Below are 70,154 nucleotides of genomic sequence, written 5' to 3'. Positions count from 1 at the left end.
GAGACTAAGGGTTTGATGCTCAGCTTCCTGGTCTCCAGAAATAGTGATGTTAAAAGTCAGTGAAGTAAATGAACCTAGAGCGTTTATTTATGTTTTCCGTAAGAGAAAAGATGGAGCCTAGTGGGTAGTGGTGATGGCTGCGGTGGTGGTGGTGATGATGGTGAAATCACACACCTTTAATCCTAGCATTCAGGAGGCCGAGGCAGGAGCATCACTGAGTTTATAGACCAGGCCAGCCCAGCCTGCTCTACAAAGTGAGTTTCAGGGCAGCCATGACTACAAAGAGAAACCCTGTCTCAATAAACAAACAAACAAACAAACAAACAAACAAATAATAAATAAATAAATAAATAAATATCAATAAACAAATAAGAAAGAAAGAAAAGAAAAAAGAAAGAATGAAATTTCTGGTAGAGCTGGTAAGACAGGAAGGCTCTGCTGGGAGACTTCCTCACTCTACCAACTTATTGCTGGAAGAACTGGCTCAGGTTGGGTACTCCTCAGAGAGCCAACCTTTCCCACTACCCTTTAAGGGCACCCGTCTAAGGGCCAGCCCCTCCCCATCACTCTTTCAAATCACCCCTCTGAGGGCCACCCTCCTCATCTCTCTCTCTGGCCAGGGTCCTCTCCAACTAAGGTCTCCAGGGTCCTCTCCAACTAAGGTCTCCAGGCCTTAAGAACATTCTAGATCCTCTTCCATTTCCCCTTCCTCACTCTTCTCTTTGGCTTTTCAAATGTGGGAGGTGCCCTGAGACATCTTGTACTGTATTCACTGGTTATGGAGGACACAGCAGTAGGCACAATCATCCCAAGCCGGGAGCCCTCGTTTCCGTTTGTGGTGAGCAAATGCTGAGCACATATGTGTGGAGAGGGGCCCAGGTTGGAGGTGAGCTTGGCTGTGTTTCCATCACCTTTCCATCTATCCTCAACTTTCAGGTGAAGGTGGAGGCCTCCTCCTTGTACGGCTGAGCGTGGCCTCCCGTAAGGACCTCACTGAGCCCAAAGCCGCAAAGAAGCTGATGGACCAGGCAAGTGGGGGAGTAAAGTGGGGTGGGGGTGAGGGGGTGAGAAGGGCTCCTGAGGACTCCAGGGAGCATCTGCAGGACACAGAAGTGTGAGACTACATGGCGCTGTGTTACAAGAAGGACAATGAGGAGTTGGACGTGGGGCTCGTGTCTGGCTTTGCTCGTCCCTGTTTTCTCAATTCCTCAGTCCTTTTGTTCCCTTTCTATAATGGGAATAAATCTCCCAGATCCCAGATCCATTTTTTTTTTTTCATGTCTTGGAAGTGTGGACCTTCCGGCCTTGGAAAAGGCCAATGATTTTGGTGGGAGAGTAAATAAGCAGAGATCTTGGTTGCATGCAGCAGGAACCAAGGCATGGTGATTTACCTGGAAAAGGCAAGGTCTGAGAAAGCTACAGGTGGCTCTCCCAGCTTCAGATAGGGCTGGAGCCGGCAGTGCCAATGGAATCACAAGGATTTTTCTCTGTCGTGGCCCTTCTGTGCCCTTCACCTTCCATGCTCTTTCTCCAAACATATGGAAGGGGCCTACCACAGCTCCAGCCACACAAGAGCACTTCCCTATGCCCGAATCTGCATGCCATCCACACAGAAGGGCTGGTCTCATTGGCCCACCACAGCCACGGTCCTAGTTCCATTTCTGTTGCTGGGATAAAATTAGTCTAACAAAAAACAACTCACAGGGTAAAGGGTTTATTTATTTATTTATTTTAATTTATTTTTCGAGACAGGGTTTCTCTGTGTAGCCTTGGCTGTCCTAGACTCACTTTGTAGACCAGGCTGGCCTCGAACTCACAGCGATCCGCCTGCCTCTGCTTCCCAAGTGCTGGGATTAAAGGCGTGTGCCACCTACTGCCCGGCCTGTAAAGGGTTTATTTTTTAACTCAGAATTCTATTGCTGTGACAAGAAGCCATGACCAAGACGATTTATATAAGAAAGAGTTTATTGAAGGTTTACTGTGTTAGAGGGTTCACATCTATCATCATCATGGCAGGAAGCATGGAAGCAGGCGTGAGTACATGGCACTGCCGTGGGAGCCGAGTGCATACATAACACTGTTGTGGGAGCTGAGTGCTCACATTTTGAGACAGCATGAGGCAGAGAGTTAATGGAGAATGCCATGCCTTGGGCTTTTGGCAACCCAGTGACATACTTCCTCAACAAGGCCATCTCTTCATCCTCCTCAAATAGTCCCACCAACCAAGCATTCAAATTTATAAGCCTAGGGAGCCATTCTCCTTCAAACCACCACAGCAGGGAAGTCAAAGCAGCAGGAACTTCAAAGAGCTAGTCACAGCACATCCACACAGCAGAGGGAAAACAAGGCAAGCGTGTTTTTCTACTCGGCTTATCTTTTTCACGTTTGTTTGTTTGTTTGTTTGTGAGACAGGGTCTCTCTGTGTAGCCCTGGTTGTCCTGGACTCACTTTGTAGACCAGGCTGGCCTTGAACTCACGGAGATCGGCCTGCCTCTGCCTCTCGAGTACTGGGATTAAAGGCGTGCGCCACCACAGTCTGGCTATCTGACTCTTCCACAGTCCAGTACAAGTACAGCCCAAGCCAAGGGAGTGGTGCCACCAATTCTGAGCTAGGTCTTCCTGTATTGATTAATTAAGACAATCTTTCACAGACAGGCCAAACTGACCCAGACAATGCTTCATTGAGAATCTTGCCTCGTGATTCTCGGTTGCATCAAATTGACAAAACTAACATCATAGCCACCGTGACTGACATCCCCCAGATAGTGCAAGTGGGAAAGGATGTGAAACAGGGATGCTAGATATAAAGCCCCTTGGAGAAATGGTCCAGACAGGAAGGAAGACTGTGATGTGTTTGTATACCAGTTTGGAGAAATTCTCTTCATCCTAAGTCATTGGTAATGTTCCAGGCTTCTGGGCATGCGCTGTAAATAATTGGAACATTAGACTGGGCCGCTCAGTATAAATGTCATAAGCCTAGCTCAGTGTCCAACCTCATGAAGTGTCCAATCTCAGTCCTTATTGTGAACAGTGAGAATAGACCCGGTGTACCACCTAAAGTAGTAGATTGTCCCTTCCACCCTATTCTAGGAAATGGCTCAGACTTGCAGCCATCACCCTTCACAGCCAGTGAAGGCCACGGTAGTTCAGGCTCTTGAAGGAATAGACACTAACGAGGGGCCGACTGGCAGCTTTATGCTAGGGGTAAGGCCCTGCTGCCAGGATAGACAAGTGAGCTGGTTACCATTAGAGGATGGATGTGGGTGTCATTATCCCTGCCAATAGGACAGCAGGATCCCTTGGTGAAGGCAAAAAGAAGCATGCCAACTGTCACTTCTGCTCTTGTCTGGCTTCTTTGATTTTTTTTTCCTATTCTCCACCCCCACCCCCACCCCGTGCGCCTTTTTTTGTTTGTTTTTGTTTTTGTTTTTTCGAGACAGGGTTTCTCTGTGTAGCCTTGGCTATCCTGAACTCACTTTGTAAATCAGGCTGGCCTTGAACTAACAATGATCTGCCTGCCTCTGCCTCCTGAGTGCTGGGATTAAAGGCGTGAGCCACCACGCCCAGACCCTTCTATTCCCTTTTCATAATATAAGTAAACTTAGGCAGGCAGTGGTGGCACATGCCTTTAATCCCAGCACTTGGGAGGCAGAGGTACGGGCATCTCTGTGAGTTTGAAGCCAGCCTGGTATACAGAGCAAGTTCCAGGACAGCTAGAGCTGTTACACAGAGAAACCCTGTCTCAAAAAAAATGAACCAAACCAACAACCAAACAACATAATATATATTACATATATAATATATATTATATATTAAACATTGTATATATGTTAAACCTCCCAACCCCACATCTAATTTTTGTTTTTTATCTTATTTTATGTGTATGGATATTCTGCCTTCATGTATATCTGTGCACCGTGTCCTCACCTGGTACCTGGAGAGGCCAACAGTGGGTATCAAATCCTCTGCAACTGGAGTTACAGATGATTGTGAGCCTCTTCGTGGGTGCTAGCAACCAAACCTAGGTCCTCTACAAGAGCAACAAATGCTCTTAACCATTGAGCCAGCTCTCCAGCCCCAGACAATCTGCCTCAAGTCCTAGATGTCCAGACGTCTAAGAAGTTTAGTGACATTGATGGGGGTGGGGGAGGGGGAAGCAAGGTTCTTGGTTGCAAACAAAGGGAGGAAGGACCCCAGATGCTCAGAATCAAAGGAACAGCAGAAGAGCAGTTTTGAAAAGCACCAGGACATGATCCCTGGGACACTGTCCTCTTGCTGGTCACTCCCCATGGGGGTCATGCCTCCTGCATGCACTGTTACAAGTGGGTTCCCACTGGCACTTTGTCTTTGGGTTGCCTGTTACAGGGCCAAAACTCTGAGCTGGAGCATCCAATTGGCCAAGCTTGGCTTTTGTGCCCACCTATCACTACCCTGGGATACTAAGAGGGAATAAATATCTGGGTCTTCACATTTTCTTAGCAGTAGGGAGGCCCACTGGGGTCACCTTCACGGGGATGTCTGCCCACAAGGCATCAACGTTTAATGTAGGGCAGAGAAATAGATGACAGGGCTCTCTGTCATGAACTCAAAGTAGCAAGCATGGATCCTCACGGGAGAGAGAGGCCACAGTGGAGTGTAGACTTGACACCTGGATTGACACTGTTTCAGAGGTCAGAAGGCAGCCACAGAACTCAGGATGAGGCCAGGCAGCTGAGGGATGGGAGTAGCCACATGGGGTTGCTGCTGATTCTGTTGCTGTTGTCTTTTCTTTTATAAGAATCGTTAAGTGTATTGATTTCTGTTGTGGTCTGGCCAACGGCGTGAGGGCCAGGACTTGGGCAGACTCGAGGGTTCTGGGTAGCTGTGTGAGCTTGGGTAAATCAGTCCGTTCTGGAATGAAGATAAAGGCACCTGGTGTACATGGCTGCTGGGAGTTTTAAATGACCCTTGTCATCACAGGAGAGGTGCAAGATGCATTGTTGGTGTCCCTCCACTGTCCCTTCTTGTCCTTGGCTTACAGAGGGCTCCCGGGCAGATAGGCTGAGCACCCCACTTGTTCTTTTGCTTTCCAGCTCCTCAATGAACTGCGTGCCCGTATGCCACTTGTGCAAGTGACCTTACTGAGCGTCAGGAGGGCCTGAAGAGTGTTAGCTGCAGCCAAGCATGTCCTCTGTGCCAGAAGAAGAGCAATGGTGCCTGTGGCCCGGACCCCACCAACAGACCAAAGCCATGGTACTGTGCTATGGACCCGGAAGGCTCCCATGATGGTCAGCTGGCTCAAGAGCCCCACCCAGTACCTGCCCACAAGAACTGGGTCCACTTATGCCTGAGTGTACGAGAAAGGGGAGAGGGCTGGTCTGTTTCCTGTGACATCCGCCACCTCCTCTGACTGGTTATTATGTTTCAGTAAAGAGAGACTTGACCACTCACTAACCTGTGTTCTTTTGTTTTGTACTCAGTGACACGCAACGTGACCCCAGAGATTATATGTACCGAGCCCATGCACCTTAGATGTTTTTATTATATGGGAATCTGGGGAGTGATTTCTTGTTGCCTGATTTGGTTTGGCATTTACCAAGACTTGCCCTGGAGCCCAATGAACCTTGAGTTCTGTATTAGGCAGCTTTGTGTCACTAAAGCAAAATACGAGAGCATCAACTCACAATGAGAAAAAGCTGATTTCTGCTCACAGTTGAGATGGCTCTGGATCAAAAGAGGGCCATCAGGTGGGAGTGCCAGGTGACAAGGTGGCAAGTGCCTCGCAGAACCAACTGCTGGTCTTATGCCCAGATAGCAAAACAAAGGAAGAGGAAGGAGCTAGGGTACCCAACTCCCTTCAAGGGCACATCCCCAGTGACTTAAGGATTCCTCCTTACGCTCCATCACCTGGAAGCCTCCCTGACTGGGGACAAACCCTTTAACACAGACACGTTCCAGAGACACAGCTGAGCAATAGTGAATTCCTTCAGGACAGCGATCATATGTGCTCATCTCAGATCCCTTGAGCCTGGGAGCACTGGGTCCAAGGGAGGGAGGACCACAGAGAATGTCAAATTGGTTTAAATGTCAAGTTGTGGGCACAACACAGGCTTACAAGAAAGTCTATAGCATACAGTTCACCTGCTGTAGCTCGTGCTCACCTGCCGTTATTTTAAAATTAAATGTAGCTTGTTTTTCTTCTCTCGTGAAAGCGTAACTTGCTTTAAGACTTTAAACTTTTGAAAAACAAAAATCCAAAAGAGGAACCAGAAAAAGTAAAGTAGGAATAGGAGAGAGGAGAAGAAAAAGCCCCCTGAACTACCAGCTCTTACATATAGCCATTGCTAATGTGCCTGTCCAAATGCTCACTCCATCTGCCCACATGCATGTCAAGGAGACACTGCAGTCAGCGCTCCCAGATTTAAACAACTTCCTCTTCTTCTCCTCCTCCTCTTCCTCCTCCTCCTTCTTTTTCTCTTCCTTCAGGTTTTTGGTTTTTCGACACAGGGTCTCTCTGTATAGCCTTGGCTGTCCTGGACTTGCTTTGTAGACCAGGCTGGCCTTGAACTCACAGAGATCCGCTAGCCTCTGCCTCTCTGAGTGCTGAGATTACAGGTGTGTGCCACCATGCCCAGCTCATGTGTGGATATTATTAACTATTTTTAGCTTGGATGAAACTAGTACAGGATTTTGGAGACAAACTCATCTATTTATTTGACAATTTAAAGCCTTGTAAATGGGCCATGGGCTAGGTGGACGCCATCATAATGGGCAAATATGTGACAGAGAGATGGGAGAGAAAGAGGACTGGTGTGTGCACTGTGAAGAGAGGTGGAACTGGAGGTGTAATGGCAGTGCGGAACACCCTGAGGCCATGGTGATGTTGGAGAGCCATGCTGAACTGACCCCAACCCTCACTGGCTACCAAATGGTGGCACCAGAAGTGACATGAGTACTGGAGAGCTGGTTCTGGTGGTGCAGGCATGGGATAGCTGGCCCCAACACTCACCAACTGGAGCACTAGGGTGACCTGGACCCACTCTTTGTCTGGGCAGCCTAGGAGAGCTGTCCCCGCCTCTTGTCTGAGTAGCCTAGGAGAGCTGGCCCCGCCCCTTGTCTGGGCTGCCTAGGAGAGCTGGCCAAGATGGCGTGACCGCTGGAGCACTGGAAAGCAGACAGGCTGACCAACTCAGTTACCACACAGGCCCAGATCCAGGGCTTTGAGCTGGTCCATCCCAACACCTACCCCACCTATGAGCTGCTGGAGTATGTAAAGGGGCCGGCCCTTCAGATCTAAAGCCTCAGGATTTCTATTACAGAGGAGAAAACAGAGTATCTGGGAAGAGGCCCCCTGAAGATCCAGTATTGACAGTGTAGCAGAAGCCAGAGGCCTCAGGCCAGACCAAAGACTCATTGCAATGAACATTTGTAAGTAAGCTTGTTTGGAGAAAACTCTTTGGCACTGTAGCTTCCATGGTGAGATGCTTTCCTCTTTTTAAATTTATCTTTTTAAATTTTCTTTTGGTGAGGAAGTTTCAGGGGTGAAGGCAGATATGGAAGGAATGGCATATGAGTGAGATTAGGATGTGTGATGTGAAATTCACAAATAATAAAATGTGTAAGTCTAGAAAATGTGCATCCTTTCAACCCAGAGATTTTATTCCTAGTTTATTTCAAGAAAATAATGAAGACTCTATATAGAACTAGTTATAACTGCCAATAAAAAATATAAGCAAAACTTTAAAAAAAAACTCAAGATATTCCAATGAGGTAGTTTATTTAGATATAGTAGATGTTAAAACACAATATTATTTTATTCAATCTATAGAAATTCCTGCCTGGAGTGATGTCTCATCAGTTAAGAGCTGCTCTTGTAAAGGACTAGAATTTGCTTCTCAGCATCCGGGTCAGGCAGCTCACTAACGCCTGGACCTCTAGGTCTAAGAGATATGGTGCCCTCTTCTGGCCTCAGTGAGCACTGCACTCATGTGTACATACCTCACCACAGACACACATAACTCATGTAAGTAAAATAACTTGGGGCTGGAGAGATGGTTCAGAACATGCACCACCCTTCCAGACCACCCAATTTCTATTTATTAGCATGGAAGAAAGTGCATAAAATAATTTTTGCTCTTATTTTCTGCAAATTAAACTATTTTTTCCTCCAGATACCTTTTCAGGTTATCTCTGGCATTTTCCTTTCCAAGATCAGAGCCACTCCCATTGCTACCTAGGAGACAGGCAGACGGGTTGGTATACAAGGGCCTTCATGTTGTGGCCTCAGTCTGCTTTCTCACTCCTGGGGCTGCAACTCCTGCTCCTGTATGCTGTATCCCTTCCACAGGAGTGTCTCATGCTCCACAGCAACACCTGATTTGCTTTAAGTTCTCGCCCTCATGATTCCTTCCTGCTGGAACAGTCTTATTCCCATGAGTCCCTTCACCCGGAAACCTCCTACTCATCCCCTAAAGCCATGTTCAGATGGAGCCTTTTCATGTCTCTGTTGGGTTCCCTATAGAGCTGCTGATTTCTTAGCCTCTTGGCTTACATTTCTGCTGTAATACTTGATGTGCTATGCTACAATTTAGGCATGTTTCGGGTTTCCTACTATATCTGTGTTCAGGACAAATGCTAGCTAGTTCAATGTTTGCATTTGTAGTTACAGAACTGAGCACAGAGTCCCACACAAAGGGACAATGACCTGTGTGGCGCTTTGTGTGTGGAGCTGTGTGAATGGCCCACAATAGGTTCATATATTTGAATGTTTGGTTCTCAGTTGGTGGACTGTGCAGGAAGAGTTAGGAGGTGTCGTCTTATTGGTGGTGTGTCACTGGGGGTAGACAGGCTTGAGTTTTAAAAGCCCAGGTCAAGCTCGGTCTAGAGCTCTCTCTGACTCTAACTTTTGGGCCAGACATATGCTCTCAGCTATTGTGCCAGCAACAAGCTTGCCTGTCTGTTGCCATGTTTCCTGCTACACACATATGCACATACACGCATGCACACACACACACACACACACATTTCATAAAGATGATAGCAGATGTGGACTTAAATAAGACAACCTGCTTTGTTGTCACCTGTGACTAGATGTGACCTCTGAGATGACGAAACCCCAAAGCCATGACGAGAACAATATAATGAGAGGACTGTCCTGATAAGATTACCTAAAGCTCCTAGTTATTTATTCTTCTTTCATCCCTTGAGAGAGGGCAGGCCACCGAGCTATGTGGAGCAGTGCCTGGGAGCCAACCCCCACAGGTGTGCCCCACCTGTAAATGGGTGGACAGCACATCACTTTCCAGGATCAATAAAGTTTAAAGCGGTGTATCATGGCAGCTAGCTACTACTATCTGCCATTTTGGCCACTTAGCTCCTTGCATCAGGCCCATAGGAAGTTTCTGGAAGTCTCCTTTAAAGAAGAATGAGCAAGGATATTGGCATTTGGGGCCCTGGGTAGTTGCCTTTGTCCTTCAGTTGCCCCTCAGGATATCTCTCTGCTGCTTGTAACCAACTGGGATTGGAGAGTGCCTGCTACCTTTTCTCAGCTAAGTCTAGCACCCTAAAGAAGGGCCAGTCCTTTTGTTTTGTTTTGTTTTTTTAATTTCCAGGCGTCAAAGGGACAGAATCCAAATTTAAAAAGCTAGGAGTAACCCCATGAAAATGTGGGCGTGTCCTTAATCTAGTTACCTCATTCACTAAGGCAGGTCTCGGGCAGCCAGGGCACAGTGTCCGCGGGACACATTCTTTCCCCTGCCCATTCCGTGCTCCTATTGCCTTAACAGCTGTAACCAGGGATATCAGACAAGATACAGAGTCTCAAGTATGTTTCAACTTCAGATGAACTATTTTAAAAAAATGATGTCCTAAATATTTTATGAAATATTCCTATATCACAAAATTAGTTGTGCTGGTGGCTTGTCAGAAACTTAATTTTAATTAGGCACCTTCTATTTTTTTATTTGCTAAACCTGACAGCTCTCCTTTTTAGTTCAAGAATAATATATATCTGTAGAGTGCATAGTCCCAGCTGTGTAATATGGTAGGCGCTTTGCAGACGTTAGCAAACGGCCCTCCTCTTGGAGACAAGATCTGGCTATAAGCCTTGCTGGTCTGGATCTTACAGTGTTCCAATTCTATTACAGGTGTGTGCGTGTGTGGCCACACCTGGCCTGAACAGGCGGGGTACTTAGTAATATAGTTCATAGTTTAGAAAGTTGGAAGTTCAAGGTTGAATGGCTTCATCCATTTGGCCTCTGAGGCCTCCTTGGCTAGGTCAAATGGCAGGGAAGCAGAAAAGACCCATCTGCCATATGCAAAAGAGGCCAAGGGCATAGGCCTACCTCATGAAATAGAAACTTACTCCCAGGGTCCTTTGGGAAAGACTCCAGTTTTCCCAAGGGTGATTTCCATAACGTAATGGCCTTGTATTAGGCCCTTCCTCTTGAGGGTTTAGCACTTCAACATGGCTGCGCTGAGGACCAAGGAGGCTTCAGCACAGAAATCTTTGAGAAACAACTGCCCCCAAAGTATTGCCTGAGGTGTAGGGATGGGTGAGACAGCAGGAAGCAAGGACCAAGCCAGCATTGTGGCCACTGATGCAGCCAACATGGGGCCGCTGGGAACTGTGTTAGGGCTGGGCCCCACTGCCTGCCTCTTCTGCCCCCTGCCTAATATATAACTGTTACCACTATGTTTATGATGAGTGAGAGAATGTGCTGGGCCTAGCTCTTCAGCCACCAGAAGAAATCTGGAATGGAACCCGTGGTTTGGAGACACCAAAAGATGAGACTTTATTTAAATAGATTTTAATGAGAAGTAAGCCAGTTTTATATGTAAAAACATTTTGGTTAATGTAGAGCCAGCCACCCATCAACTCTGGGGTGTGTGTGCGCGCACACACACGCGCGCATAGCCTGCACTCATACATAGGCAGTGTCCTCTCTGCAGATGTGTCTGTGTAGGAACCCATCCATCTATATATTTGGTCGTCACGGCCTTTTCCTGCACCTGCTGTACTAACAAGGCAGAGTCTGGTTTCACTCCTTTTCTTCATTCTTGAAGAGGCACAAATCACCTGCATTCACCTGCCACTTTGCCGTCTCCCTGGGGCAAAGGTGGAGTGATGGAGTGATGGGTGGGTCCTGAGGTATCCTGGGCACAGCTGCCCATCTGGAGCAAGGCCTCACAGTTCTGAGTCCAAAGGGTAGGAGAACTTGCTCACGCAGCAGCCCCAGAAGTGAAAGACTACAAACGCCAAGATCCCCAGCAGCAAGAGGGCACCCAGGGTCCCGAAGAGGATCCCGAAGAATGCCCCAAGTTTCACACTTAGGTGTTCACAGCGTTCGCCCCAGGATGTGTAGATGGTGAAGGACGCGCAGCTGGGGACAGAGACAACAAGTGTGGTCAGTGAGGACGCCGTCCTCTCCTGGGGACAGGGGCCATTATCTGGGACAGGCAGGGCTCTATACCCTGGATGGAAGATCTAGCCAGTCTTGAGGCCATTTTGAAGCAAGACCCCAGCCAAAGGAGGGAAATATGGTCTTTAAAACTAGGTCTACACCATCTGTATGGGCCAGAAGGGTTAGGGACAAAGGTACATGTGCCAGCATAGTCACAAACTCTTCTCCTTATTCTCTCAAAGGATGGCTCCACCCTCCACTAGACCCACATCCTTTAACCAGTTCTGGACTCAGAGTGAGGCACTAGGATGCAGAGAACACTGGGAGACAGGCCCCCATGTCCCTGCAGACTTACAGTCCTCTCCTCAGGGAATACACCCAGTTTGTTAATATGTGGAGGAGGCCCGCAGAACCAGCTTCAGGGGCACCCCCAGACTGAGTGTTCTTATAGAGGGGCAGGACTGGAACCAGACCAAAACAGTGGGTTCCCTTCTATGAGGACTGGAAGACATCCGTTCTTAGTGCCCTGTCACTTTACTTCCTGGGTGACCACCGGGCCCTCACCAGTCGACAGCGCAGTGTTCTCATCTCCAGAATGGCCAGAGTAACCTCTTGCGTCTAGCTTGGGTTTCAGAAGTGACACATGCAGAGGAGCGGCACACACCCTCATCCCACCGCCCCTTTCTCTGTTTCTTGTCCCCCCAGCCACTAGGGAGTCATCCCAACATCATGTGTTGGGAGGGACTGTCACCTTCCTGGGCCTATTGGGGTGTCTAGTCCAACTTGGCTCCCTAGCACTATCCTCCCCGAGACCCCTACTCACCTGCAACGGGGTCCATCTGGCAGGTGCTCACATTGACCTCCATTGTGACAGTAGCCCTCACTACATGGGGACACGCAGGTGACGCCGTCCTGGGGGCTGTAGACCAGGCGGTAACCCTTGTAGCCATCACATGTGAAGTAGTAGTCCAGCATAGTTAGGTTCACTGTGGGAAGGAAAAAGATGCTTAGAGCAAGCAAACTACCAAGACAAATCGATACCTTTTCTCTCAGGAAGTCAGACGTCGGGTTTATTCTGAGAAACAACTGGTTGGATGTGCGGATTCCTGGATCTGTGTATCTGTGAGCATTCATTCAGTTCTTCGTGGTTCATCCTATCAACACTGCGACCACAACCAGGGCAGTCGTGATGAGCACACATGCGCAAGTCATCCAGAACGGAGCTGAAACTCAGACTCTCTGATTAACTAGCTGTGTGATTTAGGGATTTCCCCCTAAGTCAGACTCAATTTTCTTGTCTTTAAAAGTATATCTGGGCATGGCGCATGTCTTTAATCCCAGCACTTGGGAGGCAGAAGTAGGTGGATCTCTGTGAGTTCAAGGCCAGCTTGGTCTACAAAGTGAGTCCAGGACAGCCAGGACTACAAGAAGAACCCTGTCTCGAAAAAAAAAACAAAAATAAAAAATAAAAAAGTGGTCCTGGAGAGATGGCTCAGAGATTAAGAGCACTGGCTGTTCTTCCAAAGGTCCTGAGTTCAATTCCCAGCACCCACATGGTGGCTTATAACCATCTATAATGAGATCTGGTCCCCCTCTTCTGGCCTTCTGGCTCACATGCAGGCAGAATACTGTATACATAATGAGTAAATACATCTTTAAAATTAAAAAGTATGAAAATGGCCCTTGACAGGGCTAGGCACATAATAAATACTAATAAAAAGTAGCTATTCCCAAAACATTTAAGATTTGTTATAAACACCAGTTTCAAAAGTATCATTGTAAGGATAATATGCCATATGGGAATAGGCACACAAAATTTAAGGTAATGTAGTCATTATTACTTAATGTGGAGGATGCCAAACACAGGTGTAATTTGATCCCTTTATAAAACATGATGTGTGAAGTTGCCTAAGGCACAACAGAATACAATTCGTCCTGTCTTTTCTGTCTTACTTTTGTAACCCTACTGCTTCCTAAACTTTCTACAATAAACTTGTTTGTACAATGAAATGGTATTTTCCTCTTTCCCAGCTGCCTTCTCCTTCTTTTCTTTCATTCTTTCAGACATGATCTCCTGGTAGCCCAGGTTTGCCCCAAACCTGCTACACGGCCAAAGCTCTCACTGAGCTCCTGATCCCCCTGTGTCACCTCACAAGTGCTGAGATGGATTTTCCTGTAGTGGATGCAGAGTCAGAACTGCCTCCTTCCGGTCGCCTTTCTCCTCACCGCAGCTACCCAATGTGCAGGAGTTTGGGCAGACTTCACGTTTCTTGCCCCAAGAAGCAGGAAGCATAAACCGGACTCTAGAAGCAGCTCTCATCACGTGCTGGGCATAGTCCCACCCTTATCCCACGCTGGGCGTAGTCCCACCCCTATTGTCTACTGGAAGCCAGGCAGGCTTTTCCTTGGTCCCCCTTGCTCCCTGCCCAGGAGAACAAGAGGCTGTCAGAAGTTCCATTTATTTTCCCAGTGGGACCATGGAGTTCTGGCTTGAGTGGGGCCACATCCTTTCAGGAGTCCCTTAATGCCCCACCTGTCTCCAGTTGGAAGGCATGGTAAAAGGGAGGCTGTCGTGTGCTCGGAGCGATGATAGCTTAGGAAGACCATGAGTGATTTTTACTAAAGGAAGTGAAGCCAGCTGGGTGCTGTGGTGTTATCCCCGAAATCCCCGCGTTTGTGAGGCTAGGGCACACAAGAGGATTGGGAGTTTGAAGCCGGACAGAGGCCAGCCTAGATCTCGTCCCCCAAAGCAAACAAACAAATGAGTAGAAAAATGGAACCTATCAGGCTGCCTGGGGTTGGGATCATTGTTGTGTGACACTCCTACACGTGCCCACCAGCAACATCTTGTGGCCCTGCTCTGAATCTTTAAAAAAAAAAAAAAAAAAAAAAAAGCTGTTGGGGGATATATTTTAAATTTCACCCAAAGATTTATACACAGGCAAGCTAACTTAACCCACTGCTTCTTCAACTGTGGACCTGCGTACAACACTTTCTACTGGGGATTGACATGGCTGTGGGTCCGGGATGGCCCCGCTATTTACTTTCTTTTCTCCAGCTGTCTCTGAATTGTCAACAAAATCAAGTGACTCACGAGCCATTTCATTGCGGACATCTGCCTCTGAGATGGGGAAGAAGTGGACGTCCTTCCTGGCTTCTCCACTCCTCTCTTGCCTAGCCTGGAGGAGGAAGGCCTCCAACACAGCCCCTATCAGCTGGTTGTTCAGGTAGTGGATGACTGGGCCCCTCGGACGGTACTGGAAGTGGGAGATGACCTTCCAGTGATGAATGGCCTTTGCTCCGGGAGAGCTGTATGGGAGGGGAAGAAGAGGGGGGTTGCAGAGTGGGAGGAGGGGGAGGGGGGAGTCATGGAGGGACAGCCTCACTTACGTTCGCGTCAGTTCCACTACGCTGTTCCGGATAAAAGCCCGCATGTACAGGTTCCCTAGTCTGTGTGCCACCTATGATAGGGAAAAATGGGGGAGTTTAGGTTGAATGAGGATCAGAGAGGCCTTGCCTACCTTTGAATGAGGGGTCCACACTCATGCCTAGGTCAGAGGCTGGCCTGGGTCCTTGCCTCTTAAAGGCTCAATGGATAAAGAGTGTGACATCCCCCCCCCAACCCCCCTGCCTCAACATTACCAGGGGGACATCTGAAATGAGCACCTCTGCTTGATCTCTGACTCCGCCCCCTTCTCTCCCCTCATAGGTCCCAAACACAAAGTGTTTAGCTAAGACCTAGGGATGGCCAGGCGCCAGGAATGTCACCACGGTGATTCAGGAACTGGTTATATTCAAAGAGCCTGTATAGTCAAGGGCAGCGGATCTGACCAGTTGGGATTTAACGTCTCTGGCGGTCAGGGTGCTAATAGGAATAATCGCCTTGAATGCCTGTCCTCTTTCGGTGCTAAGTGCTTTACAGGCATTATCATTCAAATCTTGACACAACCTAGTGACAGGTGCTACTTACTACCATCCACTTTTATACGCAGAGCTGCTATAAATCGCTTGTCTAATAACCGCTGCTCTAGAAAGAGGCTGGCCAGAGCTCTGAACCCCTGTGTCTAGGAGTCTAGAGTTTCCGCCATTCACCAATATGGCTACTTGGCTTCACGGAGCGATAGCCAAGGATGCGGTGTCAGAGGAGTCCCCGTTCCCTCTGGGAAGTCATCGTGCAGGCGACTTCTCTCTAACAGCCAGAAAATGTGACTCATGGGGGGTACCTAGAGGGAACAGACTGGGTGGCATGCCTCCCTAGAGTCTTCTCATGACAAGCTGGTGATTCTAACACGTTCTGTGGCCTCTAATCCTGAAGCATGTGCAAGTTACAGCACAGACCCTGTGGGACCCTTTCAAGATCAGCTTCCCACTGGGAGCCCAGCAAGCAGCACTGACCGAGGCATTGACATCAGCTTTGGAGGCGTTCTCATCTTCCCTGAGTGACAGCACGATGGTCCTCAAGGGCAGCTCTGGGGATAAAGAAGAGGACCCATATCAGCCCCATGGATTTCCTACACTTATCAAGTATTTCCCCCATGCAACCACTCAGAGAGATAGCTCCATCCACCATGGCAAGGTCACTGAAGGCCTGCATCCCACAGCGGCCCCTGTGCTGACCAGGCCTCCCATGGCTCTCATCTAGTGGAGCCAGGAGGCTTCTGGACAGCTCCCTCAGCCCCCAACTCAGCCCCCAGGGGGAAATCTCCATTCTTATCTGTGCGTTTCAGAACATGAGCCTCAGACACTAGTTTCCCCATCGTTCCCAGACATGAGAGGTGCATGGGACTCACATGGCAGGAGCCTTTAGCGGTACCTTTAGAGATGGCGGGAGTGAAATTGTTCCCAGCCAGGAGGCAGCGGTTATCAGTGAAGGCTGGGGGGCAGGTGCAAGTGGGCTGGCAATCTGGAGCCCCCGAGATGTAGCAGTGGCCATGGTTATAGCAATAATTCACAGGACACGAGTGGTTTTGGCAGAATAAAGGGTCCTCTAGAGCTGTGAAAGGAGGAGGGAGGTCAGCCACACCAGGGCTGGGCAGCTGATGGGAGCTGAGTGGCCTATTGGAACCTACTCTCAGGATAGCTTGGATCCCCGCCTCCCATACTTGCCCAATCCCTGTTGTGCTTGTGGGCCACTCTGGGCCCCAAACTAGCTTCCCCTCATCTACTCCAAGTGTTTCTCTGTAAAGCAACCTTTCCCTGTCTGTCAGCTAAGTGTTCTTTCATCTCTGCAGAGAACGTGGCATGTTGACCAGAGCAACTTTGTCACAGAAAGACCAGGAAAGATAGTGGGAGAAGGACAGAAGTGTACTTCGCTTATCTCCAGGTTCTGCCCACTCTGGCCTCTGCTTGGAAGACAGCCGCCTCCTGGTTGTATGTGGAAGGTCGCACTGTCATTTCTGCTATGGTGACTACAGTGGCTCAGAGGGAGAGGAGAAGAAAGAACTCAAAGGAAAACTGCAGTTTCTCTGTCACAAGGTCCCCATGGCAACACCTGTTAGGGGATGGTCTGATGGATTTTGATGCTAATTAATAAAAACCCATCCCACCTGGGCAGGGCAGATGAGATAGGGGTGGCTAAGGGTCCTGAGAAGGAGAGAGAGGAATTCTGGGAAGAAGAGGAGGAAGGAGAAAGAAGAGGAGGAGAGGATCCCGAGAGGAGAAAGAAGGCCGCCATGGCTTAGATGGAAGAGAAACACGTGGCAGATGTGGCTGGAGGTTCAGCCCAGGTGAAGAACGTTAGCAAGTATTTGGGAATTATGGACGGCAGGTGGCTTGATAGAAGTTATTAGAAGGAGATGGCGTGGGATTGAGGCAAGGTGTGGGATGCCTGCCCCACTACGGGAAGTAGTTTAGAGGATTAATGTCTGCCCTGCCCCAGGTTAACTAATGCTATTTTAAAATATAACAAGTGTCAGTGTCTTGATTCCTAGCCGGACCTTCTGGGCATACTGATAATACTGATAATAAACAATTATTAGGCCCTACTAATAATACAGATGTTTAAAAGCAACAAACACCTCCAAATGTCCTGACTCGTGAAAAGCAGAAGCCCTGAGCCTTATGTCTCTGAAGATGCCCAGGTGCCTGAGAGTCCAGCTTACATCTGGTTCCTTAGCCTTCTCCGTCAGTCTTTCTTCCAAGTTTTCTCCAGCAGGGTCTCGGGGCTACTCTGTTCCAGCTCCATCCTCAGCTTCTGCATGCCCCCCCTTCAGCCCCACACCATCTACTACCTGCTTCTTAGCCCTCCGCATCATAGCTTCTTGTGAGATTTAAAGACATTGTTTGCTAAACACCAGTTCTGTCACAGACCCTTGACGCATCACCTGGACCCAGAGCCTCCTCTTGCAAGGGCCCTGTTCCCAGTTCACCTGCACAATGACGCCCATCTCCAGTCAAGCCTTGGGGGCAGGCCTCACAGCCTTTCCCAGGAATACAGTGCACATTTGGGAAGCATGGCTCTTCGCAGAGGTCCTTAGTGCGTTCGCAGAAGCGTCCAAAGGTGTGCCTGTCACACTTGCAGCTGGTCACCTGAATGACAGCAGGGTTGCTGGTATTTATAAGCTGAAGAACTTCTACCATGAGAAGCCTTGTTTGTCTCACTCTCTCTGGCACCGAACAGTAGTAGACTAGGAGTCCCTTCCCAAGGCCACACAATCCCCTGCCTGGCCCTGTAGCGGGCTCTCAGCATCACCTCTCTCAGCCTGTACCTCCTTCCCTGGAATCCTTGATAGAGTCAGGCAGGAAGAAACACAGAGGAAAGAAAAACAAACAAAGCCACAATGCAGAAACGGGGCAAGATCTGTGGACTTGGGTCATAAAACTAGACCACGAATGTAGATGGAGCAGATTTTTCTCAAACTGAAAAAGGTGCTTCCTCGGCTAGATGAAAGAGCAGACAGAGGTGCTGGGGGGGGGGGGCGGTGGTCTCAAGGCAGCATCCTGCCCCTCTCTTCCCAATCCCAAAGAGATATGTTTGGTGAGTCACTCTCCATAACGCCCTATATAAGGGTTTCTTATGGCTGAGCTCAAAGGACTCTGGTCTGGAGAGGGGCAGGGAAGCTGTGCTGGAGGCTCAGGACCTCTAGCCAGCAAGCACAGGAAAGCCTTCTGGTCCTACAGTTCAGCGCCCCGGTGGGGAACCATGGGAAAGGCTGCAGTGACAGGATGGGAGGTGGAGCACAAAACCTCTTTTGTGCTCTAATCAATGATGTTTGCCCCACTTCACACAAGAGTTTGTAACCCAAGGTGTGCCTCCCCCACCCCAAACTCACCCACCATAGCTCCACCCTCCTCCCCACAAACACCTTGCCCGAGGAAGCACACTCGCAGCATCTCTCCGCTTGCTTCCTCACCACCACCTCTCTCGGCTCCCACTACTCACCTCAAGGGTAGAATTGCCCTCCCTGCTCGTCTCATTGTACAAACACTGGCTCTTCTTATTACAGAAGCAAACCACAGTCTTGGGCTGGAGGACAGATAACAAACCAGTCCTGGTGTCTCTTGCTAGAATCTCCAGGGTACACGGTTCTGGAGATGCTGGTGTCCACTGCAAACTCCCGTTTTCTGTCCAGAGAAAAAGGGACCTCAGCACCTGCAGAGTCCTCTGTTCCAGGCTCAGTGTGTCTAATTCCCCCGAAGGACGCTGTGGCTCTTCTCCCACACCCCAGGCCTCTCCCTGAACCTTGAATGCCATCATGCATCCTTTTGAGCAGAGCTGGGATTCCTAGGGTGGTGGCGGCCATGCTCCAAGCTGGAGGAATCATGTACCACCTGCCAGGCATGCTGGTGCAGGCAGAAATCCACATAAGGTAAGGCTACTCCCCCCTACACCCCACAAAGAGTTCCCTAAGTGCATCCCTGCTTGAGCCTGTACCAGGATGGGTCATGGTGGGGACCGAGCATAAGTGAAAGGGTCCCCTTAACATCTCCCCAGACTGCAGGGTGGAGTGGCTTTGCCTCCCAGGACCTCTTCTTCTGCCTTCTCATCATCCTCTCCTCCGACTTCCTGGGCCTTGCTGCCATATCAGATGTCAGACCACAGGCAACAGAGAGCAGGTTGGAAGGCACAGAGTCGGCACGGACGAGCGTTAACGTCACGCCATCACTTCCCAGAAGAGGGGCCCAGGATGGCAGAAAACCTTGCTATTGTGTGCCAAGGTAGTGCCATAAGGAGTAAAGAAGATATAGACAAAACTACCCCTCCGTACCCAGCAAAGCAAAGTGGCAGTCAGAGCCCAGAGAAAAGTCCCGATGGCTTTGGTTTAGCCAAGAAAGCCACCATCCCTTCCACTTTGGCTCTTTGACCCAGGTCGCAGCTGCCAGCCTGGGTTCTCAGATGCTGTAATAAAAGCCGGATAAATATGGCTAACTGCTGAAAAACGAGAAGTACCAGGGAGGGCATTTGTATTTCTTTAGTCATATTTCAGAGTGTGTAACTTTTTAAATAGATATGATAATGCTATAAACTCATGGGTTTTATTACGTTGTGTATGTGTGTGTGTGTTTATGTGTGTAAGGTGGGGTGGGGGGAGCATGTATGCATGCCTTCCGGAGCGTTCACGTGGAGCTCAGAGGACAGCTTGCAAGAATCAGTCTTTCCTTCCATCATGTGAGTCCCAGGGGTGGAACTTAGGCCATTAGGTTTAGTGACAAGCACTTTTATTTGCTGAGCCATCTCACCAGCCCTGTAAACTAGTTTTATTTATTTATTTATTTATTTATTTATTTACTTATTGTTGTCGTTGTTTTCGGGGAGACAGGGTTTCTCTGTGTAGCCCCAACTGACCTGGAGCTCACTCTGTAAACCAGGCTGGCCATGAACTCAGAGAGCTGCCTGCCTCTGCCTCCTGAGTTCTGGGATTAAAGGCGTGCGCCACCACCACTGGCTAAACTAGCATTTTTTTAATGGCCATATTTGATTATTCTAATGATTTGGTAAATGCTCCATGATGGTTAAAAGTAATGCATATAGCTGGGCATGGTGGTGCATGCCTTTAATCCTGAGAGGCAGAGGCAGGCAGGCAGATCTCTGTAAGTTCAAAGCCAGCCTGCTCAACATAGTGAGTTCCAGGACAGCCAGAACTGAATAATGAGACCCTGTCTCAAAAAGAAGAGAATTATAAGATGGGGGTGAAATGGCCTTTGTATTGCCTGTGTGTGCCCAGACTCAGTCTACCTATTTGGTTAAATCTATCCAACCCCCTCCAACTGCTGCTCATCTGGGGAGGGGTCACCCATTTCACCTATAGGTATCTTTTCTTTTTCTTTTTTTTTTTTTTTTTTTTTTTTTTTTTTTTTTTTTTTTTTTTTTGAGGCAGGGTGTCACTCTGTATGCCAGTCTGGCCTCGATCTCATGGCAATCCTCCTTCCTTAGCCTCCCACCCACGAGGATTACAGGCTTGAGCCTCTATAGCCAGCTCTAAGTACCAATCTTAAGAAATGCTATTTCTCAGGGGGGCTGGAGAGACGGATCGGTGCCTACTAGCCCGACCGACTCCTGCGTCCAGCCCATCCTATTGCCAGCCAAAGTCATACCAAAGAGTTCAAAGCCACTACACAGGTTGGTGAGGTTGAATTTGACATCCTTAGAGTCACTGGTGATCACAACGGTCTCTGTCTCCCTCTTGTAGGCTTGAATCTCACTGCAGCAGTGGATAGAGGGTGGGAACTGATCTGAAATAGAGAAACGCGGAGAGTAGCTGTGTGCAGGGCGCTCTCCAGCCTTCCCTTTCTGCTCTTTCCTACAAGCCTGTACCAAGCCTGGCATCCACCTCCTGGAGCAGGACTCAGTCTTGCTTCCTGCTCTGCAAACTGTGCAGTACATGCCGGGCTTGCACTGCCCACTGCCTAACCTTTAGCCTCCATTTTTCAGTCTCCCCCTAAAACCAGATTATTCTTCCCCGAACAGAATGCTCCATGGCCTGGGAAGGACTGAGAGCCATGAGGGTCATATGTTGTAGGTGGGCATTCCATTTTTCCCAGAAAGAGACAGTCAAACTCTCTCAATGCTCTGTTTCTTGGAAGCCTATTATTTCAATTCCATTGTTCATTAATTCACTCTATTAATACATTTACTGGGCACGTGACACTAAACTCTATAGCAATGAACAAGTGATGGAAAAAGAGGCCCAAGGGAATTATAAATTATAAAACACACTTAGTAGTTATAAATATTTTTTTTAAACATCAGGAAAGGGGGTGTGAATAAACAGGAAATTGAGACAAGACAGTCCCGAAGGTTTTGCTAAGCAGGCAGCGTCAAAGGATGAGAGAGACGTGGCTGTGGCTGCCTGTGGAGAGAGCCTTTTGGGCAAGGGAAGGGCTTGCACAAAGTTATCAGTGAGCCCCAAAGCCAGTGGAGGGGAAGGAGTGTCAGGACAGGGGTTCTGGGTGTCAGAAGAGGGAGGAGACAGCCCACGTAGGGCAGGGAAGGGAAGGCTGCTGTCCATCAGAGGGCCTGAGTGAGCTGGGAGCTGTCGAGAGGGTGTTGATCCATTAAAGGACTAAAAATGTGGAGCTTGAAGGGGTGTCATGAAACAGGGGTCCTTGTCCGCTTCCTGTCTCTAAAATGGTCTCTCTGAGCTTTGCGTCACTTACTGAGGGTGCCATTCATGTCCTGGAATGTCTCAAGGATCGCATTGGTGTTTTGTCCAATATTTTTGTTTCCTGTGGCGAGGGCGTCAAACTTGCACCGTAGGTCATCATTGCACCCAGAAACCAAGCCTATATCTGAGGTGTTCTTGTCCAGCAGTTGGGACAAGAAGACGGGGGTGAAGTTGGAAGGCAAGGAGTCTGTCCTTATCCCAAGGAGGCCTGTCCCATTGATTTCCCCTACGACATAGGAGGTATGATGGTGCTATGAGATCCCAGCCATATTTCAGCCCCGCCCACCCCAACCCTCATCATATATGGCTCCATGGGTGAGGGGGTGGCATGGGAGCTGGTAGGGACAGGATGGCTTCTGGCTTCTGAGCCACCCATTCTCCTCCTCTGAGACGTGCAGGTGGGGTGGAAGCAGGGGACAAACATGGGGCAGTGGCAAAATTTCCAGACCTCAGCAAGGATGCCTAAGGTCCCCACAAGCACAAAGGCAACAACCCAGCAGTTCCCTCACTGTCCTGCCCTAGTGGCCCGAGGACCCCAGGCTCACATGTCATTCCATAGTGAAAAAGCATCTCCTCGGAGCTGTTTGAAGGGATGGTGGAGCCATTAGGCATCCTGAAGTCATCTTCTGGATTATCATTCCAGACTCCTGTGGGACAGAGAAGAAGGTTTGCCACTACAGGAAGGTGACTTCCCTTCTCCAGAGCAACCAACAGGGCAGCTGCATCTGTCCTGGGTCCAGGGCCCCAGGAGGTAGGAGAGGACCATGCGCTCACACCCTGCTTTAAAAAGGGAGAAAAAAAAATCAAGAAGAAAGTGGGGGAAGATAGGAATAAGGAAGGAAGCAAGAGTGAAAAAAGGGGGGGGGGAATGTAGGGGTGGGAGGGAGAGGACATCTGTGCCTCCACCTTCCCCATAGCGCCCCCTTCAGGTTCTCTTAGAAAGATGGCAACAAACAGGAAAGTAGTCTAAAGAGTGGGTGAAACAGCCCCTCTCTTTACCCAACAGGGCTGAGAAAGAACTGGGGAGGAGAATCCAAGGCCCAGGGGAGGGGCAGTTGCCTTGGTATGTACAGAGCTCTGCTTCTTACCCAACAGGCCCTTTGTGTGGTTGCGGTACTCTTCTGAGAGGCTGGAGGAGGCATGAAGGATGTTGGAGAGAGCAATCACGGTGATGGTCACCATCCCATCGAAGTTAGCTGAGACTTGGGAGCCATTTTGGGTCAGCAGAACACCAGTGTCGTTGAATATGGACACGCCTGGAATACAGGGAGACAAGTGGCACCTCTGTCAGCATGCCCCTTGGGCCCAGAAACTCAGCAGCAGTGAAGGTTCATGGCACAGAGGGCACTGAAGGACCCTGACCATGCCTCAAATAAGGGCCCTGCACCATCCACACCAGCCTGTAGAGCCTTCCTTCTGGGGTAGGAAATGAAGTTTCGATGCCCAGGCTGGCTGAGGGTCTTCCGATGCAGCCGTTTAAGGGACAGGAGGAAGGCAAATACTCTGTTTTGCTGGGTGCTGTAGCCTCTACCCACTGCCCCCCCAGCACAGCACTCCCACAGGCCTGAGTTCCAAAGGATGGGGAGTCGGGGCACACGCTGACAGCTACTGAGCCTACCTTCTGTGTGGCTGGTGTTAAAGGCCACGGTTTGGTTATTGTGTACAACTCGGACTGTGTCGTTGGGCTCGAGGAACCATTGAACCTGGAAAGGAATTGGCGGAGGCCTAAGCCCAACCAGCAGGCAAAGCAGAGGCCCGGAAGTGAAGCTCTAGAGAGGAATTCAAGGCTAAAATCCGGGCCAGTGGAAGAGGAAGGGTGATGGACAAGACAGGTGATAAGGATGTGCCAACTGACATGTGTGGAGAGCTCAGTGGGTGTCAGGCTATCTCCCAGCAGCCCTGTGGGCAGATAGGCTATCTCAAAGCAGCTTTGGGAGCAGATGGGCTATCTCACAGCAGCCCTGTGGGCAAATAGGCTATCTCACAGTAACCCAGTGGGCAGGCAATACCTTTGTCCCCGTTGTGCTATAAGAAAACAGAGACACTGGAAACTCAGCAATTTTGTCAAGGTCAAACAGCCAGTAAGAGATGACACGTATCATAATCCTGCCATCTCTAGGTTTTACTCTTCTCTTTCCATTATCGATGGGTGCACTCTCCCTTTGTTCCAAGATGTAGAATCACAATGGAAACACATTTCTCGGTGTGTCTGTTGAGTGTTTCCAGAAATATTTAACTGGCAAGGGCAGATTTACTCCAAACGTGGGCAAAAAAAATCATTGCACAGGCTGGGGGCCCAGGCTGAATAAAAAGAAGAGAGCTGAGCACCAGCATTCGTCCCGTTCTGATCCTGACTGTGGACATGACACGTCACCAGCCTCCTCACACACTCTCTTGGAGACATGCTTTCCCTGCCAGGATGCACAGACTTCACCCACAAACAACCATGAGCCAAAATAAACCCATCGTCCTAGGTACGGTCACTACGGCTGTGATCAAACACCATGGCCAGAGCAACATGAGGAGGAACATGGGAAGGAAAAGGTTTATATGCCTAATGCTTGCACATCACCGTTCATGGCTGCAGGAAGTCAAGACATGAACTCAAGCAGGGCAGGAGCTGATGCAGAGGCCATGGAGGGGTGCTGCTTACTGGCTTGTTCTCCATGGCTTGCTCAGCCTGCTTTCTTGTGGATTCCAAGACCACCAGCCCAAGGGTGACGCCACCCACAATGGACTAGGCCCATCCCCATCAATCACTAATTAAGAAAATGCCCTACAGGTTTGCCTTTAAACCAAGGCATTTGTTTGTTTGTTTGCTTTGTTTCCCGAGACAGGGCTTCTCTGTGTAGCCCCAGCTGCCTTGGACTTACTTTGTAGACCACGCTGGCCTTGAACTCATATTGATCTGCCTGCCTCTGCCTCCTGGGTGCTGGGATTAAAGGCATGCACCACCACACTGGGCTGGAGGCATTTTCTTTTCTTTCTTTCTTTTCTTTCTTTCTTTCTTTTTTTTTTTTTTTTTTTTTTTTTTTTTTTGAGACAGGGTTTCTCTGTGTAGCCTTGGCTGTCCTAGACTCGCTCTGTAGACCAGGCTGGCCTCGAACTCACAGTGATCCGCCTGCCTCTGCCTCCCAAGTGCTGGGATAAAAGCCGTGCACCACCGCACTGGGCTGGAGGCATTTTCTTAATTGAGGTTCCCCCTCTCAGATGACTCCTGCATCAAGTTGACAGGAAACTGCCCAGCATACTCTTCCTTCCTTAAGTTGTTCCTTGTCAGGTACTTGGACACAGCAGTGAGAGAAGTAGACAATACGTCTCTCTTTATTCTCTTCCTCTTCCAGCTGACTGCCTCTGAGGGGTTCTGGGGGGGGACTGCCAGATAGCCTGGACTTACTGTGATGGAAGAACCCAGGCTGCTGGTGTTGTATTGAGCAGCAAAGGCAATGAAGTTAGTAGCCTTGGCAGAGCCAGTCTGGGCAGTGCGGCCTTCCAGTAGGAAGGAGGAGTTTGCATCCTGGGCCTGGACCAGCAGGAAGTCCCCCAGCCCATTGAAGGTGTATTTGGTGTTGTCCAAAGTGGTGATGTGGGGATCGCCAAATGTCCAAGCTAAAAGAAATACGTTACACATTACACGTTAGCATTAACAAACTGGGACTCCCTCTGGCTAGCAGGTAGGGCTTCCATCTTGGTGGACTCAAGCTTGGACAAATTTTCCCAGCATCCAGAATCTGCCCCCAAAAGCCTCTTACACTCGTAGTCCCTGGCTCCAATACTCATCCCTTTGAAGCCTCCGCAAGACCTGTCCCCAACATCCCCACAGCCACAATCCTGCCCTAGGAAGTGATCTCCTTCCTGGATGCTCCCCACCTCAGTCATGATGCTCACCGGGCCGCGGGGGCCTGTACCCTGCACAGCTAATGCGGGGCCGCCTGCTTTGGTACTGGGTGCAGAAGGAGGGCTTGCTGTTCCAGTGGCAACACCAGTTCTGTGCCTCCTGCTCCTGGTCTGCGGAGAAGAACACTTTGTCAGAGGGCAGGGGCCCTGGAGAACCAATTGGCAGGGTTGGTAGCGTATCGGTGGCAAGAGTGTGGCCTTGGAGTCAGGCATGGCACGAGTCACACCCTTCCATGCTCAGGGGACTGTCAGTGGCCTGGGTGAGATGACACTGTGTGTCCTCCTTGAAGGCATGTTGGGGCTATTATATAGCAAGGCCCATGGGACAAGCTCTCAGTGGGCCAGGGAAAGAGAGGACATAGATGATGGTGCAACAAGACTAGAGAAGGCCCAGGGATGAGCAGACACAAACCACCCTGCCAATTCACCTCTGTGTGCTCTGGCTCTCTAATGCAGGGCTGCCTGCACTGGTACTCCGTTTGAAGGTCTCTGTGGTGAGATGACTCTAAGTCCTCGCCCTCCCCCGCAAAAGAAAACCTTGTTAACAGGGGGTCCAGAGGACAAAGTCAAAATAGGGCCTCTTCCTTTGCCTAGAAAAATTCCCACTCCAGGCTGAGGGCATAAGGCCAGATAAAGATGGCAGAAGACACACTCTGTCCTAATCTGAAAGAATGCAGTCAGGATGAAGGATTCTGAATTTCCTAAGATCAGGAAGTTGAGGTGAAAGGGGGGAAGAAGCAGGGGAGCGCTGGGGACAAGAGGCTTTATCCAGAAGGTTCCATAGCTTGTCTGAGAAGAGGCCCAGGCTCCCGAGCACGTGGGTGTGAGAGCTCCAGGGAGATACATACCAAACTGCCAAGGACTGTGCATTCTCCAGCCTTCTCGAAACTCTCCCCAGCGGCCATAGCTGCAGCACACGCCCCCTCGCCAGGAGGAGAAGCTGCATAGCTGTGGGCTGTCCCGCCAACCTACAATGAGACCAGACATCCTCAGGCCTAGGAGCTTGTGGCTGGTGGAGATGGGGGAGGGGGGGAGTGTCGTCTGTCAGGGAGGGGGATGGTAGGTGGGTTTGTGAAGGGCAGAAGGAGGCATCACCTGTGTTCCTGGGCCAGAACCGAAAGTCCCATCGTCCCTGTTGCCAGGAGCAAGGGCAGGGAATCTGGTTCCAGCCCCAGCTGGGCTGCTGAGGCTGGCTCTCCAACCACAACAGACACTTGAGCCGGTAGTTGGGCCTCACCTCCCTGTGTAGCCTGTAGATCTGCAACCCCCGGAGGCCTGAGGGACAAGGAAAGCAGTAATGAGTGCAGGATCTGGGCTTCGAGCTCTGGCTCCTTCAGCTTTAGGCTCAACGCAGGCTCATGACTGCCGCCTCCATCTCATGTCCTGCCTCTCTGAATGGCTCTTCCTAGGAAGAGACCCAATTCAGACTGACAATGATTTATCTCCAAACCATGGACTTTAGGGCAAAACTCTGGGTCACCACTGTGACCCAACTTCCTTCCCTCCTTCCCTACTTCCTCCCTCCTCTCTCTCTCTCTCTTTCTCTCTCTTTCTCTCCTTGTCTCGACTGCTTGCTCAATCGCTCATTCTCGCTTGCTCTCTGCCATACCTTCCAGTCCCTCAAACACTTCGCTTCCTCCCCAAAGACACAGCATCCACCAAGCCACGCCATCAGACACTGGGTCCTCATGGCGCCCCCTTCCTTTCCCTTTCCGTGGCCAAAGCAACCAGGACAGAAGTCTATGCCCAGAAACTAGCTGAAAGCCACTGAGAGTTGGCATGCTCTAACATCGGGAGTCTGGGGAAGCCTCTTTTGGGCTCAGACACCATCTTGGGAAGGGAGAAATAACTAGAAAAATCCTCAGTGGGGTTGTAAAGTTTAAACCTTCAATTCATCGGACGTTTCATACTGCACACACAACTTCAAGGAGAAGAGGGGGCTCCAGAACACCCCCATCCCTAGACAAAATATGATATAGTGTATGAGATTTTCAACCCTATATACATGATGAAGAAAAGGTTTCCAGAAGAATAACATTGTTTATAGTGATCTGTGCACACACACACACACCACAGAGATAGACACACACATACATGTACACTCACACACACCAACACATACACACGTACATACACACACTCACATACATACATACACACACACATGTGCACATGAGCAGGTGCGCATGCAGACACACACACACACACACACACACACACACACACGATACCCTAGGTCATGTGACAGGGAAACTCTTCCACAGGGTGGCACCCATCTGTCATTTGACCAAGCTTTTGTTTCTGATGGCCAAACATCTTTGTCCCAGACCATATAGACCTGCACTCACGCCTCAGGGTCTGCATGGCTGACCTCTCCTCATTGCCAGCAAGCCCTTTCTCCATCACACTTTGGACACTGACATTTCTTTCCCTTTGGAGCCTCTCTGTATTACACTGGGTCGCAGAGGAAGCACCACAAGTCTCACCACAGCGAATGCTTGTAGAGACCAAACGTGGTTGACCTCCCCTTCCCTGTCACTTTCCTGTCTGTTAACTCGCTGTCTGGAAGCTAGTAGGCGCTCAAGACTGCCTGCATTTTGGAACTCCTGCTGGTAGATCTTTAAGGATATCACTCCAGCTCAGGAATAAACGTTTATGTGGCTTATCCTGACGTCACACCTATATCCCTTCCTGTAACGCCCTTGTCCTCACACCAGGACCTGAGTGCCCACTGACAAACATCTTAGGTTTGGCTCTTCCAAGAAGCTGTGGGTGTGAAAATAACAAGTTGTCACCTAGGCAACGCCAGCTGCAGATGCACCCACAGGTAGCCAGCCTGCGCAGGACGCTCTTCCAGGTAGTGAAGAGGCCACGGCTGTCTTGGATTGTAATGACTAGGGGAGCAAGGGGAAACTGAGGCCAGCTCTTATATGGTGGGTGGCACTTTTACCTAATTTGGAATTCAGGAATCGATCTGGACGGTACTTCTCCAGTGCTGGCCGGAATGTCAGCGGGCTGTTTTCAAAATGCCCATCGCCACTGCAGGCAAAGGAAAGACTCTCAGGCCTCTGTGACCCACTTGGGCTCTCTGCTCTCATTTGGAAAGCTACTCATTCCTTTAGTCTGTCAGTCAACTCCTGCTAGCCCCCAGTCAGCAGCTGGTAGCCTACGACTCAGTCAGGTAGGCAGCCAGGTTGAGCCATAAGTCCCCCATACTAAAAAGGAGAGAAGGAAGAGAAAATGGGTGGGGGCGGGGAGCTTCTGCTTTCTCCCGCGTCTGATCAGATGATAGCGAGATGCCAGCAGGCTCCCTCGGTTACACAAGGCCTGTGAAAGCAACAGAGTTGAGACCGGGTTTCCCTTTGTTTACCTTGAAGCTATCTAAGAACACGCCTCAAGGGATGGTTCGAGGCCGGTGTCTGGAGTCAGGCAATCCCTTTCTGTTGGTTCTGTCACTCACTAGCTTGGCAATCATGGTTATTTAGCACGTCTGACTTTGGGTTTTTTGTTTGTTTGTTTGTTTTGTTTTTTTGTTTTTTTGATACAGGGTTTCTCTGTGTATCCTTGGCCGTCCTAGACTCACTTTGTAGATGGCTGGCCTTGAACTCCCAGTGATCGGCCTACCTCTGCCTCCTGAGTGCTAGGATTAAAGGCGTGTGCCACCACCGCCTGGCCTGACTTTGGGTTTTATGTCTGGGTAAAAGGGACTTCAGTTGTGACTACATCACAGCATTTTAAGACTTCAGCACAGTGACATTTGGAAATCCCTCAGATCTGAGTGGAGACCAGATTCAAGGTCCAGCCACTTCCACGGTCACGGTGTGGGTCCAGGATGGAAGGAAGTCTGCCACAGCAGCCTCGGTGCCACTGCAGGAGCATGCCCACAGGAAGTGACTCCTGATCTTTGCTGTACTGTCACACGGGCTAGAGGACAAATACATGTGCGACACCTCTGTTGTGTACACTGATGGTGTGAAATTGCTAGCTACCTGGGTAATGCCACGTGACTGTAGGGCAGCCTGAACACACCCTATCTGTGCCACTCACCATCTGTGGCAATTACCCAGTAACAGATGGTGATGACTGTCACACCAATTGCCACTCAAGCAGGTGGCTGGGAGCTGTTCTTTCAGAGACTTTGCCTCCTTCATGTACAGGAGTCCACACTGCAGTCAGCGAAAGCCACCCTCCGCCCATTTCCCTGTCCGTCTAACCCGCAGAGTGTCAAGAATCACAAGTTCCCATCTTGGCTGTCTGTGATTTGGTGTCCACATTGCACTTTGAAGCTCTGACTTTGGGCAAATTACTAATCTGCTTGAACCTAAGTTGTCTTACCTATAGGAGGATGGTCTTATCTATGGGACAGTGCTCAACTATCATGGGTGGCTGGGATCAGCAAAATAAACAAGGAAGGAAATAAATAAAGCACATGTGTGTGTAATAAGTGGCCACTAGCCGAGAGGTCAATTAATGTCAGGGAAAGCAAGGAGGTCAAAGGTGGAAGCGACTCCAGTGCACAGGTGGATAGAAACAAGGGCAGAGTGAATGGAGGCCTTTTCATCAGAACAGCTACGTCTTCAAGAATAGGATGGGAGTGTGAGCGGGGAGCCCTTATCTCTCACAGTTGAGTGCTGACAGCCAGCCAATCCTGTCCTACCTGGAGAAGCCCATGAGGACTTGGTTGTGCAGACCCTGGGTCACATCCCACTTCATGCCATCGCTCTGGTAGAGAAACAGGGCGTAGGATGTGCTCCCATCTGTGGAGAGGATGGCTTGGTACGTATTGGTCTGGAAGTTGGCGAGAGACAAACAGACATCTATGAGAGACCTGAGGTTTCCTCTCCGGGTTTCCACACACCTCTGACCAGAGGCAGGCATTACCACCTGGCCCACCCAGGCTGGACAGGTTGGCAAGTTTGCTGTGGTTAAGGCAACATTTACCTTGGGTGTGGAAGCATTTAGCCTATGTTCCCTCTTTGCAACTTTTTTTTTTTCCAGAGAGAGGAAATAGAGAGCTGTGGGGTTGCAATCCAGTTAGAAGAGGGCATGTTAGAGAGAGAGAGAATTGTAGAAACCTGAGAGGTCAGACAAGACAGCAGAGCTGAGAGAGGCCTCCTCATCTCTCCCTCAGGGATACGTAAGGGGGTGGGTGCTCCACTTGTGTGGTATGGAGGAGCTGCTCATGCCCTTTCAAGGCAGGTGGTCAGTAAACTGTTGGTTGATATTTGTGAACTGTTGTACTGATATTTTACTATTGGAAAGGAACGTCGACTCATACAAGTCACATGAAGTCGTCAGTCCACGGACCTTCTTGCCTGTAAACGCAGTTGAGGTTTCTGACTTAAGGCAAGCCTGGCCCACTGCGAGTGCTCAGCACACAGGGCTCTAAGGGATAGCTATAACCAGCAGTGTTGGGGAATGGTAGCTCCCACCTAGGACGGTGAGATGTCTGGCTCCCAGCAGAACTGCAGGGAGCTGTCCAGGATCCACTCACCCCAAAGCTCCCCTGGGCAGGGTATGCGGGAGCATTGACCCAGGTGACTTTAAGTGTCCACTTGGCTTTGTAGCTCCAGTCACCTGTGAATTCCCTAATCAACGTCTCCACCTTCGCAATTAGCCAATTGTTTCCACCATAAAATGTGTTGTATTCCTAGAAAAGGAAGGTGGGGTAGAGTGAGGAAATAAGGGTCCCTTTCAATGCCTGTAAGGCGGTGGTTCTCAGCCTGTGGGTTGTGACCCCTTTCGGGTGTCGAATGATGCTTTCACTAGGGTCACATATCAGATGTTCTGCACACCAGATATTTACACTATGGTTTATAACAGTAGCAAAATTACAGTTATGAAGTAGCAATGAGGTAATTTTATGACAGGGGAAGGGGACATCACAACATAAGGAACTGTATTAAGGGGCCACAGCGTCAGGAAGGTTGAGAACCACTGCCCTAACGGCTCCCTGCTTCCTGCTTTGGGTTGCTATTCACTGCAGTGCCCATGGCTGCCTGTGCATCTATCTCTTCCCCACGTCTGAATGTTTTACAAATTCTTTGGATTTTAAGAGCAATTTACATTTAGGCTGTAGGAAAATCTGGGGCCTGTGAAGTAGAGGATCCCTACCCAGAAACTCAAGCCTTCTAGAAATGAACTGATGCGCCTCTTAGCTCAAATTGGCTAGGATGGTGTAACCAAATGTGTCCAGTTTTACATTCCTATGTCAAGCTTGTAACTCCTTAAGGACAGGTACGGCTCTGTCCAACTTTGGAACCTAGGTAGTGCCTTGTCAATGGTCGGCACATGAAACGTATTCGCTATGACAGCTACTGCTACATACTTTCACAGGCTGGCAATCTTTTTGTTTGTTTGTTTGTTTGTTTGTTTTTTGAGATAGAGTCTCTATGTAGGCTTAGCTGTCCTGGACTTGCTTTGTAGACCAGGCTGGCCTTGAACTCACAGTGATCCACCTGCCTCTGCCTCCGAGTACTGGGATTAAAGGCATGCGCCACTACGCCTGGCTCAGGTTGGCAATCTTAACTTAATTCAGGAGTGTTGAGGGGCAGGGGTTGTTCTGTTTGACCCAACCTCCATCACTTGGTTGGAGCAGGGTGTTCCAGAGTCTTCTTAGAGTTCTGTCTCGACTTCCTCCCCAGCCTGTATTTAAGCTTCAGTCCCTTCCCACACAAGTCTAGAGTGTGACGTAATGTCCTTGAAGTGCCTTTGATCCCTCCAGGCAGGATGCCGGGAGCTCTGGCTGCCAAGGCCTCGAATGACCCACCTGGTAAAATATGGTTCCCTTGGAGCTAGAGAAGTCAGCGTCATCCCAGAATGGGGCCACCATGGCCACACGGTCGCTTCTTGTGAAGCCTCTTTGAGGTGGGTTGGGGTAGGAGAAGATGTCGTTGTCTGACTCCGGGAAAATGATCTGGCCGTTATCTGTGATCTGAACACAAGGGTTCTTGGTTAAGGAGAGATGAGGAAAGGATTATCCCAGTCTAGGACCAGCTCCTCAGAGCAGCTCCCCCTAAGAGCCTGTCTGTGCAGAGAGAGGTAGCAGCCCTGATGGTCGCCTTGCCCACTTTTTGCCTTCCAGGAGAACTCTTTACCTAGTAATCTCCCCACATGCTCATCCCACCAGAACGTCCTTGTATCAGTCCAAAGGAGTGGGCTGTGTCCTGTCTTTGTGGTGCATCCCAGCCTTCGTCAGAGCAAAGCCTTCTTGGTAAAGCGCCTCACCCTATCTTGAAGCTTGTGACAAATCAGATGAGAGAAAAAGACACCATGCCCTCATTTCCATGACTGTGGTGAGCTCTCTCTGGGTGTCCCTCCTCCTGTTTCTGAGGGCAAGAGGAGGGGGGAATCACCATTCCCAGGGAATCAGGAAATAACCACAGGAAATAGAGATGGTGTGAACCAATCAAGTTTCTAAGCATAGCGTCTTCCTCATAAAATTAATAATAATAATAATAATAATAATGATGATGATGATGATGATGATAATAATAATAATAATAATAGAGTTTGGGAAACAACCATGATCTCTTTTCCTAGGTAAGGATATTTTTGGTCACACGGGCAAGAAGGCGTGGCTTCCTTCAGGTTTCCCCAACTAGAAACTTCGTCATAAAAGAAAGCTACGAAGGTGTTTTACAACAAAGGTAACATCCACTCTCTCCTCTGCATAGTCATGGGCCATCTCCAAGCCAGGCAGAAAAAAACAAAAACAAACAAACAAAAAAAAAAAAAACAGGGCCCAGAGAACACAGGCCACAGACTTGACACAAGTGCTTCCGTCAGACTCACGTAGAAGGAATCACGTAGGGACGAGCCGAGGGGGAATCCAATCAGGAGCTGGAAGATCGGTGAGGTAAAATCCACAGTCCTGGCAAACAGCTGCCTGTCACCAACTTGAACCCCGAAGGGGAAGAGGGAGATGCCTAGGCAAGGACGGAAGAGAGAGCAAAGTCCTTTACCTCCTTTCAAGTTCAGAAGGATCCTGAGAGAGCGTCCGCCCCCTAACCGTCCTCTCACTCCCTTCATCTCCTCTTCCTGAAAGCGCCCCTGTACGCCCTAACTCTTCGTTCTGCCTCAGGTCGCCTTGTTTATCTCTCAGCTGGTACCCTCATCCTGACATTACAATCCCGCTGTCCCACCATAGGACATTCTCTGATCCAGAAGTCAGATCAACTAAACGGTGAAAAGACGAAACTCCAAAAAGCAGCAAAGCTAGTCACATAGAGACTTTTTCATAAAAAGGCACTTTGTTCTGGCAATGACATTTCTTCAGATCAGTTTGAAGACACCTCCCTCCCCCGAGAATTGCCCTCAGCCACCCTAAATATCCTCGGGTTGCCGTTTGGGAAACCTTGTCCTAAGTGTTTCCCAAGTGGATCTCACTCTACACTGGCATGGCCTAGATTGGTGTAGCACAGTCTCTCGGTTTCCTCACTAACGCCTGGCTTGCCCCTCCCAAATTTATCTATACCACCCCCACTATGCAAACCTACATCCTTCCTGGTTTCCTTACCCACACGGCTCTTGTACACAGCAGCCTCTCAGTCACCACTCTTCACACAAGGACCATCTTTTCGCTCTCATGGCTTCGTTCTAGCTGCTCAGACCACCTGACCCATCTAGGGTGCTCCCCCTTCCCCCAGCTCTCACCAGGAAGCTTCCTGTTCGCCTCCATCCTATTTCCACACCCCTTACAGGCCTATGAGTGTTTGTACCTAGTTTCCTGGCCTTTCAGGAACAGTTGATTGGTCCCTAGCTCCGTCTCCCAGCCCAATGTAAAGCACCAAATGGCCTGCAATCTCTAATCCCAGAGAACAGAGACTGTGAGTTAAGCAAGCTGGCTGAGCATTTCTGTCTGTCATCTCTCTAGACCAGAGGTTCCCTCCCTTCCTGATGCTGTGGCCTTTTAATATGGCTCCCCATGTTGTGGTGACCCCCCCCAACCACACAATTAGTTTTGTTCTACTTCATAACTATAATTTTGCTGCTGTTATGAATGATAACATAAATATCTGCGTTTTCTGATGCCCTTGGGTGACCCCTGTGAAAAGGTCATTTGACCCCCCAAAGTGTCACGTCCCACAGGTTGAGAATCGCTCGCTGTTCTAGAGAGAACACAGGGAAAAGGTGGATTATTCATGGCCTTGGTGGGACAGAGTAGGAACCCAAAGAATTGGCTCCCTCAGCTACACACAAGACTAAACTGGCAAATGCCGTGTAACAAGCACAGCCACAACCTTTCCGTCTGGCTCGGGAAGAACGCAGAGAAGTTCTGCCATATTGGTATAACTCACCTTGCCCTGGTATGGTAGGGAGTGGGGCCACAGTTGAGCTGGAGGCTGTGGATGTGCTGGGAGTAGTAAAGGTCACAGAGGTCGCGGAGGGTGGCGTGCTTGTGTCATTGTCTGTCTTTGTGGTCATTCCTGGACATGTAGGGAAAAGAAGACAGGAGGGGGTTTTATATCAGAGGACATGAGGGTCACTGAAAAGGAGGAGATGGGAGAGACAGCTGCAATATTTGTCTTTATACTGGTCAACAGCCAGTGCTTCCGAGTACAAGCGTAGAAGAAGGCAGAAGGATTTGGGAGAGGGGAGCTAGTCACCATCACCATGGAGAACCTCACCTCACCCTTGCCTGTAATGCTAGGTAGATGATTCACCTGCGGAGGATGTCCCACGAGAAAAGGCCTCTGTCACGTTTGGTCCAGGTAAAGGGGATGAATGGCTTTTTGTGGTCACCGCTGTGAGGACGCTGGTTTGAGATACGCTGGAGGTCCCCACGCTTTCTGTCCAGTGACTCTGAGAATATGTAGACGACTGCTGAGGAGAAGTGCTATGCATGACTACTGTTGATTGTCTAGCTAGAGTTGTGCTTGAGACTCTTGTGGTGAGAACTCTGAGACTTCCAGTCACATGTGCAGGTGTGTGCCCTGTGACTACTGAGGTAGCTTCTGTGGTGGGTGTATTTGAAGGTGAGCTGCTAATGCTGGCAGCATGTGGGGTGGTTGTTTCCCCAGGAGAGTGTGTTCTCTGAGAAACACTCCATGTCAGAGTGGGTCCATTTGGGGAGAATGAAACAGTTGATGTGGGCACCTCTGGGAGAGTGATGGTTTGAGGTTTGCTGCTGGTCTCTAGGCTTTCAGTAGATTGTTTCTGAGAAAGTGTTGACAGTTCCTGAGTAGATGTGATGGGTGTTGACAACGCTGACAGATCCTGTGATGAAGGTGTTGTGGAGCCCTGTGTGGTGGCAGGTGTAGAACCTGTTGTAACTACTGCAGTTGTGTGTCCTGTGTCTACTGAAGTAGCTTCTGTGGAGGGTGTACTTGGCATTGAGCTGCTGATGCTGGGAGCAGGTGGGGTGGTTGTTTCATCAGGTGAGGGTGTTCTCTGAGAAACACTCCATGTCAGAGTGGGTCCACTTGTGGAGGACAAAACAGTAGATGTGGTCACCTCTGTGAGGGTGATGGTTTGAGGTTTGCTGCTGGTCTCCAGGCTTTCAGTGTGTTGTTTCTGAGAAAGTGTTGACAGTTCCTGAGTAGATGTGATGGGTGTTGACACTGTAGAGAGTGTCTGTGCTGAAGGTGTCTTTGAGAATTCGGTGGTGGAAGGTAAAGGACCATGAGTAACTACTGCAGTTGTGTGTTCTCTGTCTACTGAGGAGGCTTCTGTGAAGAGTGTTGTGGTGAACATGTCTGCTGTACTTGGCGCTGAGCTGCTCACACGGGGAGCATGTAGGGTGCTTGTTTCCTCAGGTGAGGGTGTTCTCTGAGAAACAGTCCATGTCAGAGTGGATCCACTTGGGGAGGACAAAACAGTAGATGTGGTTGTCTCTGTGAGGGTGGTGGTTTGAGGTTTGCCGCTGGTCTCCAGGCTTTCAGTGTGTTGGTTATGAGAAAGTGTTGACAGTTCCTGAGTAGATGTGATGAGTGTTGACAATGCTGACAGATCCTGTGATGAAGGTGTTGTGGAGCCCTGTGTGGTGGCAGGTGTAGAACCTGTTGTAACTACTGCAGTTGTGTGTCCTGTGTCTACTGAAGTAGCTTCTGTGGAGGGTGTACTTGGCATTGAGCTGCTGGGAGCAAGTGGGGTAGTTGTTTCATCAGGAGAGTGTGTTCTCTGGGAAACAGTCCATGTCAGAGTGGGTTCACTTGGGGAGGACAAAACAGTAGATGTGGTCACCTCTGTGAAGGTGGTGGTTTGAGGTTTGCTGCTGGTCTCCATACTCTCAGTGTGTTGTTTCTGAGAAAGTGTTGATGACTCCTGAGTAGATGTGATGGGTGTTGACACTGTTGAGAGTGTCTGTGGTGAGGATGCTGTGGAGACTTTTGTGGCGGTTGTTGTGGAGCTTGGAGTAATCCCAGGAGTTGTGTTTCCTGGAGCAGAGTCTGTAGAGGGTGCTGGGCTGAGCACCTCTGGTGTGGTTGAGGACACATTACTGACACTGGAATCAGATGGGTTGGTTGTTTCATGTGGAGATGATGTCACTTGGGACTTTGTTGGTGTGGGAGCTGAGCCACTTGAAGAGGACGAAGGAGCTGCTGTGGGCACCTCTGTGAGGGTGGTGGTTTGAGGTTTGCTGCTGGTCTCCAGGCTTTCAGTTTGTTGTGTCTGAGAAAGTGTTGACAGTTTCTTACTAGAGGTGATGAGTGTTGATACTGCTGACAGATCCTGTGATAAAGGTGTTGTGGAGCCCTGTGTGGTGACAGGTGTAGAACCTTGAGTAACTACTGCAGTTGTGTGTCCTGTGTCAACTGAGGTGGCTTCTGTGGAGGGTGTTGTGGTGAACATGTCTGGTGTACCTGACACTGAGCTGCTCATGCTGGGAGCAGGTGGGGTGGTTGTTTCATCAGGTGAGGGTGTTCTCTGGGAAACAGTCCATGTCAGAGTGGATCCACTTAGGGAGGACAAAACAGTAGATGTGGTTGCTTCTATGAGGGTGGTGGTTTGAGGTTTGCTGCTGGTTTCCAGGCTTTCAGTGTGTTGTTTCTGCGAAAGTGTTGATGACTCCTGAGTAGATGTGATGGGTGTTGACACTGTTGAGAGTGTCTGTGGTGAGGATGCTGTGGAGACTTTTGTGGCGGTTGTTGTGGAGCTTGGAGTAATCCCAGGAATTGTGCTTCCTGGAGCAGAATCCGTAGAGGGTGGTGGGCTGAGCACCTCTAGTGTAGTTGAGGACACATTGCTGACACTCGAATCAGATGGGTTGGTTGTTTCATGTGGAGATGATGTCACTTGAGACTTTGTTGGTGTGGGAGCTGAGCCACTTGAAGAGGATGAAGGCACTGCTGTGGGCACCTCTGTGAGGGTGGTGGTTTGAGGTTTGCTGCTGGTCTCCAGGCTTTCAGTGTGGTGGTTCTGAGAAAGTGTTGCTGACTCCTGAGTAGGTGTGATGGATGTTGTTTGTTCCTGTGATAAAGGTGTTGTGGAGCCCTGTGTGGTGGCAGGTGTAGAACCTTGAGTAACTACTGCAGTTGTGTGTCCTGTGTCTACTGAGGAGGCTTCTGTGGAGGGTGTTGTGGTGAACATGTCTGGTGTACCTGACACTGAGACTGAGCTGCTCATGCTGGGAACATGTGGGGTGGTTGTTTCATCAGGTGAAGGTATTTTCTGGGAAACAGTCCATGTCAGAGTGGGTCTACTTGGGGAGTTTAAAAAAGTTGATGTGGTCATCTCTGTGAGGGTGTTGGTTTGAGATTTACTGCTGATCTCTGTGATTTCTGTGTGGTGGTTCTGAGAAAGTGTTGACAGTTCTTGAGTAGATGTGATGGGTGTTGTCACTGTTGACAGTTCCTGTGATGAAGGTGTCATTGATTCCTGTGTGGGGGCAGGTGTAGAACCTTGAACAACTATTCCAGTTGTGTGCCCTGTGTGTACTGAGGTGGCTGCTGTGGAAGGTGTATTCGGCATTGAGTTGCTCACACTGGGAGAATATGGGGTGGTTGTTTCATCAAGAGTGGGTGTTCTCTGGGAAACAGTCCATGTCGGAGTGAGTCTACTTGAAGAGGACGAAGGAGTTGATGTGGGCACCTCTGTGAGGGTGGTGGTTTGAGGTTTGCTGCTGGTCTCCGTGCTTTCAGTGTGTTGGTTATGAGGAAGTGTTGACAATTCCTCAGTAGAGGTAATAGGTGTTGACACTGTTGACAGTTCCAGTGGTGAAGGTGTTGTGGAGACCTGTGCTGTGGCAAGTGTAGCACCTTTAGTAACTATTGCAGTTGTGTGTCCTGTGTCAACTGAGGTGGCTTCTGTGGAGGGTGTTGTGGTGAACATGTCTGGTGTACCTGACACTGAGCTGCTCATGCTGGGAGCAGGTGGGGTGGTTGTTTCATCAGGTGAGGGTGTTCTCTGGGAAACAGTCCATGTCAGAGTGGATCCACTTAGGGAGGACAAAACAGTAGATGTGGTTGCTTCTATGAGGGTGGTGGTTTGAGGTTTGCTGCTGGTTTCCAGGCTTTCAGTGTGTTGTTTCTGAGAAAGTGTTGATGACTCCTGAGTAGATGTGATGGATGTTGACACTGTTGAGAGTGTCTGTGGTGAGGATGCTGTGGAGACTTTTGTGGCAGTTGTTGTGGAGCTTGGAGTAATCCCAGGAGTTGTGTTTCCTGGAGCAGAGTCTGCAGAGGGTGCTGTGCTGAGTACCTCCAGTGTGGTTGAGGACATATTGTTGACACTGGAATCAGATGGGTTGGTTGTTTCATGTGGAGATGATGTCACTTGAGACTCTGATGGTGTGGGAGCTGAGCCACTTGAAGAGGATGAAGGTGCTGATGTGGTCATTTCTGTGAGGGTGGTGGTTTGAGGTTTGCTGCTGGTCTCCATACTCTCAATGTGTTGTTTCTGAGAAAGTGTTGATGACTCCTGAGTAGATGTGATGGGTGTTGACACTGATGAGAGTGTCTGTGGTGAGGATGCTGTGGAGACTTTTGTGGCGGTTGTTGTGGAGCTTGGAGTAATCCCAGGAGTTGTGCTTCTTGGAGCAGAATCCGTAGAGGGTGCTGGGCTGAGCACCTCTGGTGTGGTTGAGGACACATTACTGACACTGGAATCAGATGGGTTGGTTGTTTCATGTGGAGATGATGTCCCTTGGGACTTTGTTGGTGTGGGAGCTGAGCCACTTGAAGAGGACGAAGGAGCTGCTGTGGGCACCTCTGTGAGGGTGGTGGTTTGAGGTTTGCTGCTGGTCTCCAGGCTTTCAGTTTGTTGTGTCTGAGAAAGTGTTGACAGTTTCTTACTAGAGGTGATGAGTGTTGATACTGCTGACAGATCCTGTGATAAAGGTATTGTGGAGCCCTGTGTGGTGACAGGTGTAGAACCTTGAGTAACTACTGCAGTTGTGTGTCCTGTGTCAACTGAGGTGGCTTCTGTGGAGGGTGTTGTGGTGAACATGTCTGGTGTACCTGACACTGAGCTGCTCATGCTGGGAGCAGGTGGGGTGGTTGTTTCATCAGGTGAGGGTGTTCTCTGGGAAACAGTCCATGTCAGAGTGGATCCACTTAGGGAGGACAAAACAGTAGATGTGGTTGCTTCTATGAGGGTGGTGGTTTGAGGTTTGCTGCTGGTTTCCAGGCTTTCAGTGTGTTGTTTCTGAGAAAGTGTTGATGACTCCTGAGTAGATGTGATGGGTGTTGACACTGTTGAGAGTGTCTGTGGTGAGGATGCTGTGGAGACTTTTGTGGCGGTTGTTGTGGAGCTTGGAGTAATCCCAGGAATTGTGCTTCCTGGAGCAGAATCCGTAGAGGGTGGTGGGCTGAGCACCTCTAGTGTAGTTGAGGACACATTGCTGACACTCGAATCAGATGGGTTGGTTGTTTCATGTGGAGATGATGTCACTTGAGACTTTGTTGGTGTGGGAGCTGAGCCACTTGAAGAGGATGAAGGCACTGCTGTGGGCACCTCTGTGAGGGTGGTGGTTTGAGGTTTGCTGCTGGTCTCCATACTCTCAGTGTGTTGTTTCTGAGAAAGTGTTGATGACTCCTGAGTAGATGTGATGGGTGTTGACACTGTTGAGAGTGTCTGTGGTGAGGATGCTGTGGAGACTTTTGTGGCAGTTGTTGTGGAGCTTGGAGTAATCCCAGGAGTTGTGTTTCCTGGAGCAGAGTCTGCAGAGGGTGCTGTGCTGAGTACCTCCAGTGTGGTTGAGGACATATTGTTGACACTCGAATCAGATGGGTTGGTTGTTTCATGTGGAGATGATGTCACTTGAGACTCTGATGGTGTGGGAGCTGAGCCACTTGAAGAGGATGAAGGTGCTGATGTGGTCATTTCTGTGAGGGTGGTGGTTTGAGGTTTGCTGCTGGTCTCCATACTCTCAATGTGTTGTTTCTGAGAAAGTGTTGATGACTCCTGAGTAGATGTGATGGGTGTTGACACTGATGAGAGTGTCTGTGGTGAGGATGCTGTGGAGACTTTTGTGGCGGTTGTTGTGGAGCTTGGAGTAATCCCAGGAGTTGTGCTTCCTGGAGCAGAATCCGTAGAGGGTGCTGGGCTGAGCACCTCTGGTGTGGTTGAGGACACATTACTGACACTGAAATCAGATGGGTTGGTTGTTTCATGTGGAGATGATGTCCCTTGGGACTTTGTTGGTGTGGGAGCTGAGCCACTTGAAGAGGACGAAGGAGCTGCTGTGGGCACCTCTGTGAGGGTGGTGGTTTGAGGTTTGCTGCTGGTCTCCAGGCTTTCAGTTTGTTGTGTCTGAGAAAGTGTTGACAGTTTCTTACTAGAGGTGATGAGTGTTGATACTGCTGACAGATCCTGTGATAAAGGTGTTGTGGAGCCCTGTGTGGTGACAGGTGTAGAACCTTGAGTAACTACTGCAGTTGTGTTTCCTGTGTCAACTGAGGTGGCTTCTGTGGAGGGTGTTGTGGTGAACATGTCTGGTGTACCTGACACTGAGCTGCTCATGCTGGGAGCAGGTGGGGTGGTTGTTTCATCAGGTGAGGGTGTTCTCTGGGAAACAGTCCATGTCAGAGTGGATCCACTTAGGGAGGACAAAACAGTAGATGTGGTTGCTTCTATGAGGGTGGTGGTTTGAGGTTTGCTGCTGGTCTCCATACTCTCAGTGTGTTGTTTCTGAGAAAGTGTTGATGACTCCTGAGTAGATGTGATGGGTGTTGACACTGTTGAGAGTGTCTGTGGTGAGGATGCTGTGGAGACTTTTGTGGCAGTTGTTGTGGAGCTTGGAGTAATCCCAGGAGTTGTGTTTCCTGGAGCAGAGTCTGCAGAGGGTGCTGTGCTGAGTACCTTCAGTGTGGTTGAGGACATATTGTTGACACTGGAATCAGATGGGTTGGTTGTTTCATGTGGAGATGATGTCACTTGGGACTTTGTTGGTGTGGGAGCTGAGCCACTTGAAGAGGATGAAGGCGCTGATGTGGTCATTTCTGTGAGGGTGGTGGTTTGAGGTTTGCTGCTGGTCTCCAGGCTTTCAGTGTGGTGGTTCTGAGAAAGTGTTGCTGACTCCTGAGTAGGTGTGATGGATGTTGTTTGTTCCTGTGATAAAGGTGTTGTGGAGCCCTGTGTGGTGACAGGTGTAGAGCCTTGAGTAACAATTGCAGTTGTGTGTCCTGTGTCTACTGAGGAGGCTTCTGTGGAGGGTGTTGTGGTGAACATGTCTGGTGTACTTGGCGTTGAGTTGTTCATGCTCCGAGCATGTAGGGTGGTTGTTTTATCAAGAGAGGTTGTTTTCTGGGAAACAATCCATGTCGGAGTGGGTCCACTTGGGAAGGACACAACAGTAGATGTGGTCATGTTTGTGAGGGTATTGGTTTGAGGTTTGCTGCTGGTCTCCAGGCTTTCAGTGGGTTGTGTCAGAGAAAGTGTTGACGACTCCTGAGTAGAGGTGATGGGTGTTGTGTTCGTTGACAGGACATGTGTTGGAGTTGTGGTTGAGAATCCTGTAGCGACAGATGTGGAACCTTGTGCAACCATGGGTGATGTTTGTCCTGTGTTACTTGTCTTCCTATCCATAGAGGCTGTTGAGATGAACACGTCTGAGGCTGTTTGAGGTATGCTGGTGGTGCTAGACAGGGATGACGACGCCTTCTGTGTTGTTGATGGAGGAAAAACTGTTGTTGCTAGAGCGTTTCCTTTAAATAAAACAAACAAGGGCCTCATTACGCTGCAGAGTTTAGTTTAGTGAAATGGAAAGTTCCAACCCGATTCTTTCATATATCTAACCATCTTTTTAAATTTCTGTACAGAGTGATTTCTGTAAGGCTTTGCTTATTTAAGCACATCCATTAATTCTGCTCATGGGCACACAGCAATTTACTGATAAATACTGCAGTAGCTAAGTTGTAATGGTGCTTTGCTTCCGTTATAGATGTTTCGGTAAGATAATAGTAACATCTCATGGATCCCGTGAGCCCTCTACTTTCCTCGTGCTAAGCTTGGATGCCGAGAACCATATGCCACAGTCTGCAACGCTACCTGATTAAACCATGCACACAGATCATGCCATCAAAAGCTCTCCCATTAAAGCCGGGTGACTTGAGCATAACAAAACCCTGTCTTACTGGGCTTCTAGTCACTGCTAGAGGTTCCCAAAAAAATGTTTTCTATTAATATTTTTTTGTAATGGGAAGGGAAGAAATCAATGTAGTCATGGATCCAGCTTGCCTTGGTTGCATGCACCTTCAGCAACACAGGTGGAAAATTTTTACATGTTCTTCTTTCTCAGAGGAAAGGAACACAGAAATGCCTAGGGCCTATAAGAGTCATAGTGTAAGGAGATTTTTTTTTTAAATCACAACAGAGGCTTAGAGAATGCCCTATTCACAACATTTTATCTATGAGCAGTGACCTGTCTCTCTTACAGTGTATGTGGCTTGCAGAGGACCTTCTGGACAGCTTATTTTCCAGTATAAAGGAGAGAGACAGACACAGAGAAAGAGAGCAACAAAGTGAGTAGATAAATGCGTACGCAAACAAGAATTGGGCAGATATTACAAACGCCATGCACGGGTTAAGAATGCATCAACTGGGGCTGGCGAGATGGCTGAGCAGTTAAGAGTACTCTCTGCTCTTCCAGAGGTCCTGAGTTCAATACCCAGAAACCACATGGTGGCTCACAACCATCTATAATGTGATCTGACTCCCTCTTCTGGTGTGCAGGTGTACATGCAAGCAGAACACTGTATATGTAATAAATAAATCTTTTTTTTTTAAAGGAATACATCAACTGTTTAATGTACAGAGCATGCTTACATCCACTCATGTCTCTGGTTTTCACTACATCTGTGTAAATAAGGATCATTATCTCCATTTTCCCAATGAGAAAGTAAAGGCTTCTCAGGGACCTGACTTTTCCAAAATTCCCAGCTCTCTGTGGGAAACCAAGCCTAATACGCAAGTTCCTAGTCTCCACCTCCGAGTTCTCCACTTTCTTCACTGCCATGGTGGATGTTTGGGCAACGAGACACCACAGAGCTCAGTGTGACATACTTCGTCAGAAGAGGACGAGGAGGGAGCTCAGCAATACGAGCAGAATCGCGGCAGCAAGGAGATCGGAAAAGTGCATAGACTTGAAGGATTCATTCAAAGTATCCAGAGGTCTCGTGCCCTAAAGAGTGTGACCTCCAGGACGAAGGCGCTGTTTTCTCTAAGGTGCATATGCCAATTGTTTGGGGCGACTTCCCTTCACAATGTTTGAAGGTCTCTGTACTGTCAGTTGTTGGCTGCTGTGCCCATAGGTAGCTAAGTGCTAGCGGGATCTTGGCTGTGTCATTACTATGGTCCATCATCAGCCTTCTATTTGTAAATATTTGTTCTTCCACATCTGCTCAGATAGGAGAAGGTCAGAGAGCCCTCTATAGCCTAGAGGCAATCTAAAATATACTCTGATGTTGTCTTCCTGCCGATTGGTTATAATAAAGATCTAATGGCCAATATCTGCAGCAGGAAGTGGAAGGCGGAACTTCCGGTCGGAGAGAGGAATGCTGGGAGAAGAAAGCCGATGCGAAAGATTCGGAGGCCGACACAGAAGAGAACAGTGGGTGGAAACAGGAGCAGAGAGGTAAAGAGCTAGCCACGTGATGGGCCATAAGCGGGAGTCGTCGGGTTCGGTTTAAACAGTAGCTGGAAGACTGCTCTGGCAAAAGGCCTTAGTTTTAAACTATATAGAAGACCCCATGTCATTATTAATATGACTGGCGGTGCACAAAAAGCCCCCACTATAGACAAATTCTAGAAATTAGGGGATAGGAACAGTGGTTAGGAGCACATACTGCTCTTGCAGAGAACCAGGGTTGGAGTCCCAAAACTCCACAGCCAGCAGCTCAGTCTCCAAAAACTTTAGCCCCAGTGGATCCGAAACCTCGGCTCTCTGCAGGCACCTACACTGACATCCACCCCCCACATACACATACATGATTAAAAATAATACATATAAGCCAGGCAGTGGTGACGCACGCCTTTAATCCCAGCACTGGGGAGACAGAGAGAGGCAGGTGGATCTCTATAAGTTCGAGGTCAGGCTGGTCCACAGACAGTCAGGGCTACACAAAGAAACCGTGTCTCAAACTAAAAAAAAAAAAAAAAAAAAAAAGATATTATTAATAATAAGTATGAACCTTTAAAATATTCTAGATATTGGGAAAGGAGATTGGATTTGAGCAGTGCCTGTGTGGGAATATTATGCGTAACCCTTGTAACATGTAAATCAATACATACCACTAAAATATTTTTTAACTTCTTAATAAAAAGTTATCATGACTAACCAAAATCAAAACACTCAGAGCAGTGATCAGGGTAACTTTTCATGAGCCTGTTAAGTGCTTAGAACTCTGGTAAATACATTCAGGGCTTCCTAGGAAATTTTTCAATACTATAAGTGAATGTTTTTAAAAATCCTATATCACAAATGTCCTTCAATTGAAAAGATGTCATAAATTTTGTAAAACCCCCCCCATAAACTTAGAAATGAAGATTAAATGTTAATATAACTGGGGAGATAAAAGTGGCCAATCTTTCCTGCTGAAGTTATCAAATACTCCTTCCCCTAAAATAGCCCTAAGAGGTTCAGTCAAATGGAGGCATTTCCCTCACTGTCGCTGGGCAAATAGGCCAGAGTACAAAGAAGACGCCTGGGACACTATGTATCTTCTTGGGTTGAGTGAGCCAGAGGCGGTCAACAAATCCTGCTCTAGCTCAGAGATTCAGAGATAAATTCTTTGCAAAAAGACCTGGAAAGGAAAGGAAAAAACAAAAAAAAACAAAACCCTGTAAAGTCAGTCAAACCAAGGAGAGGTGGAGGTGCAGGCTTCAGAATATTTGTAAATAAGCCTCACAGCTGATTTATAGGTGGCGCGCGCGCGCGCGCGCGCGCGCGCGCGCGTGTGTGTGTGTGTGTGTGTGTGTGTGTGTGTGTGTAAAATCCCAGCACTTGGGAGGCTGTGGCAGAAGGATGCCAGGTCCCCAGTTTGAGACTACTGGATCGCATAGTGAATTTGAAGCCTACCTAAACTACCTAGTAAAAACTACTTATCTAAACCCCACCCCAAAACGAAGAAAAAAAATATATTCCCAGAGCTGAGAATGTGGCTCAGTGTTAAAACATGTACTTTTCAAACGGGTACCCCTGGGTTATCTATCCCAGGATTACTGTGATCAAGACTTTTCTGACTTAAGGGTATCTTTCATGAGATGAAAAAGATAAAATTAGCCTGTAATTGTGAATAGACAACGGTAAACTCTACAAGGAGAAGAAGATAATGGCCCTTGCCACAGCGGTAACTGTGTTTTTGGATGACAGTAGTCTCTGTTACCCAATTCCAAGCCGCCGGCTGGGTGTCTGGAACCCTGAACAATATCAAACCCTATATAATGTAATGATGTTTCTCTAAACGTACAGACTATGTTAAAGCTTAATTTATAAATTAGGTATAAGAAGAGATTAACGGCGCTCCTTCGGCCCCGCGCTACCGCGGCGCACTGCCTCCAGGCGCCCCCTCCCCCAGGGTGGGAGGAGCCGCAGCCGGTGTTCCTACTCCCCCGCGGCCACCCGGTCCTCAATCTTAAAGCTCGAGTCCGCACGCCCCCGTCTGTTGGAGAGGGCACGGGGCAGCCGAGGGCGTGTGGCCACGGAGAGCAGGCACCCCAGGCGACAGAGCGGCGGACAGGGCGGTGAAGGCCGTAACCCTCGGTGACAGTGCGGCCTGGCTCAATCCATCCGTGGGGTTGCTACCCTCAGTGAAGGAGGCACAGTCCCCAGAGGCTGCCGCCACCCCGAGGGCGAGGCTCTTGGGAATTAGGGTGTCTGTTCCAACCGCCGCGGTCAGCATGAGATTGTAACATCACACAGCCGGTGACCATGTTCGACAAGACGCGGCTGTCTTACGTGGCCCTCGATGTGCTGTGCGTGTTGCTGGCCGGATTCCCTTTCGCAATCCTTTCTTCAAGGCGTACCCCCTTCAAGCGAGGAGTATTCTGTAACGATGAGTCCATCCAGTACCCTTACAGAGAAGACACCATACCTACTGAGTTATTAGGTGGAATAATCATTCCATTCAGTATTATCGTTCTGGTTGCTGGAGAAACTCTGTCTGTTGAGGTTAATGCCTTGCGGTCCAGTTCCTTTGTCAACAATCACTACATAGCCACGATTTACAAAGCCGTGGGAACCTTTTTGTTTGGAGCCGCAGCTAGTCAGTCCCTCACTAACATCGCCAAGTACTCTGTAGGCAGACTGCGGCCTCACTTCTTGGCTGTCTGCAACCCAGACTGGTCAAAGATCAACTGCGGAGATGGTTATATTGAGACCTACGTATGTCAGGGGAGTGCCGCGAAAGTCAGGGAAGGCAGGCTGTCCTTCTACTCGGGCCACTCTTCGTTTTCTATGTACTGCATGCTGTTTACAGCACTTTACCTTCAAGCCAGGATGAAAGCAGACTGGGCAAGACTCCTACGCCCCACGCTGCAGTTTGGGCTTGTTGCTTTTTCCATATACGTGGGCCTTTCTCGAGTTTCAGATTACAAACACCACTCGAGCGACGTGCTCGTTGGACTCATCCAAGGAGCTGTGGTTGCGGTATTAGTCGTGGTGTATGTATCAGATTTCTTCAAGAGCAGACATCCTTACATAGAAAGATCAGAGGACGACTCCAGGACACTGAACGCCACCACCACCCGTAACTAATGGAGCAATCAACCAGCCTTGAAGAGTGCAGGGCAACTGGCCAGCTTTAAAAGGAAACTGTTGGAAGCCGGAGGATGTATATTAATTACTTCCTGGTGAACAGGCCATTCATTACAGGAAGGCTGCCATACCTCTTGGATGCCCACTTTATCTGTGTAAATAGTTACATTTAAGACAATGAGTAGCTCATAGTGTTGTTTTTTTTTTAATTCAAGCTTTCCACTAAAATCCTGTCCCACCTGGACATGTTTTTAATTGAAAGATGCTATGTACAAATGTGTATATTACATGCCTTCACAGAATATTTGATTTAAGTAAAATAAAATGCTTGAGAGAGAGAGAGAGAGAGAGAGAGAGAGAGAGAGAGAGAGAGAGAGAGAGAGATTAACAACAAAAATAGCATAGGACAGCAAAGTAACTTTGATAACTTATTTGAAACCTATGAATTATTCACTTCTGGAATTTTCTATCTGCTGTGCATAGACTTCAGTTGGCTATAGGAAGATATTATTTTAGAGCATTGTTCTTTTTTGAAAGTAAATGGAATTTCTCCCTTTCCCTTGTGTCTGAAATGAGAAATTGGGAGTGTCAGACGAGGGTTGTACCTGCCTCCAGCTTTCAAGCTTACAAGCAGTCGGAAGACAGTTCACAGAGAAACGGCCCACTGAGAAGGTGTTTAGGCTCGTGTGTAGTTCTTACAGTTGCCCCTGGTGCATTCGCTCCCTCTCCCCATCTCTATCTCTACGACACAACAGAAGCCCAGATGGATCTCAAATCCACAGCCATCCTCTGGCCTCAACCTCCTTGGTGCAGAATTAGAGGCATACGCCACCAGGCCCAGCTCCTCCGTTCCCTTCTTGAGAGGGGCATTCAGTCAGACTTCCAGGTGAGAGGAGTTGGGAAGCAGCTCTGGTGTGTACAGACCGAGTGACTCACTTGCAAGGCTGGGTACCTCACCCACAGCAACTGCTTCCTGGGGAACTGTCCAAACTGTTTTAGACAAAGGAGTGAACTGAACTGCAAAACACCCCACTGTATTTTCTTTTTAAAATTTTTTTCTTATTAATGTTTCTACTTTTATTAATTTCCATGATCTATATCGCTCTAAAATTATTTTCAACTTTTATTATTTTTATTTTTACTATGGATATCCTGGTCTACTAAGTGTTCAATAAATATTCTTTGAAAACACTTTACATTCTTTTTTTTTTTTTATTAATTTATTCTTGTTACATCTCAATGTTTATCCCATCCCTTGTATCCTCCCATTCCTCCCCCCCCCCCCGCCATTTTCCCATTATTCCCCTCCCCTATGACTGTTCCTGAGGGGGATTACGTCCCCCTGTATATTCTCATAGGGTATCAAGTCTCTTCTTGGCTACTTGCGCCTTCCTCTGAGGTGCCACCAGGTCTCCCCCTCCAGGGGGCATGGTCAAATGTTGAGGCACCAGAGTACGTAGAAAGTCGTATCAACACTCTCCACTCAACTGTGGAGAATATTCTGACCATTGGCTAGATCTGGGAAGGGTTTTAAAGTTTACCTCCTGTATTGTCCTTGGCTGGTGCCTTAGTTTGAGCGGGACCCCTGGGCCCAAATCTGCCTATCATATTGTTCTACTTGTAACACTTTACATTCTTATGGGACATTTGGGGATCGTGTGGTTTCAACCTTGCATAATCTCTTCCAACATTTGCAAAAAGAACGCCTTATGGCTGGTTTTACAATGCTAGTGTAATCTTAATGTTAAAACTGTTCAAAGACGATTCAGAAAGAAAGACTAAGACGAATAAATCTTAGTTAAAAGCATCCATAGAAATAGCCTAGACAAAATATAAGCAAGCCAAATCCAACATTAGATTTTTAAAAGGTGGGCAAGCTGCATTTAAGCCAGAAATGTAAAGTGAATACAAGACCTAAGGAAAATCACTATCTAAACCAAGGAGTGTGGTAGGGGAGGTGACCATCGAGGATCATAAGTTATTTAAAACCTATGAGTTATTCACTCCTTCCTTTTAAAGTCTTAATGGCCTGCTGTGGTGGCACACACCTGTAGTCTCAGGACTTGGGAGCCTGAGACTGGAAGATTGATTATGAATTTGCTGGTTTGAATTATATAGAGAGACTTTGTCTCAGATCTGGGCTGCTGAGACGGAGCAGCGGTTAGGGGTGCCTGCTGCCAAGCTTGATGACCCGTGTGTGCTCGGTTAGGGGTGCCTGCTGCCAAGCTTGATGACCCATGTGTGCTCGGTTAGGGGTGCTTGCTGCCAAGCTTGATGACCCGTGTGTGCTCAGTTAGGAGTGCCTGCTGCCAAGCTTGATGACCCGTGTATGCTCGGTTAGGGGTGCCTGCTGCCAAGCTTGATGACCCGAGCGTGTTCCTCAGGACCCACATAGTGAGGAAGAGAAAACTGACTCCCACAGGTGGCCCTCTGACACAGAGAGGTAGGCACACTGCGAATGTTCCTTGGCAGAAGGTCAGGCTCTGTTCCCATTGTCCCTATTTGCAGGCACATGACAACTTTAACACAGGAAGGTTCCAGCTGCCGGGTATGGCTTTGTTAGGAAGGGGGTCTTCAGAGTTCAGCAGAGCATTTTCATGCAGTTTCTGAGGCCTTGCTGTTGATCTGCGTTCACCTCCTCCCCTCTGACCCATTCTTTTTTTTTTTTTTTTTTTTAAGATTTATTTATTATTTATACAGTATTCTGCCCACACGTGTGCCTGCCCACCATAAGAAGACACCAGATCTCAGTACAGGTGGTTATAAGCCACCATGTCGTTGCTGGGAATTGAACTCGGGACCGACCTTTGGAAGAGCAGGCGGTGCTCTTAACCTCTGAGCCATTTCTCCAGCCCCCTGACCCATTCTTATAGGCTCCTAAGTAAGGGGGGGGGGGGGAGACAACTATGGCCTCTGTTTATGAAAATAATAACAAAAGAAACACTGTTGGTATAAAGCAAACTTAAAACGATGTACCAGAAGTTGAGAGCACACACGCATACACATAAGAGCCCACCTCTCTGTGCAGTACTGAGGACTCAGGGCCAGGAGCACTCCATTGTTTTTGATTTACAACTTTTTTCTAAGCTGGGCAGTGGTGGAGCACACCTTTAATCCCAGCACTCAGGAGGCAGAGGCAGGTGGATCTCTGTGAGTCCCAGGCCAGCCTGGTCTACAGAGCGAGTTCCGGGACAACCAGGGCTACACAGAGAAACCCTGTCTCAAAAAATCAAAACCAAACAAACAAACAAAAACAAAACTTTTGTGTGTGCATGCAGCTTTCTGTGCATGCATGCCCACATACTTATGGGGGGTCAGAGGTCAATCAAGTGCCTTTCTTGATTGCTCTCCACCCCTTATTTTTTAGACAGGGTTTCTCACTGAAACTAGAGCCTGCTAGACTGACTGGCTGGTAGGTTCCAGGAGCCTACTGTCTCTGCCTTCCCACACTGGGACTGTAGCCACACAGAACATGATGCCAGGGACCAAACTCAGGTCCTTACGCTTATGTGACTTTAATGACTGAGCTACCTCCCCAGGCCTAACACATTTTTCCTTAATAAATCATACCTTGGCCTTGCCCCATAAATTGCTTGTACATCTGTGTGATATTCCCTGTGTAAGAGCGTTTACCTAACACCCCTGCTGGACATTGGCCACAACCTTTAACACTGTATAAAAACATTAACGACACCCATCAGAGGACTTTTTTTTTTTTTTTTTTTTTTTTTTTTTTTTTTTTTGAGACAGGGTTTCTCTATGTTATCTTGGCTGTCCTGGACTCACTTTGTAGACCAGGCTGGCTTCGAACTCACAGCACTCTGCCTGCCTCTGCCTCCCGAGTGCTGGGATTAAAGGTGTGCGCCACAACACCTGGCCCATCAGAGGACTTTTATGTGTTGTGTTTATCGTGGGCTTTTTATTATGTTGTTAATGCAAGTAAGGAAGCTAACGTCTAATTTTCATTTGCTAGTTTTTTTTTTTTTTTTACATTTATTTAACTCATGCCTGGGTAACTCGGCTGTGTCCCTGTTGTACTTGTCTGCTCATTGACTGTCTCTGCACACCATGCTCAGCTCTGTTCCATTATCCCAGCTCATTTCCTAAATATAAGTTCCTGCTAGTGGAATTGCTGATTAATGCCATAATATAAATTCATGTTATTCATGTGTGCTGTCAAACCTCTTGGCAGAAAGGTCATGCCACTGTGCAGTACCACTGTGCGAGGTTTTGGCAGCCCTCATTTCCCAGCATCCTCTTCTTCTAGAAGCTCTCAGCTTTGTATTACTGATTTTAAATCTCACCCAACAGGGCTGTGGCCTGGGAGTCTTGCTTGTAGAGGTTTATTTAGAGAGCTTTCCAGACCTGATTGAGCCATCTGGAGTCTCATGACAGTGGGCAAGAAAGCAAGAGCTGCTTTGTTTGAGTGTTTGGGATGTAAGAGAGGAAAAAAAAAATCTCACACTCTGTTGAGCCTGTCTTGAGAAGGAAGGGTTTTGTGTTAACTGCACTGCACTGGTTGTTTCTTTCTTCCATCACTGTTTAACCAACACATCCTAAGCCACCCCCGCCTCATGGACTGCTAGCTCTTTAGAGAAATGATTTGCAGATTATTTACCAATCTTAGGCGAACCATTCTCAACTGTGAAACAGAGTGAGAGAAGAGAAGCTATTTTTCCTGAGAAAGTGGTCCTCAGGAAGTAGGATGAGGGGTGGAGATGGCTCTCGGCAGTTCACAGTCCTCTTTCGGTGGACCCAGGTTTGGTTCCCAGCATCCACATCAGCCAGCTCACAGCTGTCTGTAACTCCAGTTCCAGGGAACCCGACACCCTCTGGCTTCACTGGGCACCTGCCTAAGTGTGGTGCGCATAAACTCATAGGCACACCAGGCAGTGGTGGCGCAGGCCTTTAATCCCAGCACCCAGGGAGGCAGAGGCAGGCGGATATCTGAGTTCCAGGACAGCCTTATCTACAGAGTGAGTTCCAGGACAGCCAAGGCTACACAGAGAAACCTTGCCTCAAAATAATAATAATAATAACAACAACAACAACAACATACAGGTACACATACATAATTAAAAATAAATAATCTTTTTATAAAAGATAAGATAAATCAGAGGCCCTGGGGAAGCTTTAAAAATGTGTGCAGGGGAGAGTGGTTCATGCCTATAATCCCAGCACTTAGGGGGGCTGAAATGAGGATTGCCTCAAATTTGAGGCTAACCTGGGATACTAGAGATAGTCTGAGCCACAAAGTGAGAGCTGATCTATGACAGGAGAAGCGTCCTTCAGCCGACACTGAGAATCTGGGAATCTGCATTTTAGTGGGTGTTCAGGGTGACTCTGGTCTCTGTGGCCTATGGACCCCATTTTAAGGAGAACACTATCAATAAAGTCAACTGATGGGTGTGGAGCTATGAAGTTAATGAGGAAATATCTTACATTCTGAGAGACTGGAACTTTTGCTGGGCCTCAAAGCCAAAAGTAGTAATACACCTCACTCGAGACTTGAGACTCTTATCCCACTGTGTCCTCAGCCTGTTTAACCTGCCTTTAAGAGACCAGCGCAACATCCAACCTTGCCTTACCTTTCCCACGCAATCAGCTGTTACAACCTAAACTAGTGCATTGCTGTAATCTTTGTTGTTGTTGTTGTTGGTTTTCAAGACAGGGTTTCTCTTTGTAGCCTTGGCTGTCCTTGAACCTGCGTTGTAGACCAGGCTGGCCTCAAACTCGCAGAGATGAGTGTAGCTTCTGCTATGCGGCATACCCAAGTCGAACCTTGCATCTCCCTCCTCCTGTCCATTTTTAATAACAGTCCCCAGACGTCCAGGATGAAACCCTCCGAGTCACTTTGCATTTCTTCCTCTTCCTTGTACTCAGAATTGTAGTTTGGCACCAACTGTCACTCCCCGGATGACTCTTCCTGTCATGTTCCCCTGTGCACTTGGCTGTGTCATTCTTACCACAGACACCCCTTTCATTGGTCTTCCTGAGCCCAGTTTCCTGTCCCCACTATGCTCTGAGCGTGCTTCTCAGTGTGATGCTGAGATCCTTACCAGCAAAGTTTGTGGGAAGCCCTTAGGTCAACCAGAAGCATGTCCTGGGAAAGGATTACGGGGCTCCTGTATTTCTCTGGCTTCCTGATTTGGTGGAGTGGCCGTTCCCTCTCGTACATGCCCTGACTGTTCTGTCATGGACTCCTCCCCAGCACCTACATGTGCATTCCAAACTGTGAGCTAAATCAACTTCTTTTCTTATCAAGGTAACCTGCCTTTGGGTTTTTGTTATAGTAATGAAAAGTTGACTAATACTCTCTCAATCAATGCTTCCCTCACATTACTGTTGGCTTGATGTGAGTTATAAGGACTAGAAAAAACTCTATAACCCTGGAAAGGAATTGCTTGAACACTGGGGCCATGGGTCTAGCTGCCATACAACTTCCATGGAGACTGGTCCTCTCTTTATACCTGTGATATGGTGCATGGGTCCGGATCTCAAAGCAGATTTCAGAAGTAGGCTATTTGTTGGTGGTTGACCATCTTCTGGTCATGGTTGAGTGTCGAAAGTGTCTAAGAATGCTGTCCATTTATCCACATGCATGACATGATGGCTTCTGTAGGAAGAAGTGGCTGCTCCCAAGGCATTCTTGGACAGCGTGTCTCCACGTTGAGTGTTTGAACATCAGTCTGCTTTTGTGACTAACTAGCCCACACATTGAACTGCTTTGTCTGCCATTGGTAGCACATTTGAACTCTTTGAATGATTTAAAAAAAAAATACTAATGCCTGGTATTTTCATCGCTTTATACCTTATGTCACCAACAGTGGCCCAGACCACATGGTGAGAAAACTAAGGCAGGGGACAAAGCTCAGCTCTAGGAATGCCACCTGCTATCCAGAGTGCTGAAATGGGGGTGAGCTATGGTGGTTGATCAGCCCCCAGGTTCTTGACCTGCCATGTTGATGAGGAGCTGATCTGAGGGCAAGCTGGGCACATATTTAGGGGCAAAGAATGTGGCCCTAGGACATTTCTGACTATTTCCTGGCTTTTCTTTCTGTGATGGTCAGTTTGAGTTGTGGGCTGTTGCCCCTTCGGGTGACAAAACTACTGTCCAACGATACACGTGGTACAGCCTAAAACAGAAATGTTTCAAAGTTCTGTGAGAGGGGAAGCTTCATCCGGCAACGGCAAGGCCATCGACACCAGCTCTGAGGTGGGGCTGAGTCCCACAGCTGAGTCCTAGAGACCTCTGCACACACTCTGCCTACTCTAGCCTCTGCAAGGTCATGCCTCCCAGATGTGTGACACCTCTCAGGGAGTCAGGGATGGTGACTTTGAAAATGAAACCGGACATCACTCTTTGCAGTGGCCCTCTGGTGACTCCACAGCCATGAGAAGTGATGGGTGTGTTGTTGATTCAGGAGGGAGTGGTGGCAGCAGTGGTGAGGATGATAGAAGGAGACATTTCAAAAGGCTGGCGTGTCATACCCCAAATAGAAAAACAAACTGTCACCTTGCGTGTTCCACAGGCTGAGGCTGCAGCTTAGCTTAGCACCTGCTCTGTTTATCTTGGGTTTCTCTGGTAACTAGAGGTTTAAAAAAAAAAACAAAACCCCATAAACCAAATTTCCCACAATGCATCACTTCCCACTGTTCTTTCTTGGCTGGTGAGCTCGTTACAGGGTTGCCCAGGAGAAGTAGAGTCCAAGCAGAGAGCCCAACTGTACCATTTGAACAACAAATGCACTGTAAAGAGTGAAGAAGTTGAGGGGAAAGGACTAGAAGTGAGTGGGGAGTCACAAGATATATCTTTGTGCCTCAGAATCGACCGGCGGGTGTTGCGTCCGCCACCGTATATATCCCTTTTGTGTGTCCTAGAATTCAAGACAAGGAGAGAGACTAATTCAAAATACTCAAGAAAGTCTGGCAGAGCACCTGGAGCAGGGTCAGGCTCACTGGAATTACATCATCAGTATCTTTTGAATGCCCTACTTTTCAGTTCCTTCAAATGAGGTTGAAGGGAGAGCGAGGTGGTACCCGTAACTCCTGCAATTGTCACAGTAACCCTAGCACCAGGAAGAGGCCCACAAGATAGCCATATGGCCTGAGAAGTGTGCCCTTCCCGTAGCCAAAGAACCCAAGAGCAACCTTAGGCTAGGTGAGTGTGCCCACCTCAGATGGGAGCTAAGAGAGACAGGCCCTAAAACCAAAGTGGCAGAGGCTGAAGGTCAAACTTCTGAGTGTAGCAGCTGGTGGCCCAATAGGTGGGGGCTGTGGTGGGTCTTGGTGCTTCATGGATCATCTTGGTCTTTCTAAATGTGTCGTCTCTCATGTGGTGAGAGTAGTGAGGTGGGGGGATCTCACCCAAGGCACTACCCCAGGTAAAGAAGCTCCTGGCTGACTGGCCTTGTTTGATGGCTCCAGCAGATGGAGTGAGAAAGAAGAGTTGAGTCTCTCGTTTTAGAGTCTGCTGTGAGGCCTGGATTCTGAAAGATCTTCCTTCATGATACAGACCTAAGCTTTTAAGGTCAGCACAGAGAATGCAGGCTCCACCTACTGATTGGGGAGAAATGAAAGCGCTCAAGGAAGTCAGGATAACGACAGTGACATTTCAGTCGTCCAGCTCGCTTAATCTCCGTGCGGGGGCTCTTTGGCTTGGACTAGAAGGGGAGGGACAGGGAGGTGATGATGGAGAAACAACAGTAACTTTGCTTGTTATGGCTCTCCAGCCACGGTGCTTTTGGCATCCCCTAACAGGGTTCTTTCTGACCTATATGTTGGCAAGAAATGGCAGAAGCCAAGGGGTCCATGAAGTGGTTACAAGCTAGCATCTAGAGATTATGGCTGACCAACTTCTGCTGTGTGACTCAGGTACTTCTCTATGAAAGTGGGACAGTGTCAGATACCTGGAACACCAGCAAGGCAAAGTATGTGAAGTAGTCAGCCCTCTACCCAAGCTCCCTAAGTACCATTTGGCGTTGCCTGATTCCTGGGTCTCTGCAAGGCTGCCAGAATGTCAGTTGCTGATGTTTTCACTCTTTCCAGGTCTGTCTGTGCCATCACAGAGCTGGCATCATCTACCTAGAGCCTCCCTGGCTCTTGGCCGCCTTGTTATTCTGAAGCTGCCACCCTGCTCTGTCCATTTTCAGTCACAATAATTTCAAAGGTCTTCCTAAAGCCTTCAAATGTCAACCCTTAACCGGAAGCCCCTCAGTGCCTGCCCATGTTCCTTACTTAAAATCCATAGTCCCTTCCTCAGCCTGCTGGCCCTGCAGGATCTTGCACCACCACCTCTTTAAGCCTCCAACAGGCCAGCCTCTCTGAAAATGTTCCACATGCTCTTGCCTTGGTATTTCACGCCTGACACCCACTCCCCGTATTTCCTCCTCCACCACCGGGGGTGGGAGTGGGAGGGGGCTAGGGAGAACAATGCCAGGCACAAGGAGGTGTACCTCAGGTCACCCTTTACATTAACAAAGAAATGAATGATGGTTCTCCCTCGTCAGCATCTCTGTTCTCTCCTCTGTGGGTGTGATATGGGCTTGTTGGGAAGTTTGTTTGTGGACCGTTGAACATGGCTGAGGAAACCTGAGTTCTTGTCCCAGCTGCCTCTGGGCCATATGACCTGAAACGGGTCACCTAAGTTAGAGAGCTTTGGGAGGCAAGGACCATGACTTACGTATCCATCTTAGTGACTGAAGTCACTGGCCTGAGTAGACTTTCAGGAAGTGACTGAATAAATAGCTTTGAAGCCTGAATTGCTCTAATCTCCTAAATTCACCACAAGGCACTGTTTGGAGTCCAAAGTACAGAGTCAACATCTGTGAGTCCTTAAATGTACACCCACACAGAGGGCAAAGCTGACTACCACACAGACCAGGGCCCGCTGTGAGCACAGCCACCATCCTTGACACTCGGGTGGCACAGATCCCTGTTCCTCAGAAAATACTGAGGAATACGTTGCAACTTTTGAGGCGCCAACAAATCGCACTCCCTTTGGCCCAGCAACCGAGTGAGCAAGCACAGACTTAACAGGGAGACACATAGTGATGACAAAGCTTTACACTAGGAGGAGCCTGGGCCTATAGGGTGTCAGACCTGGCCTGGAGGGGCGTGGCCCACAGACTGCTTTGTGTGTCTTTGTGAGGTATAAGAGACCAGAAAACAGACACAGTAGCAAAGACCATTTCTTCTAACCCTGAAAACACCAACTGCTTCTCAGCCTCTCCTGGCAACAAAGAAGCAAGCCATTTAGGGTGGGTTTTTTTGTTTGTTTGTTTGTTTTGGTTTTGGTTTTGGTTTGGTTTTGGTTTTGATTTTAGTTTTTCGAGACAGGGTTTCTCTGTGTAATCTTGGCTGTCCTGGACTCGCTTTGTAGACCAGGCTGGCCTCGAACTTACAGAGATCCTCCTGCCTCTGCCTCCTGAATGCTGGGATTAAAGGCATGCACCACAACGCCCAGCTTAAGCGGTGCTGGGTCATCCTCTCTCAGAGGCCAGCCCATAGAGGGTCCCCAGAGAGAGAACCCTTTGGAAACAGCAGTCAGAATTTGGCCCCATGGCAGAGATGGACCTTCGGGTCAGCTCCGGCAATAAGGCACATTGAGAACAGCTGGGTGGCACTTGCAAGCCCACAGGAAGGATAGTTAGTGCCTGGGGTACACTGACCTGCTCCATTGCACTCCCTGCCTACCAACTGCACCCTCTCCCACACCCGAGGGCTCCTTCTCAAGGAAGTTTGCGTGGCTCTTCTTGATGCTCTCTCAGGGTGCACTCATGCCCACGCTGGCCATTGGACTTTGCCGTCTAGCACACTGAAACTGTACAGCCATTGCTCCTTGCCTCTGATCCCTGGGCTGGTGAGTTCTCCTGTCACACCTGCTGCTGAGCCCTTGGCACCCGCATCTCCTTGCTTTTCTCAACAGGCCTTCCTGTACAAAGATCCCCTTCTTCTGGATGACCCTGAGCAGGGGTTGGAGGGTCTTGGGGCAAGAGGCAAACAGATGGGCTTGTGAAGTTTTGGTGGCCTTGGCTGTAGGCTGGGGAGGCCTTTCTTAGCCCAATGACAAAATCAGATGCTTTCTAAAAGAAGGCCAGTGGGACTCTTCCGACTGCGTGTCCTGTGGCCATGGAGCACGCCCTCCATCCTGCACTAGCAATGGCCGCCTAACCTCCCAGCGGCCACTCAAAGCAGTGATGTCACCTCTGTTACTAGATCACTGACGGTCCTAACAGGGAAGCAAGGAACTGTGGACCCCAGGCTTCCTTCTGAGTCACTCCTGCCGGGAGCCACAGAGCTGTGCTCTCTGTCTGGTCCAACTTTGTTCTCACCTTTCCAGAACCTTCTCTTTGGAGAGCCCTGGCTTTACCAGGAAGGTGAGCTTCTATGGAAGCTCTGAGCTTTTCATCTGACCTGGAGCTAAAGGCTCCAACACCTTCTTCAGAAGTGGCCTGGGCCCAGAGGAAGGTCTTGCCTGAAGTGACTCTAGCCAGCCCAGGCGTGGCAAACATGGCTCTGACAGGCCATGTCCTTCTCCACCATTCTAACTGCCCTCCTAAAATCAGTTAGATGGCACTCCTAAAGCCTCCTAAAATCAGTTAGATGGCACTCCTAAAGCCTCCTAAAATCAGTTAGATTGCACTCCTAAAGCCTCCTAAAATCAGTTAGATTGCACTCCTAAAGCCAGCCGTCAAGGTCTGTTCCCTTACTTGGCCATTTCCTCTTCCTGGGGCTGACTACCATGGTCCAGCTATCAAAGTATTGAAGTCCAGCACACAAAAGCCCCCTTTGGCTCATAATTAACATGCCCAATTACAGGTAAACACCTCATCCTAACTCGGGGGTTTCCCCTATTACCTTTATAAACCTCCATTTGCCTATGAGCCGCTTCTATCTACTCTCTATCCAGAGGCAGTCCTTTGTACCACCCATCCCACCCCCAGGACAAATATCTCTCCCCCCTCCCCCCTCCTGTGTTCCCTCCCCCTTCCCCCTCTATTTCCCTGTCTTTGTCTCTTATTCCCTGACCTTTGTCCCTCTGAGGCACACAAGTCTTTGTGCTGAGAACTTGGTCTTGAGATGCCTTATTCCTTTACTGCCAGGAGTTGTGAACAGACAGCTTAGATTCAGACCCTTCAAGGAGCCAAAAGGGACAGGCCTGGTGGGACCCAGACTCCCGGAAGCCGCCTTAAGCAGTTTACTGACTAGATTTCCCCATGAAGCCCATCACACTGTTCCATCTCTTGCTCTAAGCTTCACTGCTTCCCCCTCCTGGCTCCACTTCTGTTAACACAGGTCATGCCACACTTCCATGAGTCACCCATCTCCATCACACGCCTTTCCTTCTCTGGCCACGCCCCTCTGCTTTCTCTACCACCTGTACCCTCTATCCTCTCTATAAAACGCAGAGTTTAATGATCCAAACCCTTTGGGGCAAGTGGGGAGTCCGTACCAACACTTTTAGAGTTGACTTTGGGGGGAGAGTTTAAAACACCTTTGATTTATTCTTTGGCAATTTAATACATCTGAACAATGAGTCTTGATCATATCCACACCCATAGATTTTTCTTTTTTAGAAAAGTTCTCACACTATAGCTCAAACTGGTCCAGATCTAACTCCATGGCCCAGGCTATCCTCACACTCACAGTAACCCTCTTTCCTCAGCCTCCTGAGTGCTGATAACAGACTCAAACCATCAGGTCTGGCTTAAAAAAAAAGAAAAGAAAGCTTATTTTTATGTGTTTTGCCTATTCACATGTCCACTTGTGCACTACATGTGCGTGATATCCACAGAGGCCAAGAGAAGATGTCAGGCCCCTTAGGACCGGGGTTACAAACAATGTGAGCTCTATGTGGTTGCTGGGAATTGAACCCAGGTCCTCTGGAAAAGCAGCCAGCGTTCTTAACCACTGAGCCATCTCTCCAGCCCTTAAGACCTGCTTCAGATCCGCTGCTTGCAGCATGTTTCTGCTGCCATTTTGTTTGCTTTTGTAACTCTGGAAATTGAACCCAGGGCTTCAGGCTTGTTAGACAAACGATCTATCACTAAACTGCACTCCACATGCCAGAGCTGACTTTTTTTTTTCAAGACAGGGTTTCTCTATGTCATTTTGGCTGTCCTGGACTCGCTTTGTAGACTAGGCTGGCCTCAAACTCAGAGCAATCCGCCCACCTTTGCCTCCCGAGCCCTGGGATCAAAGGTGTGCACCACCACACCTGTCTCCAGAGCTGACATTTTACCTTATGTTTTGAGACTGGGTATCATGTAGCCAGGCTGACCTCAAATTGAGTATATAGCTCAGTATGACCTTGAACTCCCAACCCACCTGCCTCCCATCAAGCTGGGATTACAGATATGTGCTACCTTGTCCAGTCCCAAGAGTTGAGTTTAAATCACAGAATGTGAGAAATGTAAAAACTAGACAGAAGGCATAGTTCAGTGGTACAGAGTATGTGGGTAACACAACAAGGCCCTGGTTTGATCCCCAGCACCGAAAGAAAGAAAGAAAGAAAGAAAGAAAGAAAGAAAGAAAGAAAGAAAGAAAGAAAGAAAGAAAAGAAAGAAAAGAAAGAAAGAAAGAAAGAAAGAAAAGTGAAGCCTAGACCGGGCGTATGGCTATGGGCAGTGAACTATCTGAGCATGGGAAAACCCCTGGATTCAATATTAGCACCACAAGAACAAATTTGCTGTAGCCCCTTGCTGTCTGTAGACTAGGCTGGCCTCAAACTCACAGAGATCCACCTACCTCTGCCTCCCCCGTGCTGGGACTAAAGGCGTGCACCATCATACCCAGAAAACTTAAGAACTTAGAAATCTGGTCTATGGCTTTCACAGCCCTGCTTTGACTATAGAGAACAAAGGTCTGGGGAGTTTGGGTAAAACTCGCACTCAGGACCATGACAGTTAGCAAGCAAAGGCCAAAACAGCATGGCTCCCATGGCAACCCTTCCTCCCCCAGCTCCCCAGAAGGCCTGGAGCAGCTGGCAGAGCGGGGCCCTTCAGTACCCATGTTTCTGGCTCCCCAAGGGGCTTGCCAGGGAGCCACACTTATTTGAGTCTAGGTTCTGTTCTCACACCTCTAGGACCCTTTCCCAGGCCTGGGCCGCCTCTGAAGGGGGTGCTCCCTCGCTCCGTGAGGCATGGCAGCCTGGAAGGCAGGTAGTTGAGGGCAGTGGTTTCACTTTGAGAAAACTGCAAGGAAAGCTAGTGCATGCCTGTAATCTTCGTGCTCGGAAGGCTGAGACAGGAGGATTACAAATTCAAGATTGAGCTATGTACTGAGTTACATACCAAGAATCACTCTCTAGGAAGGGTCAGACTGTCTGGCCCACTTTTCCAGTGCCTGTCTCTCACTCTGTAGGGAGTGCCCCCTCCAGCATGCTTCCCATAAGGTGGTGCTCTCAGCATCCGCTTCCCTGGGCCTGTTGAGGTGGGGAAAGACGTATGGTTCTGACTTTGGTCTGCGCTCCTGACTCCTTGGCCTTCCCAGAACACTCAGACACCCCGATGCACAGAATGAAACCCCAATTTGGAGTCAGGCAGGCAGCTGGGGAGGTGGCAGGATGAAGTCTCAGGGACCTTGAGAACACCCCTCAACAGGCTCTGAACTCTTGTGGGTAGTGGAGTGCTGAGGCTGTGTAAAGGCAGGAGGTAACTTTGGTTCTGGGACAGCACACCGATGCCCTCAGCATCTCTGTGGCCTTGGCCAGTTCCCGGCTTCTGCTCTCACCATTCCTCAAGCCCGCCTGCCTCCTGCCTCTCCACTCTGTTGTTGTCTGCGTTTTCTCCTCTATGGCTGTTCTGCTTTAGTCCGTTTATTTCTCAGCCGTCTTGTCCTCTGATGTGACATCTTTGTAAGAGGTTTTTGGGTCTTTTGTTTTGGTTTTTGGTTTTTTCTGCTCCTGTCACCAGCTTTTCTGATTTTCCCTTATAGTCTCTCCTCAACTCTATCACCTCCTTGCTATGGCCCTGCCTCTTTCATTCTCTATGCAAATAAAGTTCTGGTTCCCTCCACCATGGGTCCCCAAGCCTGGCCACCTCCTGTCCCCAAGACATCTTTGTTTCTCTCTGCCTCTGTCCCTTCTTTTTGACTATCTTTCTAGTGCTTGCCCCCTCTTATCTTTTGTTTTCCACCTTGTCCCATATCTGCTCATTCTCCCCCCCCCCTTTTTTTCTCCCCCGTCTTCTCTTCCTCCCTTCCTCCCTGAAGCCGCCTCCTCTACCCACAGAACTCTTTGCCGAATGCATCACTTACCAGCCACCCAGAAGAGCCAAGAAGACATGCAGGTCAGCCGCAGCCAGGGAACCCTCCAGGGAGGCCCTCTCATGGCTCTGAAGAGTCCTTTGGGCTTCCTCAGGAAGCTGCACAGCACACAAGTGGCAGCAGGAGGGGCAGAGGAGAGCTCTGTCCCCACTGGCCGCTGGCCCCAAACAGGTGTATTTCCCTGAAGGGGCCAGAGTGAGCACCAGGGGGAGGAGGACAAAAGAAGGTGTGGCCTCATGCCAATCATCCTTGCTTCGTCTTTTCTTTCCTCAATCCCCACCCCTTTCCCCCACCAGGAAAAAAAATAATACCTGCACACCCATGGCTCTGCTCCTTGTCAACTTGAGCCAAGTGGGAGGAGGGTAGGAGAGGGATGTGGGGAAAGAGAAACGAGACTGACTGACGGGAAGTGAGAGGGCACCTTCCTGCCTAGGGTCCCTGGGACCTGTCCTCCCTTTCCTAGGTCTGCAGTGGCTGCAGCTGCTATAGAAGACAGCTGGGTTGTTTCAGAAGAATGGGCAGAGGTGATGTGGAAGAAACAGCACAAAGATAATGAATTAGAGGATATACTAACAGGAGAAGAAAGTGAGATTTATAGATATTCTAGTGAGCATGGGGAGTGATGGCAACTATGTGCAGTAAGGGGTGGAAATAGAAATACCCATCTTCTGGAAGGGGTGATGAGGTTAGACCATCAGCTCAGTATCTGCATGTGAAACATGGTGAACGTCTTCTGTCCAAGACAGGAGTACCTGAGGCTACTGAGGAAACAGCTTGAGCAATTCGCCAAGGCTAGTAGGGTTAATGTAGAACTGAGTAGAATGCTTACTCTTAACCCAGAAGTGACAGGTGCCCCTAGAGATTTAGGGGCTTGGATCACCCCATTTTGGAACGCACCTTTTTAGACCACTTCTCAGAACTCAGACCCAAGCAAGAAAGGACATGAACCCTAAACAAAACGTGCCAGGCAGAATTCTGAAGTTGGTAAAGCTTTGCGAGGGAAAGTGGGAGCTGCCATGTGTGTGCTGGGAACTGAACCCAGGCCCTTTGCCACTGCGCCACTTCCCCGGATGTCAGTCTGGCTCATTGTCTCTCCCTATTAATTTGTCGCCTGGGATTTTGGTTGTTTCCTTTTCATTTGTTGAAACAGTGTCTTGCGATATAGCCCAGGCTGGCCTGGAAATCTTGATCCTCCTGCCTCAGCCTCTAGAGTGTTGAGATTCAGGAATGTGCTACCAGGTGGTGAGTTATGATGGTGGCGGTGATGGTGATGATGGTGGTGGTGCTGCTGTTAAGATGGTGGTGATGGTGATGATGTTCATTTGTTTTTGTCTTGTTGTCTTGGTTACACTCTCTAGATTACACCTTCTCATCTACAAAGGCCGAAAACCTCCAGGTCACATCAGAGTAACAGCTGGTGTCAACCTAACACAGAGAATCTTCCATTTTTCAATGTGTGAAAAGCTGGAGAGTTGCTGAGCACTCTCCAGGGGCTGACCAGGACACCTGGGCTTTAGCCCTAGCTTTGTTACCCAAGGTAAGTCACGATCTCTTAGAGCCTTGTTTTTTGTTTGTTTGTTTGTTTTGTTTTGTTTTGTTTTGTTTCATCTGAAAAATGAGAGTAATAACACTTATCAGAAAATCTGTGAGACTTAAGTGAACTTACAGATGAGAGAGTGCTTTACAGATGTTAAGGCACCAGCAGAGAGCATCTGGCTCATGGCTTTATCCTGACATCATCCCTGAAGAGATAAACAAATGCAGCAAGCAGAGACCTAAGCTTGTCTGTCCATAAATGTCTATCCTGCCTCCACTTTGGGTTTTTTCAGTATTGGGCCCAGGAACTAGAAACCTCATGAGAGGAGGTCTGTGGTAGTCCCCTATCCCTTCCCTGTCTCTCTGTTCCCTTCGGTTTTCCCTTTGAGCCTTGCTCTATGGCTTGCTCATTGCCCAGTGTTGGGTGTCTATAGTGATGTCTCTCTCTTCACCTGGGTGAGTCATGAGAATTTTTTCCCCTTTTCTTCTTCCCGCCCATTCAATGGGTAGGTTATGGGAGAAGACCATTGCCTTCTCCTGGCTGTACTCTGTCAAGATCTCCCATGATTACCAGCTGCATAAAGAACTCTGTAGAAATTTGGATAATGGGATAATACAAAAAGCTTTTCCCATGGTAGAGAGACTGACTGAAACAGAGAGCTGAGCGCTGGACAGAACAGTCAGGATCTTGGCCCCGTGTCTGTGTACATGCACATGGACATGCATGGCTGTATAGGTAAGAGAGCAACATTGGTGTCATCCCTCAGGCACTGCCCATCCTTTTTTGGGGGGATGGGGGTATCAAGGTCTCTCATTTACCTTGCCAAATAGCTCAGGTTGGCTGGCCAGAGAGCCTCAGAAATCTCCATCTCCAAAGTGCCAGGATTACAAGCGCATATTACCACACTTGGCATATTTGATGTGGGTTCCGGGCCTTGAACTTGGGTCCTTGTGCTTGCAAACCCAGTACTTTATCAACGGAGCTATCCCTGCCCTCTGGCCATTCTAAGGGCATTTCTCTTCTAATTTCTAGCCCCTAGTTACTTGGGGTGCCCTACCATACATAACTCACCAACTCAGAGTACTAATGAAGCTACTCTTGACTAAATGAACATACTAGAGTGAGATAGAGCAGGAAGTGGAACAGTCATTAAAAACTGATTAAGTCTAGAATTACAAAGACGAAGAGCTAGAATATGGGCCCCAGTGTGTGTCTCCCACCTCTGGGCAGTGTCTACCATTTCCTGATCTCACTGGGGAAAGACTGAGGTTATGAGAGGTGACTGTGTACTCCCCTCGTTACTGCGTCATGGTCAGGCTGGGTGACCAAGTGAAACTGAGAGAACGGACTTCCTTGATGGTTCTTGTCCTGAGTCACACACGGAGTTGGAGTCTGAGCCAGGTCTTTCTGGGCCCAAAATGAAAGAAGGGAATTAAACTGACAGTCCTTATTGTATGCTTGGCTGCATGTTACCTCTGCAGACACTGAGGCAGCCTTCATGAGGTGACTTGCTGGCTAGCTGAGGGAGAGAGCGCCCCTCACCCTGCTTTTAAGCTGCCATCACACCCTCCTTCAGGTATCCCTTCTGCCAATGACTGAGCAAAGGAAAGACTACCTCCACCCTAGGATTTCCTCAGATGGGCAGCGTGGACATCAGAGTTCGCCCAGGACAGGACCTGTGACACTGTCAGCTCTGCTGTGTCCGCCTGTTGGATCCTACCTCCTTAATATTGGCCCAGCCTTTTCTTTTCACCCCAACTCCATCTCCATTCCCAAGAGGCCCTAGCTTGAGACTTCAAAGGAGATGGTCATTTCAGAGAAAGGAACTGGCCTCTGAGGTGGAACTCAGACCTAGGTCAGTCCTACCCCTGACCAGCCTGGCCTCTCTCCCACTGGTCCATAGACAACACCCCCACAAGGAGGGGTAGGTCCTGCTAGGCCTTGTTCCCCGCTGTGCATGTTCCTTGTCCATGGGATGCCCGTGGTCTGCACGCAAAGACAAGACTCATACCGTAAGAGATAATGAGGAGAGAAACTGACACTAGTGTCCCCATGGCTGAACCCAGAAACAGTGTGTTTTATGCTGATGTCTCTGCAAAAGGGATAGCCGAGGTGACGAAGGGTGAAGGCCTTTGGCATTTGGACCACACAAAGCACCTCCTTCTCCCAGGATAAGGTTTCTCTGCCTCTTTCTCTGGAAGCGCCAAGCATTTTCAGAGCGATTAGCTCATTTCCCTTTTCACTTTCCCAACATCTGGGCAAGCGTCCCCAGGAACCAAGGACTGCTTTGGGTGCCCAGGAGGCGTAGGAGGACGGGGTTGGCTTAAAGCCCAGGATTCTCAAATTGTTCGGCTTGGCCAGCTTTAGAAGGAAAGAAAACCTGGGCCAGGAAGTTCAGCACAATGACAAGAGGGAAAGCAAGCATCCCGCCCTCAGATTTACCACCTGAACGTCCCAGAGCTGGCCTCACACTTCTAAAATTGGAACTTAAAAACCTCAGCCAACTCCTAGAGTTAAAGAGACACTGGTAGCCACTGTTTAAGTCATTTTTCCAAGGAGGAGAAGCATTCACTCACTGAAGGTGGCAGCACCGAGGCTTTCTGCTTAGTCTCCTTGTTGTTTTTCAGCTGGTCTTGTAGCCTCCCACTAGGCCAGTTAGAGCCACTGTCCCCAGTCTAAATCCCTACCAGGAGCAACGTGAAGAAAATGCACGTATGACAGCTGCCCTCTCCATGCAGGCCCATGGGCTCAATAATGCAGGCCAGACCCAGAGTTGACCATACAAATAACACTGGAGGACGTATCCCAGTGGTTAGAGTGCTTGCCTAGTCTATACAAGGATCTGGGTTCAATTCCCAGCACCACAATTTAGCAGTCATCTCTTTGATAATTATTCTTATCCAGGCCTGGTGGTGCATACCTATTTTTAAATCCTAACACCTATAACCTTAGTGCTTGGGAGGGGGAAGTAGGAGGATTGTGTATCCAAGGCTAGCCTGGGCTACTTAGATTCTGTTTGGGGCAGGGTGGAGGGGCGGCACCGGCACACACCTTTAATCTCAGCACTTGGGAGGCAGAGGCAGGCAGATCTCTGTGAGTTCAGGACCAGCCTGGACTACAAAGAGAGTTCCAGGGCAGCCAGGGCTATACAGAGTAATCCTGTCTTGGCGGCGGGGGGGGGGGGGGGGGGGGGGGGGGGGGGGGCTTTGTCTCAACTTTAAAGTGATTAATTAATTTAAACTTACTGTTTTCCCATTATAAAAATAATACATGCTCTTTATGGAGCCATAGAAAATATTTACAAGAAGATGAATATCATTAGCCAAGTGGTGGTGGCACACACCTTTAATCCCAGCACTGGGGAGGCAGAGGCAGGCAGATCGCCGTGAATTTGAGGCTAGCCTGGTCTACAGAGTGAGTCCAGGACAGCCTGGGCTGTTACACAGAGAAACTTTGTCTTGAAAAAAAAAAAAAAAAAAAAAAAGAAAGAAAGAAAGAAAAGAAAAGATGAACATCTTTTGTGTTTAAGAGCTGAAGAACACACTCTGAAACATTGTGTCAGAGGAAGCCGGAAAGTGGTAAGAGACGAAGGGTCAGACAGTTTGCTGTGAGACTGTGTCTCCTAGTAATGTTAGAAGCTCCACCCAGAAAGAACCACAAGCACAACTGCCCAAACGTGAGCTGAACAAAGATGACACCAATTGACACACCAGTGTAAACAGAGGGAAGCCCGCAAGGCCTCCACCTTACAAAGACAAGCAGGCAAGCAAGGGAAGGTGGGAGTGGGAGAGAGGTCTTCCCCAGAGGAGAGCAGGCCAATTGCTTGTCCAATACAAAATAGTCAGGCGTGAAAACAACCATACAAGTAACATTATTCTGATTGAGCAAGTTATATTTAGGAATATATATGTAGATACGTATGTGCATGAAATAACCATTAATGAAATAAGAGGCCAAGAAGGGGAGTGGGGAAGGGTATGTGGCAGGACTTGGAGTGAGAGAAGGCAAAGGATGAATGTTGCAATAATATTGTAATCTCAAAACTTAAAAAAGTAAAACAAAACAACCCAATGCCCTCTATTAATCCTTCGACAGATATTTGGGCTTTTCTTCAGGGTAGCTTATAGATATTTTGTTGTTGTTTGTTTGTTTGTTTGTTTTTGTTTGAGACAAAGTCTCACCGTGTAGCTGCTGGCGAGTTTGGAACTTGGTACATAGACTAGGCTGGCCTTGAACACCCTGAGATCCATCTGCCTCTGCCTCTTCCCAAATGCTAGGAATAAAGGTGTCTGCCACACCCTCAGCCCATAAATAATATTTTTAATTTATCATATTCTTTTTTGTTTGTTTTTTAAGATAGGGTCTCACTGTGTAGTTCTTATTGACCTTGAACTCACTGTGTGGACTAGAGTGATCTCAAACTCACAGAGATCCTCCTATCCCTGCCTCCTAAGTCCTGGCACTAAAGGCATGCCCCTACTACACCTGGCTTGAATGTGTTGTATTCTTGACATAATCTCCATCCATACTCTAACAACTAAGTTTAAACCTAAATGTTTCAGTTACTACAAACATTTCACCCTAATCACCCCCACCACACACACACACACACACACACCTCACCCTTGCTATGTAGCTTATGTGGCCTAGAACATGCCATCCCCCTGCCTCAGCGCCCTGAGTGCTGGGGTGTGTGCTACCACACCTGGCTCACTCACATATTTTTAAAGACAACATAATATGTCACTGAATGGCATCATTTGCATGCTGTGTGTATAACGTGCTTACTTGAGTCGGACACTTGGTTGTTTATAGTTGTCTCTTATACATCATGTAGAGATGACAGGTTTTGTGCCCACAGCCCCTTCTGTACTGAGTCTCAAGCTAGACTCAGTCCTGGTGTGTTTGGTTTCACAGGTCATAGCAGGAAATAGACACGAACTGGCTTATTACAGGATATAAAATGTTTTCTTGGACACTTAGGGGGTCAAGTAAATCTTTTAATATTGACAGCCTAATGGTAGAGGGACAGCCGAAAGCAGGATGGGATAATTACTACTTGGCATGGGGTTTGGAAAGCAGGTGGAGTTCCCCCAAGACTCCTTCCTGGGTGAACCTGCAGCCATAATGCATGACCAAATACCAGGCATCTCAACTAAACGCCTTAGTCCCCATCCTTAGTCAGTTGAGTAGTTGAGAGAAAAACAATGCAAAAATCATTTGAAGAGAAAACGAGGGAGTAAGGAGAAGTAGAGTCAGCCAGAAGCTTACTCTGGCTGGAGGCAGTGGGAGCAATCTGACAGCTGGGGAGTGAGGCTTGCTCTTTCCACACA

General features: G+C 48.7%; 3 protein-coding genes across 3 annotated transcripts in view; 2 read left to right on the top strand and 1 right to left on the bottom strand.

The window, feature by feature from the left end:
- Positions 1–5,417, top strand: part of Muc20 (mucin 20, cell surface associated) — a 13,681-nt gene extending 8,264 nt beyond the window's left edge. Inside the window, exons 4-5 of the mRNA XM_051150429.1 lie at positions 937–1,028; positions 5,073–5,417. Coding sequence (XP_051006386.1) covers positions 937–1,028; positions 5,073–5,141 — 161 coding nt within the window. The 3' untranslated portion in view covers positions 5,142–5,417. The remainder of the gene's footprint in view (positions 1–936; positions 1,029–5,072) is intronic.
- A 5,480-nt stretch (positions 5,418–10,897) lies between these two features.
- Muc4 (mucin 4, cell surface associated) lies at positions 10,898–42,896 on the bottom strand. The gene is made up of 26 exons (XM_051150543.1): positions 39,642–42,896; positions 38,634–39,410; positions 35,548–38,441; positions 35,182–35,310; positions 33,677–33,810; positions 32,652–32,816; positions 31,377–31,532; positions 30,540–30,670; positions 28,833–28,921; positions 26,978–27,157; positions 26,731–26,850; positions 25,874–25,993; positions 25,383–25,594; positions 23,604–23,688; positions 23,074–23,241; positions 22,531–22,632; positions 21,978–22,211; positions 20,916–21,053; positions 18,763–18,944; positions 17,750–17,909; positions 16,195–16,374; positions 15,777–15,850; positions 14,772–14,842; positions 14,476–14,690; positions 12,205–12,367; positions 10,898–11,360 (listed from the first exon to the last, which is right to left on the bottom strand). The coding sequence occupies exons 1-26, from the start codon at positions 42,848–42,850 to the stop codon at positions 11,165–11,167; spliced, it is 10,284 nt and encodes a 3,427-aa protein (XP_051006500.1). The 5' UTR covers positions 42,851–42,896; the 3' UTR covers positions 10,898–11,164.
- Positions 42,897–47,192: 4,296 nt separating this feature from the next.
- On the top strand, positions 47,193–48,017 carry LOC127193261 (phospholipid phosphatase 1-like). Its single transcript, XM_051150541.1, has one exon. It carries the CDS (start codon positions 47,193–47,195, stop codon positions 48,015–48,017), a length of 825 nt encoding a protein of 274 aa, XP_051006498.1.
- Positions 48,018–70,154: the final 22,137 nt, after the last annotated feature.

The sequence above is a fragment of the Acomys russatus genome, chromosome 8 (assembly GCF_903995435.1).
Source record: "Acomys russatus chromosome 8, mAcoRus1.1, whole genome shotgun sequence".
NCBI lineage: Eukaryota > Metazoa > Chordata > Mammalia > Rodentia > Muridae > Acomys > Acomys russatus.
This window is presented reverse-complemented; position numbering and strand designations above follow the sequence as displayed.

Excerpts from the sequence above, each read along its gene's own strand:
- Muc4 (XM_051150543.1), bottom strand. The coding sequence starts at position 42,850 with ATGGATAGGAAGACAAGTAACACAGGACAAACATCACCCATGGTTGCA. Across the intron at positions 39,411-39,641 it reads ATGACCACATCAGCACCTTC|ACTCTCAACAGTGTCAACAT; the intron begins ATCCTCTTCAAG and ends CTCACCACAGAC. Across the intron at positions 28,922-30,539 it reads GTCCTCATGGGCTTCTCCAG|TGGCGATGGGCATTTTGAAA; the intron begins GTAGGACAGGAT and ends CTTTGCCTGCAG.
- LOC127193261 (XM_051150541.1), top strand. The coding sequence starts at position 47,193 with ATGTTCGACAAGACGCGGCTGTCTTACGTGGCCCTCGATGTGCTGTGC.